This window comes from Lissotriton vulgaris, chromosome 6 (assembly GCF_964263255.1).
Source record: "Lissotriton vulgaris chromosome 6, aLisVul1.2, whole genome shotgun sequence".
Classification (NCBI taxonomy): Eukaryota; Metazoa; Chordata; class Amphibia; order Caudata; family Salamandridae; genus Lissotriton; species Lissotriton vulgaris.
In genome coordinates this window covers 1,464,033,763-1,464,105,851 of record NC_141694.1, presented here as the reverse complement: position 1 = coordinate 1,464,105,851, position 72,089 = coordinate 1,464,033,763, and positions in this window count along the sequence as shown.

Below are 72,089 nucleotides of genomic sequence, written 5' to 3'. Positions count from 1 at the left end.
AAACATTTACAAACTGTTTATTAAGATGTAAAAACAAATGGCAATTAGAGGAAAAGTTTTTATTTGTAGTTTAATTTTGTAAGTGAATAGTTTTAAAAAATAAAAATAAATTGCAAGCAAATGTTTTAATATAGAAAAATATTAATAAATTACAATGAAACAATTTTTCTGTTAATTCACATATATTGCAAATTTCAATTTTTAATACAAATATTATTACATAGTGTACAATGTATTTCTTAACAATAATTATAAATCACATACAAAATAGATATATTTTAATAGTAACATGTTGAAAATAATTGTTATTGTTGTTGTACATACATTTTTTAGTCTTTTATAGTACAAATTATTGATAGGTACATTTTTTACAGATATGAAAATAGTAACATTTTTGTTGCTTACAAAATGATAATATTTATTTTATAGATTAATACAATTAATATTGAAAATATTAATAATAATAATTTTTACAAAAGTGAATAATGAGAAAACATTTTTAAATTGTACATACATTTTATTATCCAATTAACATATTTATAATCATAAGGTTTAGAAGAAGGTGAATGATTAAAGAAATTTCCACATTATAATTATTTACAAATTGTACATATAAATAATATATTTTTTTTCATTCTTTATTAAATAATGTTGAAAATATTTTTTTTTAAATAAATGTATATTTATAATTATTTAAAAAAAATATGAATAGAAATAATATATAATGTAAGCCTATATTAATAATTTTAAAGTGTAAGAAAATAGACAATAAATAGGCTTTTCAGTTATACAGGGACTATTTTTTAACCGCGTAATGTTATTATGTTTGATTTGGTACTGGAACAGCTCGCGGTTGGATGCAGCGTCGCGTTGAAGAGGTTAAGTTTGTTTTTGTTTTATTTTATAAGCTAGGAAATTTATATTAAGTGTATGTGTGGTGTATTTAGCTTGAGTAGGATTGTAATATATATCGTAAATTGTGTTTTAGGTGTTAGCTCGAGTGTTCGATATTTAGGGCCCCATTAGGATGTCGGGCGGATTGCCTCCACCAGGGTGGCGGTGGCCACCGCCACCTTGGCGGAGGCAATCCACCCGACAAGCACTCTCGTTTTCCCCTCCGCCAGATTAGGATGGCGGAGGGGACAGCGGCGGACGGAAAGACCGTCCGCCACTTTACAGCAGCGGTCGCCTTGCGACCGCGGCGGTAATAGATTAATATGGTGGCGGTGTCCAATGGACACCGCCAGCCATATTACAATGGCAAAAAGCAGAGGCCTTTCCGCGGCGGCAATGCCGCCACGGAAAGGCAGGCGGAGATTGCTGCGGGGGCCCCCTGCAGGGCCCCCAGGTTGCCACCACTGTCGGGGGGGCAAATGGGGGGTACCTATGGTACCCCCCCACATTTGCATATGCAAAGCGGCAGGCACCGCGCGGTGCCTGCCGCTTTGCATATGCAAATGCAAAAAAGCATTTTAACATTGTGGCGGGCGGTGCAGAGTGCACCGCCGGCCACAATGCTAAAACTACAGGATGTGCCCGCCACTGTGGCGGGCACATCCTAATTCCCCCCACGGGACCCCCACCCTTATGGCGGGCGGTCCCGTTCTACGATAGGGTGGCGGGCCCGTCATCCTAATGGGGCCCTTAGTGTTTATCGCGTTTAGTACTAGCTGTGTGAAAGATGTTTATATGTTCTAATGTTACTAAATGCTTATGTTCATAGGATAAAAATGTATTTTTATATGTGTATGGGTGTATTTGTGATGGTGGGTATGTGTATTTTCTATTTTTAAGTTATCGTCGCTCTTTTAGTTTTTGGAGGAGGTCCGTTTTTTTTTAAGTAGTGTGACGAGTATAATATACTCAGATTTTTACACACATAATTTGTTTTTTGCGTTTTCCAGGAGCGTTTATTTTTTTAAATTACCATTTTCGGGTTTTGAAGGGTATACTCTGTGGATTACATTGTAGAGGAGTCACTATGGATTTGCTTGCATTTTTTCATTTTTTTTGGGGCTTCCTTGGATTGAATGGATATTTTGGATTTTTTCGTATGGATTTTTTTACATTGGATTACTTTTGAAGAAGCGACAAAAACTGTAAGTATATAAGGAAATGTTTTTGGGTGGGCAATCTGTTTAAATCTATTGTATTGCTATGTTATATGTAACATTTTGTAAGTAAATTATCAAAATAAATTTAATAAATGTGTTTGTAATTTATTTGATAATTTAATTACAATTTGTTACATATGGTAATGGTAGAAAAATGTGTATTTATAAATGTTAATGTTTGTATAGTTGTTATATGTTTTATAGAATCGTTTTAGCTATCATTGAGAGATATTCTAGTCCTCTGGTACTTGGATAGAGGGTAATTTGGATTTGGAGTGTGTTATACATTTTTTTGATTTGTTTAGTTAATTTTGGTCCCATCAGGGTTACTGATTGCTCCATTCGGAGCTCTTGGTAACTCTGTTCTTTTTGTAGGGATTGAATTAATTTGTAAAGGGTAGGTGTTCCTCTGCCTGTGGTTGCTTGGAAGGCGTTGTGCCATCCTTCAACTGCGTTGTTTGTTTTTGCTTCCTTTTTTAGGGTGCTAAGGTAAACATTCCGCCAGGCTATTTGATATTTAGGTTGTCTTCTATGACCTGATCGGTGTAGCCTTCCTACCCATGTATCTTCGAAGTAGTCAAGCATAGGGCTTAATCTTTCTTAGTTTCTTTTATAGTAGGGGCTGTCTATTAAAAGTTTGTAGTGCTCTGCAACGTCTGTTACAGGAACATAGGCTAGAGAGATATGTTTTTTGATTTGATAAGCAAAGGTGCTATCTGTGGCGTATTGGCAACTTAGGGGGTCATTAAGATGGCGGGCGGACTTTGTCCGCCCGCCACCCTGACGGAGATCGGGACCGCCCGCCATAAGGGCGAGGGTCCCGTAGGGGGAATTAGGATGTGCCCGCCACAGTGGCGGGCACATCCTACATATATATCATTGTGGCGGGCGGTGCACTCAGCACTGCCCGCCACAATGATAAACATGTCAGCACGCATTTGCATATGTAAAGCGGCAGGCACCGCGCGGGGCCTGCCGCCTTGCATATGTAAATGTGGAGGGTACCATAGGTACCCCTCATGTCCCCCTCCACCTCTGCCATCACGCGGGGGCCCGGCAGGGGGCCCCCGCAGCAATCGCCGCCTGCCTTTCCGTGGCGGCATTGCCACCACGGAAAGGCCCCTACATATTGCCATTGTAATATGGCTGGCGGTGTCCATTGGACACCGCCACCATATTAATCTATTACCGCCGCCGTCGCAAGGCGACCGCGGCGGTAAAGCGGCGGGCGGTCTTTCCCTCCACCTCTGTCCCCTCCTCCATCCTAATCTGGCGGGGGGAATCAGGACATGGATGTGGAGCAGATTGCCTTATCCAGGCTGGCGGTGGCCACCGCCAGCCTGGCGGAGGCAATCCGCCCGACATCATAATGGGCCCCTTAATATAGATTTTTGTAGATGTCGCCATATACATTGATTAAAATGATAATAGCAACCTTGTATTGCTGTATGTGGGTATATTTTTAGGATACTGTTTATCATTGCTTTTTCAAAATCAATGATCATTTTTTGTGGGAAAGAGTCATTAGTTAGTTGTTTGACTTTGGTTAGGATTTCTTGGTAGGTAGATTGTTGTTTGTTTTGTAGGAGGGCATATAGGAATGGAATATTAGCATTTTGGAAATGACCATGGATAGTGTACAATTGGTAAAAAGGTTTAGGACATACAGCAAAAGTACCATCCATCATCCTAGTTTGGCATTGGTTTAGTTTAGTCATGTTGTCTGCAGTGGCAAACAGTATTAATATTTTATCTTTTGAGTTTTCATCATATAGTATAAATGGTTCATTATTATGAGTTACACAGAGTTCAGGGGGAAATTGAACTTCTTCAAAAGTTTTAGGTGTGGGAGGAGTAGTTGCTGTAGCTCTTTTTTGTCTAGCTATGGTTCTTTTAAGTGAATCTATACTTGGTAGTTCGCTAGAGGCTTGTTGGGGTAGAGTACTTAATTGCTGTTTTAGAACAGTAGTTGTTGGTGTATCACTAGTAGTGCTAACTTCTTTAAGGGAATCAAGCACTTCTCTAATTTCTATTTCTGTAACATTGGGTGGGTGGTTATGTTCCTTAGTATAAGTTACAGTAGTTTCCTGAATTATAGCTCTCCCATAACATTTGTTAGAATAGTATTTCGTGCATTTTCAAAAAACGTTCATATCTTTCTGTTTCTCTTGAGTGTATACATATCCCATGTAACATAGAAGCATTTTGCCTTTTTGAGAATACACAAATTTAGCTCCTTCAGGCAGTGGAGAAGTGTGGCTCAATGAATAGAGCGGCAGACCCTGATGCAGAGGTCTAGCCCGGGACCAGGGTTCAATTCCCCGCCTCGTCGGGTCTTAGGCTCAAAATTCCACGGACCTGATAATTCTCGCCTCGGTGCCTATTCCAATCATGGAGTCCCACTCTGCAACTCTGGGCAATAGCTTGCTTAATCTCTACAACGGCCACCACAACGCTAAAAGGATGCCTGGCCTCCACTTTGGGGGTGCCCAGGAGTGGACGCCTCACAGGGAAAGCCAGGATGAGTTCCACAGCGGTATTCGTACAAGCGCCTTGAGACCCTTGCGGGTGAGTAGTGCATTATACAAGTATCAATTTTATATTGCTTTTTGGTGCTAGGAGAGATTAAACATTACATTATTAGAAAAGTATTTAAATCATGTATTTAGTATTATCATAACATTGATTGGCACGTTAATTATTTACCAGTTTATTTCTTTGTTGAATGTAGTTGTTGGTTTTCTTCGAAGTTTTCTTTTTTCTGTATTTTTTCTGTACCTGTTAAGATGAAGAAGATGTGTTAGAAGAATGTTTATTTCTTAATGTTTCTTTGGTTTTGGTCAGCTACCTAGTTTTTGCTTAGTTTTCTATTTACTAAGTTTTTTAGTCATTTTTTAGATTAGATACCTACTTGTTGATGTTGTGCAGGTTTTCTATAATTTCTTTTTATCTGTAGAAAATAGAGCAGGAATAAAAGAGATGTTTCAGTTATTTGTTTTCTAAATAGCAGTTAGAAGTTTTAGATTTACGTTTTCTGAAGATATAAAGGTGGTTGTACTTACTTTAGATAGGTGTAGCAGCTTTTTGGTAGAGGTAAATCCGTTTTCTTTCAGCAAACTGGCAAAGTTTCGCCTTCCTTTTTTTTGGTGTTTTAGATTGTGATTTTAGCAGGTGTCATTTGTCTTTTTATAGGGTGTGTTAAATTGCTTGTGAAAGTTAATTGGTTACCCACTTTGATACCTTGTTCTTATTGGTTTATTTGAATTTTTTTAATTGTTTTGGTAATTGTTGTCCTTTAATGGTGGACGCCAATTAGTGTTTTTTTATAGTAAAGCAATTTTTTTTAAATGTTTAATGGCGTTTTGTTATATTTAAAGTGAAAGAATATTTATTATGTGTATGAAGCAATGTATAATTATTTGCAATGTTTTATATGTATTCTAAAATGTATATTTGATGTAAATGTTTTTTTTTTAATTTAGAAATGTTTATTGTATGTAGTATCATTTAAAAAAATATATTATGTATATTTGTGAAGTGTATGATATGTTTTTTTAATTATAAAGCTTATTTTGTAATTTTTTTGTAAAGTCGATAATAAATATTTTTCAATATTCTAGTATTCTATATAGTGATGGTCGATATTTTGACGGTGTTTAATGTTAAGTATTGGTGGTTGGTGTTTTTTACATTCGATAATATAGATGGTCGATAATTTAGTAGTCGATATATTTTTTAATCAATATTGTTGTTTCAATATATATTTGTTATTTCTTGTTTTAGTATTGTGAGTCGATATTTTTGTAGTCGATAATTTTACATCGATATGTTGTCTAGCCGATATTCGGTCTGTCGAGGTTATGTCAGTGATTCATACCCGTAATTGCAATGAACAGGCTTACCCAATCTCAGATGATAAGGGACCCCAATTAAATGGGCCAGGTCAGATGCTCACTAGCATACAGATGGTCCTGTAACCAAGGTCAAAATGGGTTTAGTGAGACGAAGTCAGAGACACAAAATGATTGCAATGCTCCACAATGGGTCACGGGATGAACTACTGGTCTAAATCAAAGGGGGGTAGGGTTACCGTAGTGGAGGACAAAGCAATTACTCACAGTAGTTGGTGCTCATGTTGGGCTGCTGACCTTGCCCCTTAGGTGTGCTGGTTTGGGAGTAGCATTTCCCGTGGCGTGTTGATGTCCATATCACGCTTCCAGGAAGGAACGGTAGAGGACTGGAACGGGTCTTCTGCACAGGGAGGTCGCATATTGGGCGCCATCTGGAGTGTAGCATGTGACTCAGCAGTCCTGTGTGCAAATAGCATGGCTTTCATCTACTAGAGAAAGTCAGCATGGTAAGTGTGCATAGTAACAAATACAGGAAATTATGGAACTATTAACTAATGATTAACATTGTTGCTTTTACTAATATATTTTTGGGTGCAAGTAATTCACGGGCCCTGAAAAGAGTCCGGGGTCTGTGGCAAATTTAGTGCCTCAGGGGGTTACAAGGCACCTGACAGCCCGTTTTGTCCTAGCAGGGAAGTGTTGGTCCAGCTATTAATGAGTCACTGTGGATATGTGTGAAGGAGAACAAACTATTGAATGGGGCTGCTGATCATCTTGTAGGTCTGTCCCCAGCTCCACCTACATCACAGGTGTATGGTGCATTTGGTTCATGTACCAAAGGTTGCACATAAATTAACAGGAGAGCAAATTACCCCTGCTAATGAACTTGGTGAGCACGTATATGAAGCGTTACCAAGGAAGGGAACTGTATATAAGATGCTCAAGGGGTCAGGTGGGGAGGGGAGTTGTGTGGGGATGAAAGGAAAAATAAAAAATTGCGGGTCCTTGAGTATAGCTGGATGCTGCCAAGGGATAAATGTGGCTGTTAATCCCCCAAACCAAGGTTGATTCTGTGACCGCTGGAAGGTGTTTGCAATTCTCATATAATAAATACCCAGTCCACTATTAGTAAGGCATGCACTACTGGGCGCCAAAGTGTCTCAAGTTTGTTAGTATATGAACTTGGTTACTGTAAAGCAACCACACCCCACGGCATAAAATCATTTAGCCCAGTGAGTGTGTGGAAAGATGGAAAATCCATTGTTGTTTTTTGTGGAATAGGGCATCCCTGTGTAAGTGTGTATCGGCCTCAAGAACAGTCCAACGAAGATCATCAGATGCATGTCCTGACTCCATGTAATGGGTACTCATCTTGGTTATTATTCTTTTGCATCTGACATTTCTATGGTGTTCTGTAACTCTTGAAAGATACCACAGATACATTGAACTTACTAGGAGCCATCAATGAGAATACTCACATTGATCTACTTGTGACCTTAGACGTCGAAGCACAGTATGCCAATATACACCAAAATGCCACATAGGAGGTGATAGAGAATATACTCCTATCAGAGCAACGGACTTCCTCAAACCCAGTGAGTACCGTTATTGAATGTGCCACTCTTACACTAAAAGAGAACTTCTTCCAATTTCAGGACCAACTGTACCATCAAACGAAGGGACTGTGGGGTCTTTGGTCATTGCAGTGCCAATGAAGCATGACACTCTTTGAGGTGTGTGAGGGGCCTTGCTCCTAAAAGGAGCACTCCCAAAACCAGACCTCCTGGTAGACCTAGACCTATAGTAATTGCATACTTTTTGTCTTATAAGTTTATTGCAGGGGCACATATGCTGGACCTTATATGGACCTTATGTATCCTCAGTCTTTGTTTGATTACCACAAACATTGCCAGCAGCAAACACAAATTCACGTAGTCTTCCATATCTTGCAAAATAACTACAAGGCATGGCATGGCAAGCTGAAAACTACCCTGATCTGCAAATGTGGGCTACTTTTTTTTTTAGCTATTTGGTTCCCAGACCTATTTTTTTGCCACAGTCTGTTTATCCTACATCATTTCAACAAGTTTGAGGTTGATCCCTCCTCATTTATTTCTGAGTACAGACTTATTCCAACCCTTGGCTCGAGGAAATATTAGATCATGTTCTGGCTGGGAATAAACCAATGTAATTCTTAGCTAAAAACTTTATTTAGTGAAAGGGTATAAAAACAGCCATCATTTCAAGATGGCCGCTCTATTTGGAACTTGTTGATAGTGGATATGTGTAATTTTACTTTCTGTTCTCTTTTGTGCAACATCAAGATCCACAAGGTGCTCAGATCAACAAGTAGGGTATGCAGTTCCAGCATAGTTGCAGCAAAGGCAAGCAGCTAGTGCATACACCTGCCTTGTGTGATTCCTGAGACACAGCCATTTGTTGTGAAGCTAGACTGTTTGTGTGCTCATGGTTGTTCCTCTGTTAGTGGGCATATAGAGTAGGTGTGCCAATGGTGTGGTATTGTATCAGCATGTTGTATCAGATGCCCAGGCATCTACATTTCTTCCATAATTAAGTCCCTACTAGTGCAGCGAGTGTGCAGCCAGAGTTGACTTCAGGGTTCTCCTGCACTTGCCACTGTACAATTACTTTTCACCCTATGGCTCAACATGTCCCGGTATGCAACAAGTTGTTTGCTTTAAAAAAAGCCAAGACTGCTTGAAGGTGTTATGCAGAATAAGTAAGAGTCAATTTCAGCTATGTCTTGAAAATGCTGAGACACGTAGGTTCAGGTTTACTATTGTTGAATCATAATTTGCGTATCTTAAGAAATCACATGTTGTGATTTGCTAAATGAAACATACTATTGCGTACAAGTTCCAGATATCTATATCTTAGGATTTGCTTACATGAAACACTTAACCAGAAAAAATGATTTGGTTGCATTTGCAAATTGTGAACAGTAGCCAAAAACACACTGCTGACATCAAAATCAGGAAATAAATTGTCGCAATCAAATTCTAAAGCACAAGAACTGTCAGGAAGCAAATTTTGAGACTTCCAGCTATCGTATTTATCAACAATGGCCAGTTAGGAAGGGCAGAAGGACTCTGCTAGAAAAAGGAAGCAGAATTGTTGCGATAATGAAATAAAAATCCTGTTGAGGAATTTGTAGCTAAGAATGAGCAGCTATTTGGGAAAGCTTCCATAACTATTGGTGAATCAACTAAGAAGTGCATCTGGAGCTGGTTCCAATGTCAAAATAATGCTGTGGGGGTTAATATATGCAGTGTTGCTGAGATATGGAAAAGGTGTTATGACCTTTGCTTCAGAACAAAGGAGAAGCTGGCAAACTGGAGGAAGAAAGCTGCTGGCACTTGAAGGGGCCTTTCTACACAGCCATCTCCCACACCTTTGGGTGAGGCCTTTGAAAGTATCTTTTCTATAGAGGCTACATCTGGACTTACTAATTTAGATGCGTAAGACTGTCACACTGATAATAAACAGTGACAAGTCCAAATAATCAACATAGCATTCAAATTTGATAAGGTCCTGTAGTAATGAAACTCCATGTGCATTGCATCTCAGAAATCCATTTGTGATGCAAATCTACATATATGTGTTAAGAAAACTACAAGTCCCAGAATTATTTGAAAAAAACATTCCTAATGATCTACTTATGTGTAGTCTTTTTAATGTTGCAGCCGTTACTCAGGTTAAGCTTAAGGTGAAAAATATCATATGACAGGACATCTCACTCACCACTTACTTCAAACTTCAGGGCAAATTATACAGTTCTGTACTTACCATGTCTCTGCTACTCAGACTCCTCCAGGTGAGCATAAAGGGCAAGGCAGACTGGCTGTAGGACCCTCCAAATACAGTGAGGTCAGGCAGGGGCTCTGTGAATGGGGCTGGGAGGACAGACCCATTAGGGCATGTGCTTTTATCTGGTCCTGGTGTCCCAGGTCCTCCCTTTCATCATATTTTGCCCCGCCGGCTGTACATCCTTTCTATGGGAAGGTATTGGACTACCAGAGGTTGGTCATGTGTGGTGCTAGACTTAATACTCTGTTTCAACTTGTGAGATAAGCTCCAACCCTTTCTCAGAGAGTGGGGACAGGCTACTCTACACTTTAAATTAACTTACTCTCGGATTTTGTGAACAGCTAAAGTAGTAAAATTACTCAAATGTTAGTGTGTGCAAAATTTGCATAATTCGCTTTTGTATAAATATGCAAGATATCATCTTAATTACGGAAAAATATGCAAAATACAAATCTGTCAGTTTGCTCTATATTTTAGAGTGAAATGCGTCCGTGTGCCAATTATTGGCACAATGAAGCATTTAAGCAAAGCAACATAAACAGCTGCTACTCGTGTTCTGTTGTTTGGATGCATTTGCTGTACCTTTTGCCCAGAAAATTGTGCAATTTTCAGTAAAGTTGTACTGCGAATGATCCGTAACTGCGCTGAGTGTCTTAATATCATAAATTCAGGAATTTCTGGTAACAAGCAGAACTTGAAAATCCCGAAATTACTTGAAGTACACAGGCATCATTTCTCATCATCAAATAACTTTATTCAGTTGAAACAAGTTGAAACCATAACAGTCAATACATTCAGTTCATCAATCTAAAAGCATTTTCTTCCTTAATTTAACTGCACTACTTAAAAAACAAGCAACATATACAGATATTGGCAATGTTTAACATCTGCAGGTACCTTAATGCTAGTCTACCTTGATTAAAATTCTTATCCACCAGTACAGGCTTCACAAAATGCTTATGCAAATGCTTGTAGAGAGGACAAATAAGTCCGAAATGCATAGTATCCTATAGAAACCTATGATTGCATTGCCAGGGACAAACATTCCTCCTCTCTTGACCATCCCCTTGGCACACAAAGCAAATAGGACAACATATTCAATCTAAAATGGATCAGCATTAATTGAGGAATATTATACAGATGACGTAGAAGATATGGTTCAATTGATGTCGTGGCCTGTATCATAACGTATGATCTAGCAGATGATTTCATCAAGCTAGTAGATTTACTTTTATTCCACTTCTGTGACATAAATGTGTTTTTTACCCAAACTTCATCGGCTTTTAATATGCCATCAGTGTTATAATACAGATCAAGAGATACCAGCTTTTGATAGCCAGCCATCACATATCTGTGCCATGGTATTTGAAAAACATGATCAAGTTCCAAACAATCCTTGATTAATATCCTAATAAATTCTATCTCTGGTTTTAGTGAAACTGACAACCGCAGCAGCAATGGTCTCAGCTGAATGATATCTGTGACATAATTTTGCCGTAGTTCCTCATGAGAAATGAACATTGCCGTACTTTTGAGGAGCAAGAGTATGTGTTTATAAAACATCTTCTCTAGATTGTAGGAATTATCATATCCCGCATATCACTCCCATGCACAGCTATGGAAACAGTTTTTGCCTCATAAACTTCAAGAATAGCTGCCACACCTTTACCCCCAGTCTCATCGCCAAATCGAAGACTGGTGCAATACTTCTTATAAAATTGTTTCTCTACTCTCTACCAACCAATTAAGAGAAGAGTCAACTAGAATACCTAGATATCGGAAGTTGTTCCCCCTATTGATAACACTGCCCTTAACCCAATAGGTAAGACTTTTAGTGGCTCTGTGACTTGTTATTGTTGGTACTCAAATAAAAACTGGCCATTTAATAATAGAGTTATCCATTAGCAACTGCAATATCTGTGCTCTTCTGGAAACCAAAAGAGCATCATCTACATAGAGGAAGACTGGCACAGGTCATCCACCTAGAGTGGGCATATCACCCCTCCCTTACCAAGACCTGCTCCAGTTTATTAACATATAAAGTAAGCAGGAACGGGGCTCAGATGCATCCAATCTGACCCCTGTTTTTAAGAGAAAATGTGTGATACATTTATTAATCTCCCCATTTCTTACAGAGGCTGACAAATCAGTGTGTAGATCCTTCAGGATGAGAGCAATGTTTTGCTATTCCCATTTCCAACATAAGAGAACACTGATCTACCATCCCTCTAACACAACTGTACCTCTGATGAAACTCTGTGGTCACTAACCCATGAGCTTTCAAGGATCACACTCCCTATTATCTTTACAACTGTGTTAATGAGCGAAATGGGGCAAGAGCAGGGTATCAAGCCCTTTTTAAAAACCGCGATGATAACAGAATTGGCTGAATCTGCTGTTAGTTTCTGTCTAATCGCTACATTTACATAGTCAGTAACAATTGGAACTGATAATTGAATGTTGGACTTTAACAAGTCAAGTGAAACCCCATTAGGGCTAGGGACTTTATTTTTAGGGAGCCTATCCATTGCGTTGTGCGCATTTTTATCAGCATAAAACTAACGTATAATTACAAGCAGATGGCAAAAAGGGAAACCCCCATGTGTATAAGAATCAATGGCAGGAGTTTCATAGATGGCCTCAAAATTACTCCTATAAAATGTGCTGTTACAATGAGATACTGAGTCAGAATTTAGAAATGGGTAGTTAATTATCTCTAGAGGTTGGCAGAACTTGTGGAATTTCACTCTGTGGAATTCTGCAGAGTAACAGAAAAACTCAGCAAGATTCTGTGGAAATCTGCCAATGGGCGGAAAGTATGCAGTTTGCGCTGCAATTTAGTGCTGGCAGTGCAAGCAGTGCTGAAAAGCTGCATGAATGGCACCAGGCTTTGCTCAAGAGCGCTCAGCCATTCAAGTTGAGTTTGCTGCCGCTCGAGTAGAAAATCTACTCGAGAGGCAGCAAATTTACTCAAACTGCAGCCCTCTGACCACGATAGGTTGCATCAGAAAATCATGCTAGGGAATGCCAAATCTTGCTCACACACATCAGCTCGCGTATTCTGCAGACTCGCAGGAGTAGACTTTCACCACACAGCAACTGGCAGAATTTGGTCAGAACTCTGTGTTAAAGAGTAATGCGGAGTCGCAAAAACCACACATTTTGTGGGTAAAACGAAAAGTTCCACCAACCCCAAACTATCTCACAAAATGTGATGATTACTACAGCTTACCACCAAAAGATCCTCCCAGGCCTCCACATTCAACAACCTTTTCCTTTGTTTCATTGACAGTTTATAGGTGGTCCGGCATGATGCAACTTTTGTCCGATCCCTGGGAATCTCTCTCAATGCTATCATGATATCACGGTGGGCCCTCAAGCAAGAAGGATTGAATCATCAATCTGGTACAGAAGATGGGGTCATCATAAAAGTTATTTGAGTCCCACCTTTCTTGCTAATCTCCTTGGAGGCATTACCAATGTTAACTTTTGCCTAGTTGACATCAAGGCACACCATTACGGCATCAAACAGATTTGTGTGGAAAGCTTCAGTGCATATATTTTCCCTTTTAAATCTATAACCTTGATCACTTGAGATCTTCAAACCTCTAATCAGCAATGCCACAAATGCCAATTTATGTGGCCAAGAGAATAAATCAGTGAGGGGATTGTGGTCACTCTGGGAGTCCCAGAGGACTTCTCACTTTAAGAGTTGTGAAACCAAAACAAACAACACTATAACACAGTAAAATATTGTTGTAGCCGGAGTGAATAAAGGCACAGCACTCTTCAGTAATTGATAGTGACAACTGTAGGAAATATTATACTGTGCACCTTAGATTACCTACTTATGCAACATAGAAATCTTCACAAAAACGCGAAAGCTTGAAGGTCAACTATGATTATATTATAAACATTATTATGCACTTTAAATAGGCCAATTTTTGCAAAAGCACTTCATTGGGGCCAGAGAGGTCATATGAATTAACATTAAATAGGTTGTTAGGAATACGATTTGTGCAAGAATAAAATTAATAGGTACTTGTATATACTTCCTTGTAAAGATAATTATGTATTTTAATATTTGAAAAAATTCCTTAAGAACATTTTTCAAAACTTAAAAAATATGTGTTTCACAGTAATTATGGATAATATGGTGCTGTTTATATATTTTGTATTTATATCTGGACAGCATTCATTAAGATGTTGATTATCAATGTTAAAACTTGAATTCATATGTACAGTTACAACATGGAGGATGAACCTTCCGGTTATGTGTAATTTGAGATTTGTTCTAGCCTTTGATGGTCATTGAGATGAAGGAAATACTATGCTTAAAAACTAGCCACACCATTGGTGAGACCCAGTTCAAGGCGTCAGCTAAAACGCGTTGGTTGTTTCATTATCCTATATTTTTATGTTGTCAGAAGAAAAGTTGGTTAAACATTGAATAAATTGAAGTCTTTGAATACATGACTGCTGAGGAATCTGTGTGCCACTGTATGGTGGTTCGAAGGAGAACGCCGTGGGACGACATATATATATATATTTATTGTGTATGTATATTTACTTGTTTCTAGTGATGACCCCTCTCCTCACCACAGGTTAAATGAGAAAAGAAAATGAAATAACCCCTGTGTAGTTGTATAATGTTTTTAGATTTGTCCGACCATGATTAAAATATCAAATTTGCATATTTTCAGCACAGCTTTGCACATTATCATCATACTGTAGCACTAAGTCACTTTACTCCCTATTTATTGATTCCGCAGCACTTTACTTAGACATCTATTTCTGTTAGTGGTCAAGATTTAAGCTAATTAATACATGTTTTGTAGTACAGCCATTGAGCTGTGGTGTGATTCTTGAACCAAGAACATTAACGAGTAGTGGAGAATATGTGAGGGAGTCATTTAACAACAGTATAAAAAGTATAAAAAAAAGTTTTTTCAAAATACTGTGTATGTATGTCTCTGTGAACACCAATATCGGGACCGATATTGGTCAATATTAGGATATGATATTTTCATGCAATAGGGGAATTTCGACTTGTGTCTATCTGATCAACAACTGCAATACAGTGAGATCTGAGTCCATCTCCTCGATTAAGGGGCTTGAGTAACATATTTTTTTAAATCACTTTATTTAAAACTTTAAAATTTTCCTGCCCTTAATGAGAGTCATTGGAAATCGGGTCTACAATATGCATTTAAGCAGAGAAATTGTGTTAATCATGTACAATGTTTTTGATAAAAGCGTGTATTAAGTTTGTGGAAAGTATAATACAATTTAAAAGCATTTATGCAGCTATTTATACATTGAAGTATATGAAATTTGTGAAGTACATGAGACCCCTTGAATTACAGCAGTATGTTTTTTATGTCTCTTAAATTGGGCTCGCACTTGCACTTTAAAATAGTGGGACATTGACTAAGCGTTGTCATGTGATCAAGGCCGCTGGGACGGCCGAAAAGCGTTGTGACTATTCACTGGAGAAAATAAAATAGATTGGCACAAAGAAGGTCTGCCCTCGTTATTTCGCATGCAAGCAAAGAGACAGTGTTACGTATGTATATATATATATATATATATATATATATATATATATATATATATATATATATATATATATATACACACACACACATATATATTACCTACTGGCGATCGCCAGTAGGTATATATAGTTAGGATTTTTTTCCTATGGGATTTCTGAAAATTCTATGTCGAATAACTTTGGCGTTTGTGGACGGAATTGGCTGAAACCTTCAGGAAAATGGCACATTCTGTTTCTGAGCAGTCCCTGAAAATTTGGGGGGGTTTCGTCAAGGGGGGGTCAGAAAAAAGGGGGGTCCCAAAACGCGTTTTTCCCATTCATTTTTCCATAGGGCGGTTGGAATCACTTTTAGCTTGAACGGCTGAATGGATTTACACGAAACTTGGCAAAATTGTAGATTTGGTTTGCCCGACGTGCCTTTGCTATGTCTCAATATATGTGCTCCTGTGGATTTTGAGAAATTAACGTTTTAAAAAACAGATATATCTGTGACAGCGCTCCTGTTAGCGCTCCGGTTCGCGTACCTGACGCGTAACGGAACTTCGCGAAGCGAAGCTGATTGGCTCTCCGGTGTCTGTCAACATTCTAAACAGTTCGGTATGGCCGCCATCTTGTCTCTCGGTAGGATCGAGAGACAAGAGGTGGAGAAAAACGAAGGGGGAATTTAATGAAAGGGGTCAAGGTAGACCCCTTCTGACCCCCTAGGATTGATAAGGGGGATATTAAAGTGCCCTGTGGCCGTAGAGGCGTGTCCCGGTACGCGAACCGGGTAGCTTACCGGTAGCCTAACGGGAGTTCGCCATTTTGCGTTTTGGACAAATTTTATCACAAGATGGAGGAATAACAATGTGGGAAATGGGTGTAAGGGGGTATGGGAGACGTATCTTGACCCCCTAGGTTTTCTGAGGGTAGCTGAGAAGGCTTATATATGTCGAAAAAAAAATTAGATTTTTTTCGCGCGGTTAGCTGCCGGTACGCGAACCGGGTAGCGAACCGGGAAGCGAACATAAGTGAAAATTAGTGAAAAAAGGTACATTTGAAATTTTAAAAAAGTAATTATAGTTAATGTAGCTCTGAAAAGAGCCTTTGGGTTCTGTGTAAGTTCTAGGTACTTATAAGTAGGTACCAATACACAGTCTTAAATTTTGTATGAAAACTCTGTTGCCCTCATCTGAGAAGTGCACACCATCTCCTCTGTAGATATCTTGCATGTAATAACGCAAGTTATTGTTGTAGATGGCACCCATTCCACGGTCTCTCATATAAGCTGAAACAGACTTATTTACATGCTTCCTCGCTTTCTCAATTTGTGGACCAAGGCAGTTTGAGGGAAAAGTGCCATGAATTGCTCAAAGGTGTCCTTTAAGAGCATTTCCAGACCTACACCAGTTAAAGTGCCCAAATCATTTCCTCCACAGTGCACTATTATGAGGTCAGGGTTTGGCAAATGTAAAAAGGTTTTCACCAATGGTATCAATTGGTGACATCTCAATCCTCTTTGGCCAATCCATTTGATTTCCACATTTTGTAAATTGAGGTTGTGTACATTTCTGTTTTCAGCATACTTGTGAGCCCAGTGAATGTAACTATGTCCAACAATCCAGACAGAAATCATGGTGAGAGCAGGTTCTGCTGCAGTCAGATGAAGTGTTGGAATGAAATGGCAGTGGATTAGCAGGTGTACTGAGAGTTCTGAGTTCATTTGAAACATTGTTGTGTGAACATGTAAACATGAGAGGTCTGGCAGGAGGTAGTTGCTATGGAAAAAGGCCAGAAAGGGCAGAGGGGGGAAGGGTGTTGATTTGAAAAAAGTGAGGGAAGAGTTTTGATTGGGTCACATGAGAGATATGTGTGATGAATTTCAGCATTTCAGTGCCTTTGTTGGTTGCAGCCTCTGGAGTGCATACCTTTTGCTCTGCTGAAGAAAAATTGGTGTGTTTCTTAGACTGTTTTGAAATTCAAAAAGCATTTGCTAAGGTAAGAAAAAAATCATTTAATTTAGATAGAGAGTAGTATAGTATATTGAGAAAATAAGGAAGTTAGCTGTACATTTAAAATGTTTTTTTGTGTCAAGTGTTTTCATTATTTTTTCCAAAAAGATTTTGCTTCTTTGACAAATTATAATTATAGATAATGTGAAGTATTAGTACTGACAGGGTGTGCTTGTACATAGGAGGTGTGCTGTGTTTTCAAATTATGACCAGAAAATCGTTTTTTAAGAAAAAGACATGCTTTTTACATTTATGAGAACGATAACATGGGGTGTGCTTTTTTAAATAAATATTTCACTTCCCAACATGAAAATTGGTTTAAAAACTCGTTTCTTGAAGTCATTTAGGTTTCACAATATGTTTTGCAAGAGTTACATAGTCAACATGGGGGCATATTTACAAGGCTTATGAGACACATTCATGTCATTTTCCCCTTTTTAAAAGTGACTTTAAAGGTGGTGCAAGGTTCTTGTAAATACACCCTCATGAGTGCTTTGCAAATTTAAGTCATTTTCCCCTGGTGCATGTGCCTTGTAAATACGCCCCTATGTGTGCTAGACAATTTTAAGGTACTTCTCCCCGGAATCTGGGAGACTAATTTCCTAACATGATGTGTTTAAAAATCGTGCTAAGGTGAGAAAAGATTCCTTTAATTTAGAAGGAGATTAGTATGCTTATTGGAGAAAATAAGGAAGCCAGCTAGGGTGTGCTTGTACATAGGAGCTGTTTTGTGTTTTGAAATTATGACCAGAAAATCGTTTTCTTAAAAAAAGAAATACTTTTCACATTTATGAGAAGGACAACAAGGGGTATGCTTTTTTAAATAAATATTTTATTTCTCAACATGAATATGGGAGAATAATTTGCTTGTTTGATGGTCTAAAAAGTCGTTTCTTGAAGTCATTTATGTTTCACAATATGTACTGGTAGAGTTTCATAGTCACTATGATAATTATGATATACATTTAGGACTGTTTAGGGGGCATGGATATGCTAAGGCTTCTGTAATTGTCATTGGAGGAGAATTATGTACATTGCACTGCTGCATACAGTCCTCACCTTCTGCGTACTCTTGGATATGCTAGATTATATCTGCTCAATGAGATACCTACGCTGAGGAAACACAGGTGATGTGATTGTGAAATGAGCAAAAATATTTGCACGTTTTTCAATTACATCACCTGTGTTTCTTAACATTACTAATCACATTGTGCTGATGAGGTTTAGGCCTGTCCAGGGAGACAGAGGAGGTCTGGTCTTTGTTGAAGTGTGCAGTGGACATGACTCACTTTATCTGTTGGCCTGCACATGTATTATGTCTTCTGTACTCTTCAATAAGCCAAAATTTCATCTGCAACGCTGAGTAGGCCTCACCTCAAACAAACTTTTGTGACTGCCAAACCTGCCTTTTTGCTCATAGATATTTCTTGGTTTTACCATGGCAGACAGACAATCCAGCATACTTCTGCATAGGCCACACCTTATGGTGGTGCAAGGGCCTTCCAAATACGCCCTCATGTGTGCTTGGTAATTTTAAGTCACTTCCCCCTGATGCAAGGGTCTTGTAAATACACCCTCATGTGTGCTTGGCCATTTCAAGTCACTTCTTTCTGGTGCAAGGGCCTTGTAAATGCGTCTTCATGTGTGCTTGGCAATTTTAACTCACTTCCCCCTGGTGCATGGGTGTGGTAAATACGCCCTCATGTCTGCTTGGAAATTTTAAGTCACTTCTCCCTGGTGCATGGGTGTGGTAAATACGCCGTCATGTCTGCTTGGCAATTTTAGGTCACTTTCTGCTGGTGCAAGGGCCTTTTAAATACGCCCTCATGTGTGCTTGGCAATTTTAACTCACTTCCTCCTGGTGCATGGGTGTGGTAAATATGCCCTCATGTCTGGTTGGTAATTTTAAGTCATTTCCCCCTGGTGCAAGGGTGCACGTTTTTCAATTACATCACCTGTGTTTCCTAACATTACTAATCACATGGTGCTGATGAGGTTTAGGCCTGTCCAGGGAGACAGAGGAGGTCTAGCCTTTGTTGAAGTGTGCAGTGGACATGACTCACTTCATCTGTTGGCCTGCACATGTATTATGTCTTCTGTACTCTTCAATAAGCCAAAATTTCATCTACAACGCTGAGTAGGCCTCACCTCAAACAAACTTTTGTGACTGCCAGACCTGCCTTTTTGCTCCTAGATATTTCTTGGTTTTACCATGGCAGATAGACAATCCAGCATACTTCTGCATAGGCCACACCTTATGGTGGTGCAAGGGCCTTGTAAATACGCCCTCATGTGTGCTTGGTAATTTTAAGTCACTTCCCCCTGATGCAAGGGTCTTGTAAATACACCCTCATGTGTGCTTGGCCATTTCAAGTCACTTCTTTCTGGTGCAAGGGCCTTGTAAATACGTCTTCATGTGTGCTTGGCAATTTTAACTCACTTCCCCCTGGTGCATGGGTGTGGTAAATACGCCCTCATGTCTGCTTGGAAATTTTAAGTCACTTCTCCCTGGTGCATGGGTGTGGTAAATACGCCGTCATGTCTGCTTGGCAATTTTAAGTCACTTTGTGCTGGTGCAAGGGCCTTTTAAATACGCCCTCATGTGTGCTTGGCAATTTTAACTCACTTCCTCCTGGTGCATGGGTGTGGTAAATATGTCCTCATGTCTGCTTGGTAATTTTAAGTAATTTCCTCCTGGTGCAAGGGTGCACGTTTTCCAATTACATCACCTGTGTTTCCTAACATTACTAATCACATTGTGCTGATGAGGTTTAGGCCTGTCCAGGGAGACAGAGGAGGTCTGGCCTTTGTTGAAGTGTGCAGTGGACATGACTCACTTCATCTGTTGGTCTGCACATGTATTATGTCTTCTGTACTCTTCAATAAGCCAAAATTTCATCTGCAACGCTGAGTAGGCCTCACCTCAAACAAACTTTTGTGACTGCCAGACCTGCCTTTTTGCTCCTAGATATTACTTGGTTTTACCATGGCAGACAGACAATTCAGCATACTTCTGCATAGGCCACACCTTATGGTGGTGCAAGGGCCTTGTAAATACGCCCTCATGTGTGCTTGGTAATTTTAAGTCACTTCCCCCTGATGCAAGGGTCTTCTAAATACACCCTCATGTGTGCATGGCCATTTCAAGTCACTTCTTTCTGGTGCAAGGGCCTTGTAAATACGACCTTATGTGTTCTTGGAATTTTAACTTATTTCCCCCATGGTGCAAGTGCCTTGTAAATATGCCCCCTTTGTCTATGTTGTTAAATTACTGTAGATGGAATTGACATCTAGTGTGTTAATTGTTTGCCTTCTGTTATTGGTTTACTGTTTGGTAATAGTGGTTAATATCAATTTTTTAAATATTTTTCCACAGATTTAACTGAAGATCTTTAGAAAACTTTAAAAATGCCTTCAAGGCAGCGAAAACTAAAAGAAGCAAAGCGACTTACACTCCATCTTGATAAAGATTTGGAACAGTCCTGTAATATGAAATCGTATCAAGTTGCCAAAAAAGCTCCGGGTAAGAAAATAAAATCATTTTTAAAAACAATTTGCAGACAAAAAAAACCCAGTATTGAACATGTTTTAGTGCATAAGAAGAGAGACAATTTAAAGGAAAAGGAAAGGCCCGTAAAAAAAGTTTCTGCTAGAGCAGGAGATAAGTCTGTGCATGGCAGTAGAAGGGAACATCAATTCAGGGACATTCGTAGGCGAATGTTCCGCAACAGGATAATTGTCAATTTGTTAAAAAAATTTAGGAAAGGCCAACAGAAAGTGACATTTTATAAGAAAAAGAAAAATGTAGAGAAAATTATTGATCAGGCTTTCGAAATTAAGCGAAAGTTATTTATTTTGGTAATCAATAGAAATAGGAAACTAAACAAGGTAATTTCTGAATTCAAATCAAATAGTAGATGGAAGAGAGTAGTTAATCATAGTAATTTTTGTGAAGTATTCTCAGGAGAATGGATGCATAGTTCAAGTTGTGAGGCATTTTTCAATGAGGAGAGTTACTTTCAAGACAATGATTTGGTGCATGCAGTTGACACCAGTGGTCGAGCATATGAGGTAAAAGATGGTTGTCCGGTTGAAAAAGAAAAACTTGTGTCTGCAGATGCAGAAGAGGTGTTAGGTGATGAGATTTTAGGAAGACGTCCTAAGGGACCAGTCTACACCTGGAAATGTAGTAGCATTTGTAGTGTGCGACAGGATTCCATCAATTTGTTTTGTGATTTTGTACGTACATTTAATAAGAAAATGGTAAAACAGAAAATGAAGTTGTTGCAAGAATTAGATCTTTGCAGAGTGAGAGAAGTAACAGGTTTGCATGGGCATTCCCTGGCTCGTCTTTCCAGAAGAGTATGCCAGAGTGTTTTTCATCATTTCAGGATGCTAGCAGTGCATCATAATAAAGTGAGGAAATTAGTGAGAATGTTGTATTATGCTAAGAGTCCAGCAATTATGCTTAAACAATTGAGCAGTGCTCTTTTGCATGGTTCAGAACAACATGTGAAAAATATTTGTGAAGAAATTGAGTTCTGTTACTTTGCTAGTAAAGAGAATAATGTTGAAATTGACCGAGTAGAAGAAGGTAATGTGGAAGACAGTGTACAGATTTCTAATATAGATAAGTTTCACAAAGAAATTTCCATCTTTCAGGTGAAATCAAGTGAGAGGCCTAATTTCACTTGTGTGTGTTGCCGACAGACTTATTATAAGAATCAGACTAAGTTAGTGGATTTATATGCAAAAAGTAAAATGGAAAACAATAGTGAATGGAAGGATTTTGCTACATACTTGATGGTAGAAAATTGTTTTGATTTGGGATCGGAGCAACGTATGTGTACTTATTATTTTAACAAATTAAACCAAAACCGGATGCCTGCTAGAGCGGTTCATAATAATCTTGAATTGGTTGACATTTCTTCTGAATTGAAGGATTTAAATACTTATGAATCTATTTTGATTCAAAGTGTGCATCCCTTTCAGGCTATTGTACGAATGGAGCCAAAGACAGGGAAATTGCCTCCATCAGATTTACAGAGAGGATTAAAGGGAAGAGTTGTTTATTTGCCTTTAGATTTGAAGAAAAACATTAATACAATTGGAGTATAAAAGTGGAAGAGGAACCTCTGGTTATCCTAGTTAATGGTGTTCCGACAAAGAGTAAGAAAATCTGGCAAGATTTAGTGGATGTTAGGAAAGTCAAAAAGGCAACATTGTATTTGATAAAAAACAATGAGTACTACACGAATGTATGTGTAGCAGAAGAGGAAGTAAGTAAAGAAGAAGACAGCGAATTGTGTGTTGGACAAATTGAGAAAGTAGAAGCCTCTAAAAATGAAGAAATATATGAACATTATAGTGTTCATCCTTTGCATTCCAAGGAAGTAATGGGGAATGCTATTTAGTTGTTTCAAATGAAACAAGCCAAAGGGAGTCCCATTAGTGTTTGGGAGGAAAGTTTGGAAGCTGTGTGTTTTCCACAGTTATTTCCCACAGGTCGAGGAGGACGATATGATGAGCGACCGGATCAAATTCCTGCTTCTGAATACCGGACTTTACGATTGTATGTAGAAGATCCTAGGTTTCGTCAATGCATTCCCTATTTGTTTCATCTACTGTTTGAAAGTGATCTGTCTGGACTGTCTTATGCAGTGAACCACATCCTGAAAAGTGGTTCACAACTGCGAAATATCTCAGCAAGGGACTTTATGGATAAAGTCAATGTGCAAGACAGTATTTTGGATTCTCACCTGATTAATCTGATGGCATGTCAGCGTGGTACTAATGAGTATTGGTACCGTCGTCATGGTGATTTAAAATGTATGCTGAGGAACTTAGGAACTCCCACATGGTTCCTCACTCTCAGCTGTGCTGAGTATGGCTGGGAAGACTTACTTGAATTTCTACGAGAGGCAAATGGAAACATTGAAAATATTGAATTCAAGACACCCGGAGAACTGTGCTCTTTGCATCCAGTGAATGTATGCAGGTACTTCAATCATAGATTTGAAGCTATGATGTCTTTCATCACGAACAAGAAAAATCCACCTCTTGGAGAGGTGTTGGATTTCTTCTGGAGAAAGGAGTATCAAGAACGAGGTGTTCCTCATATACATATGCTGCTATGGATCAAAGATGCACCCAAATTTGGAACAGATCTGGATGACTTAGTGATGAATTTCATAGAACAGTATTCTACATGTGCTGTTCCAAAGACAAAGGAAGACAAAAGTCTAAGAGAACAAGTTTTACGATTTCAAAGCCATCGTTGTGGAAACTACTGTCGTCGTAAATTCAGAAACAAGAACAAGTACTACACAAAATGTCGTTTTGGATTTCCACGATTGGTGATATCTAAAGGAAGAGTGAACAATTTGATGTCTTCGCTGCGACATAATGTGACAAGGAAATCACCCAAAAATACATACAATTTGAAGAGAAACGAAGAGTCCAAGAACATCAATGACTACAACCCAGTGATTTTGTCCATGTGGAATGCTAACATGGATATACAGTTTGTGGCTGACAATTGTATGGCTGTGGCTCGGTATGTGACGTCTTACATCACAAAAAAAGAAAAAACAGAACTCAAGGATATGTGGGAGGATATTTCCCATGAAAAGAGCCTCAGTAAGAAGTTGTACAGTTTCAGTCTGAAGATGTTGTCGCATTGAGAAATCGGAGCTTATGAATGTTCTGACCGGTTATCTTCAGCAAGTCTCTATGCCAAATCTAGGAGTATCATTTGGGCGAGTCTTGGTCTTGCTGCAACGCGTAATCGAGTTCTCAAACCTGTACGGGAAATTGAGTATTTGGCGGAGAAGGAGCCAAGCAGTACAGATATTTTGAAGACTAACATGTTGGATACATATTATCCAAATAGAAGCAGTCACTTGGAGAATGTTTGTCTGTATGAGGTTCTACAAAATTACATTTTCAAGAGGAACATCACAGAAGATATTGATAAAGGAGTGTATGCTGTAATTGGAAGTGAGGGATGTCTGGTCAAGCAAAAAAAATGTCTATTGGTAAATCATCGAAAATTGGATTGCGAATCTCCAGAAAGAAAAAACGGGCATATTACCAAGCAATAGCGATAATTATCGCTATTGCTTGGTTAGAGACAAAAATTTACCGCTGAGCTGCGGCGATTTTTTCCGCAAATAAACCTTGGTATTACCAAGGTTTATCGCAAATGCGATAAAAATTGCTGCAAAGCATGAATATCGCTGAAAAGTCAGCGATATTCATGCATTACCGAGCTAATGCTCTTAGCCATGTTATCCATCTCCCATTGGATAACATGGCTAAGAACTGCTCAGGGCAGGTGTTAGCTTATGGAGATATTCGCGCTTAGCACGAATATCTCCAAAAGTTGGTAATAGGAGATAGCGATGTTAGCGACTGTTTTCAGTCGTTAACATCTTGGCACGCCCACTTTGCATGTCATTAGTGATAAATATCACTGACATGCAAAGTGGGGCCCAAGATGGTCGCTATCTCCTACTAGCTGTCGCTAACTGGTGTTAGCGACAGCTAGGTAATAGGGAGATAATTTTATCTCCGCTTTCTTGGCTTCTAAAGCCAAAAAAGCGGAGATAAACCCCCTTGATAATATGCCCCAGAGTTTTTCTATTTAGCTCTTTTGCAACTTTTCAAGCCTTGGCGTGCAGAAGAGGAACTGCTTGGAGATTTCCTCTGTTACGAAGACTCTTTCAATGCAGCTAAGGAGTCCATACAATGTCCTGTTTTCCTAAAATATCTAGAAATGTTGAATGCAGAAATCGAGCAGGAAGCAACAATAGCAGCCGAGATTGCTAGAGACAGTTCTCAGGACAGTCAGAGTTCTGTTTCATTGAGTCAGGATCCACTAGGAGGACCAGTTATTGAAAATGAAGCTGCCACTGCCATGATTGAATTGGAAAGAGCCATGTCACATGCTCAGGAGGATGTGGTTAACTTAGAAGATTTAGAAAGACAACTTAACGTTGAGCAGAGGAAAATATATGACGAAATTACCAACCAAATTGATCATGGATTAAGTCATGAGAAGAAACAATGCTCATGTACGTCGTTGAAGCCTATCCGATTGTACGTGAGTGGAGAAGCAGGAACTGGAAAAAGTTTCCTCATTAAAGCAATTTCATGTTATTTGCAGAAAAGGACTGAGTCATCGCTGTCTTGTGGTGTCACCGCTCCAACTGGTCTGGCAGCACATAACATAAAAGGTATTACTTTGCATCAGCTACTGATGCTGCCAGTGGAGCATGATAACAAATTACAATATCACAAGTTATCGGGAGATGCTTGTTGTGAAGTAACTAGAGTCCTGAAGAAGATGAAACTTCTTATCATTGACGAAGTAAGCATGGTTTCCAATGTCATGCTTGCCTTTGTGCATTTGAGAAAGCAGGAAGTTCTTAAAACAGAGTATGATGTGTTATTTGGTGGCAAACACATCATTGTTTTCGGTGATCTTCTGCAGCTGACACCAGTGAAAGGACAACCAGTGTTTAAACTGCTTACGCATGAAGATACCAGGAAGTGCCTAGGGCGCATTGGCAACGTTAACATATGGTTAAACTTCAGTTATGCTGAGCTTCGTGAAAATATGCGTCAGGCGAAGGATGAAGATTACAAGAATATTCTACAAGATATTAGAATCGGGAAAGTGACTGAGCGTGGGAAAGAAGCTTTACATGCACGATTACTGTCAAATTTGTTTCCAGAAGAAGACGTTCTGCCAGAGAATATTTTTCATAAAATTACTGAGAAGAAATCTGGAATATGTTTGATGCCAACTCTTGCAGAATGTTCCATCTTCAACAACAAAATGTTGAATTTAGAGAACCAAGAGATTGTGAAACTGGAAGCTATTGACAGAATAGAGCATATGGGTGCAACAATTGTTTTGTCTGAGAATTTGAAATCTAAATTGGATTCATTAGAGAAGACTATATCTAAAACTGCTGGTTTTGAAAAGACTCTGAATGTGTGCTTAAATTGCCGTATCATTTTGAGAAGAAATTTACATGTTGAAAGAGGTCTGGTAAATCGATCAATGGGTAATGTTGTTGATTTTGAGAAATACAGAAATAGGGATGGAATTGAATTTTTAAAAATTAAATTTGATGGCATTGAGGAAGTACAGCTAATTGGTCGTTGCACAGCTAGGTTTCTGCTTGTAAAAGACTTATATGTTCGCCGTAAGCAATTTCCTGTTTGCTTGGCATATGCGGTGACAATCCATAAATCACAAGGTTTAAGTGTAGACAGTGCTTTGGTGAATATTGGCAGTTCTGTGTTCAAGGAGGGTATGGCTTATGTAGCATTGTCACGAGTCAGAACTTTATCGGGATTGTACTTGATTGAGTGTGATGTCACAAACATTTGTGCAGATCTAGATTGTGTTATGGAATACAATAGGTTAAGAAGAGAGTATGCGCCACATTTGCCTCAATATCCTTTGTTTGAGAAACGTGTGGTAGGCCGGAAACGAAGAAATGTCACTAATAGTAGGGAGGTTGTAGCAAAAAGACCAAAAGTCGATGAACCCAAAATTGTAAGCAGAAAGAAAATGAATTCTGTTGAAGATGTTGTTGGTTTTCAATTTGAAAATAGTTCTGGTGTGAACTGCTATGCTAATGTAGTGGTTAATGTTGTCTTTTCTTTAGAAACTTTAAAAGAACAGATTGTGATCAATTTGGATCAAAGTTTTTGCTGTTTGTTGAATTCTGTGTTAGAGAAATATAGTGCTGATAGAACAAGAGTAGAAAGTGTGTCTGAAATTCGAAATCTGTTAGACGAATGTTCAGGTCAAACACAATTCTCTCAAAATATTCAGCAAGATTGTCAGGAGTTTTTAATGTAAATGCTTAATGTATTGCAAGATGAAGGTGTAGATGTAGATCATCTGTTTGGCCTTTCTTATCAATGGCAGCATGACTGCGAGAATTGTACGTTATCAAGTATTACTAGTGTAGACTCAGAAAGATTTATATATTTAACTTTGCCAGACACTAAATTAGTATACTTTAATAAGCTAGTAAAAGCAGCTGATCAAAACATGGAGTGTAGCCAATGTAAGTCTGCAATGCTGTCCACATTATTTATACGAAGATATGGCCAGTATGTAATTTTAAGGTTCCAACGATGTAGGCCTGATGGAACAAAATTGACAACTTTAATTAAAATTTTTGTGGCTTCTCAGTTGTCAATATCAGGAAGGACTTTTCTAACTGCAGCAATTATATATCATGAGGGTCCTTCAACAACATCAGGACATTACACAACTTATTTGAAGTCTGGAAATGGCTGGTCATTCTGCAATGATTCTGTTTTAACTTTCAAAAAAAGATTGCCTTTTCACCTTCAAAATTCTTACCTGGTGTTCTTACAACCAAAATTTTAGGAAAGGAATCTCGGGATTTGTTCTGAGGAATTTCAAGAGGTTCTAATAGCTCCTACACTATGTAGCCTTGTGGATAAGTGTAGCACAGAGCGAAAATTGTTTTTTTTAATAAGTTAATTCAAGCAGCAGATCAAAAGGAGTAGAGGTGATGTAAGTCTGTAATTCTGTCTACATTATTTATAGAAACTTATCGGTGAAATGTCATTTTACAATTCCAACTATATAAACCGGATGTAAATAAGTTGTCAAGTCTAATTAAAAATGTTTTGGCTGCACAGTCGTCGATTTCAGGAAGAACATTTGTAACTGCAGCTATTATATGACATGATGATCCTTTAACAACTTCAAGATATTACACAGCTTATTCGAAATTTAAAAAAGGCTGGTCTTTTGGCAATGATTAGAATTTGACTATGAAGCAATGTTGCCTTTTGACTTGTTTTCAGAAATGAGAATTTAGGGTAGGTAACTGGATTATAATGAATCTAGGTGTTGCTGTAATTTAGTGTGGTGTTTTAAATTGCTTTGTATGTCTCATTTTTCTTAAAACGATAGAGCTTATCTTTCAGAAAGTGGCGGGCAGAAAATAATAACAGCACAACAGAGTATAAGCTGTTCATAGGACATCCTTTGACGTCATGGAAAGTAAGTTACGTTTGAGGAGTTCTGATTTCTGATTGATTATATTATATGGGTTTTTTAAACACAATCATTTTGATTGTGTTTTTTTTTCCCGCTGTTATATGATGAATACCTTCAACTCACTGTTTTCAATGAAATTTGATATATTCTGAGAACAGCAATAATAAACCATTTAATATGTATAATTAATTCTGCACTTTGAATTGTGATTTTTAATATGTAGTCATCTTGCTTCATGCTCACTCATCTTTTACTACTTTCTATCAATTTTAAAATTTTTGTTCTCTCATTCACAGATTGAAAGTATAAAAATAACACGTGACTAAGTTAACGATAATAAGGTAAGTGTTTAGTATTCATTCTGTTACATCTCTTTTACATTTAACTTTTATTAGTTCCACTGCTTCATTTCTTTAACTCTCAGTTTCCTGTCTTTGCTACTTCCCTCATTCCTTTTTCTATTACTTTTTTACTCTACTCTTTCCACTCCTGTTCTCAGTCCCTCTTTAAACAGTATCTCTGTGTTACTCCCTCTAACTGTTTTTTTTTAACATTACTCTCAGTTTACTTACTCTTCTTTTTTTAAAAAAACAAAATTTTTTGAGTTCGCTTCTGGTTCGCATACCGGCGAGCGAACCGGGAAACGAACCAAAAGAAATAGAGGTTGTCAGAGTGCTAAACATTCTAGCAATTTCTTATAAAGGGGAGGTAGTTCTGAAAAGAACTTTTTTATTAATATTTTTGTTGTTTTATATTTTTTTTTAATTATTTTTCTGAACATTTTTTTTGTTGTATTTTTTGAACGGTTTTATATTTTTTTTGTTTTTTTGATGGGGGGGAGAATCGAAAATGATTCATTATGAAGGGCTCAACAGGAGCAACAAAAAAAAAAGATAATTTATTTTCTGGGGCGTTTTGAACATTTGTGATTGTCAATTGCTTTATTGATTAAATGTATGCTGCTTTCCCTGAACCAAATCAGTTGGCCACAAAAAATGCATACGTGCTTCACATTGCCAAATTTCATTTGGATATTTGGGACCATCTCCCTCGCCTCTGGTCCCGTCACTGCCTCTTCATTAGATGTACTGGCCACAGGTCGGGGGTTATCCAGCAGATCACGTACTTGTGCAGCACTGTAATTTATAGGGTGCCACCTTTCCATGTGCCGATGCATGGTATAATTGCCATAACTGTATTTCTTTTCTGTTCCTCTGGACAGTTCATATTTACAGATCAGACAGGTAACATACCGGGCATTTACCTTTTTTTGTCCTTCGGGAAATGAAAAAAATTGCCATATATAATTTTCTTTGACATGGGACATCCGTGGCTGTTCAGGTAAAAACCTCCCTGTCCCTTGCTCCTCTTCCTCTTCTTCCTCTTCTTCCTCCTCTTGTTGTAGGATAACCTGAGGAGGTGGTCCTCTCTTCCTAGGAGGTGGTGGTGGTGATGGGGGTGCACCAGCTGCAGCTATTAATGAAGCCATTTCTAAGGTATTCAAAGTAGGTCTTTCTCTCATAAAAATGAAAGTCAGAGTGAGGAAAAAAGGTGGGGCTTTCATCATTTGGGAAAAAAAAATGTTCTAAACCAATGAAAAGTGTTATTTTTAGGTCATATGACCTAGCCTTACATCATTAGGAAACCAAAAGTAAAATGAACCAATGAAAAGTTTTATAAATAAGTCACATGACCTGTTATGCTTACGTTACGCGTCCCGCTACGCACCCGGAGCGCTTCCGGGGCGCTACGCTTCGCGCCTCGGTTTGCGTTCCGGAGCGCTTCCGGGTGCGCTAACGCGGCGCGTCATAAGACGCATTACGCGGTAACGCGATACGTCGCGCTTACGCGACACGTCACGATGTTGCTTTCTAACGCGGTAGTTGCGCTAACGGAACGTTTACCGGTTCGCAGAACAGGTCGCGGAACAAAATGAAGCTAACGGGAAGCTGCCCGGTTTGCGGACCGGCAGCGAAACAAAAAAATAATAATTTAAAAAAATATATAAATAAATAAAAAAATTATATTACAAAAATATAAAATATACTTTTGAATTAGAATAAGAATACATTGTACAGCTTTTGATATTTGCTATTAAAAAACCATTGAAATTCACTGAAAAAACCATAGATTATAGACCATATATAGTTAGGAATTAGCATTTACAAAACCTTAAAAATTCACTGAAAAAAACCATAGTTTATAGACCATATATAGTTAGGGATTAGCATTTACAAAACCTTTTTTTACTTGCACAAAACCATTGAAATTCGCATATATAGTTAGTTCCACTAACTATATATCGCGCACCCGCAATCCACTGCGGATGATGTAACATATTACATTATTCATGACATGGTCAGTGACATCACTGATGACATCACTGATGACAACATCCAGTGACTGTATGTTTCTGTAGAGTTAAAATATGTCTTACATATTGAAGAATGAGTGGATGTATAAGTGTCTGGATGAAGGATTTAGTAGGTGCATGACTGATTGTATGAGTGAGTGATTAGATGTGTCTCAATGAGTGCATGGGTTAGTGACTAAACTGTCTTAATTTGTACATCATTATGTCTGTTGTTCGGTAAACTGCTGCATGTGTTGATCAGTAGCTCTATGAGTAACTATATGGGTTATTGATTGGTTGCCCAAGTATTTGTATGGGAGACTGAGTCTGTGTATATAGGTGGCTGGGAGGTGTGTGAACAGTTGATTCACTAGATGTATGGGTTCAAAAGTGCATGTGGAAACAGCTGTATGGGCAGTTGACTGTGTGCATGAGTGTATTGGTGAGTGAATTGATATCTCAGTGCTACATGTCAAAGTAAGTACATATGTAAAACACAGTACATGTGAGAGTTGGCATATATAAATAACTGTGCATAAGAGCCAGTGAATGTGTGAGTGGCTGTATGGATCATTGTGAACTTGTATCAGGGATTGTATAAGAGAGTAAATATGTGTTAGTATATGTTTGAATAAGTAAGGCGTGTATAACTGTATAGTTGAGGAAATGGAGGTGTGATTGATTCTTTGCATGACTGACTAGGTGTGTGAGTAACTCCATGGATGAGTGACAGTCTGTGAGTGTCTGTTTACACTGATTGTATCTAAGGTTATATTAGAGTCTGTAGAGGTTCATCGTATTAACACATGAATGATGTCATCAGTGATGTTGTCAGTGATGTCATTTGAGATGTCATCAGTGATGTCATCAGTGATGTCACTGACCATGTCATGAATGATGTAATATGTGACATCATCAGCAGTGGATTGCGGGTGCGCAATATATAGTTAGTGCAACTAACTATATATGCGAATTTCAATGGTTTTGTGCGAGTAAAATAAGGTTTTGTAAATGCTAATCCCTAACTATATATGGTCTATAACCTATGGTTTTTTCAGTGAATATATATATATATATATATATATATATATATATATATATATATATATATATATATATATTACCTACTGGCGATAGCCAGTAGGTATATATAGTTAGGATTTTTTTCCTATGGGACTTTTGAAAATTCTATGTCTAATAACTTTGGCGTTTGTGGACGGAATCGGCTGAAATTTTCAGGAAAATGGCACATTTTGTTTCTGAGCAGCTCCTGAAAATTTGGGGGGGGTTCGTCAAGGGGGGGCCGAGAAAAAAGGGGGGTCCCAAAACGCGTTTTTCCCATGTTAATTTCCATAGGGCGGTTGGACTCACTTTTAGCCCGAACGGCTGAATGGATTTCCACGAAACTTGGCAAAATTGTAGGGACTGTTAGCCCGATGTGCCTTTGCTAGGTCTCAATATATGTGCTTCAGTGGATTTTGAGAAATTAACGTTTAAATCAAGATATATATCTGTAACAGCGCTCCGGGCAGCGCTCCGGTTCGCGAACTTTTCGCGTATCGGAACTTTGCAAAGCGAAGCTGATTGGCTCTCCGGTGTCTGTCAACATTCTAAACAGTCCGGTGCGGCCGCCATCTTGTCTCTCGGTAGGATCGAGAGACAAGAGGAGGCCAAAACAAAGGGGGAAATGAAGGAAAGGGGGCAAGGTAGACCCCTCCTGACCCCCTGGGATTGATGAGGGGGATATTATAGAGCCACGCCGGGCCCAAAAAAAAAAAAAAAAAAATCCGATTTTTTCGCCGTAGAGACGCGTCTTGGTTCGCGAACCGGGCAGCTAACCGGGCAGCTAACCGGGAAGCTAACCGTCAGTGTAACCAAAAAAAAAAAAAAAATCCGATTTTTTCGCCGTAGAGACGCGTCTTGGTTCGCGAACCGGGCAGCTAACCGGGCAGCTAACCGGGAAGCTAACCGGCAGTGTAACCCAAAAAAAAAAATCCGATTTTTTCGCCGTAGAGACGCGTCTTGGTACGCGAACCGGGCAGCTAACCGGGCAGCTAACCGGGAGTCTGAGGAGTAGCTGATTGGCTGTCAATATTGTAAACAGTCCGGAGCGGCCGCCATCTTGTCTCTCGGTAGGATCGAGAGACAAGAGGAGGCCAAAACAAAGGGGGAAATGAAGGAAAGAGGGCAAGGTAGACCCCTTCTGACCCCCTAGGATTTATGAGGGGGATATTATAAAACCACGTGGGGCCAAAAAAAAACAAACAAAAAAATCCGATTTTTTCGCCGTAGAGACGCGTCTTGGTACGCGAACTGGGCAGCTAACCGGGCAGCTACCGGGAAGCTACCGGGAAGCTAATCGGCAGTGTAACGGGAGTCTGAGGAGAAGCTGATTGGCTGTTATCATTGTAAACAGTCTGGAGCGGCCGCCATCTTGTCTCTCTGTGGGATCGAGAGACAAGAGGTGGAAAAAAAAAAGGTGTACATGAATGAAAGGGGTAAGGCAGACCCCTCCTGAACCCCTAGGATTGATGAGGGGGCTATTAAAGTTCCCTGGGGGGTGAAAAAAAAAATTTGCGATTTTCGCGGTAAAGGTGCTTCCTGGTACGTTAACCGGGCAGCTAACCGGCAGCGTAACGGGAGTCCGACATATTGTGTTTTTTGAACGTTTGTGATATGTGCACGTGTGGATTTTGTCTAATTAAGGTTAAAAAATATATATATATCTTTAAGCGTGTTCTGGCGCGCTTACATTTTGGGTTTGGTTTGCGCTGCAGAGACGATACGTCACGGTTATGCGATGCATCATGAGGCGTCTCACGGGCTACGTGATACGTCACTTAATAAAGAATATATTTTACAGCTATAGATATTAGCTTTTAAAAAACCAATGAAATTCACAGAAAAAACCATAGGTTATAGACCATATATAGTTAGGAATTTGCATTTACAAAACCTTGAAAACCTTGAAAATTCACTGAAAAAACCATAGGTTATAGACCATATATAGTTAGGGATTAGCATTTAAAAAACCTTATTTTATTTGCACAAAACCATTGAAATTCCATATATAGTTAGTTGCACTAACTATATATCGCGGACCCGCAATCCACTGCTAATGATGTCACATATTACATCATTCATGACATGGTCAGTGACATCACTGATGACATCACTGATGACATCTCAAATGACATCACTGATGACATCACTGATGACAACACCCAGTGACTGTATGTTTCTGTAAAGTTAAAATATGTCTTACATATTGAAGAATGAGTGGATGTATAAGTGTCTGGATGAAGGATTTAGTAGGTGCATGACTGACTGTATGAGAGAATGATTAAATGTGTCTCACTGAGTGCATGTGTTAGTGATTAAAGTGTCTTAATTTGGCAATCAATATTTATGTTCTTCTGTAAACTGCTGCATGTTTAAATCAGTAGCTATATCAGTAACTATATGGGTTATTGAATGGTTGCCCAAGTATTTGTATGGGAGACTGAGTGTGTGTGTGGGTGGCTGGGAGGTGTATAACTCTGTGCATAGATGTGTGAGCGGTTGATTCCCTAGGTGTATGGGTTCAAAAGTGCATGTAGAAACAGCTGTATGGACAGTTGACTGTGTGCATGAGTATATTGGTGAGTGAATGGATATCTCAGTTCTACATGTCAAAGTAAGTACATATGTAAAGCACACTCCATGTGAGAGTTGACATATATAAATAACTGAACATAAGAGTCAGTGAATGTGAGAGTGGCTGTATGAATCATTGTGAACTTGTATCAAGGATTGTATAAGAGAGTAAATATGTGTTAGTATATGTTTGAATAAGTAAGGTGTGTATAACTGTATAGTTAAGGAAATGGAGATGTGATTGATTCTTTGCATGACTGAATAGGTGTGTGAGTAACTCCATGGATGTGTGACAGTCTGTGAGTGCCTGTTTACACTGAGTGTATCAAAGGTTATATTAGAGTCTGAAGATGTATTATCACATAAATGATATCATCAGTGATGTAATCAGTAATGTCAAATGAGATGTCAGTGATGTCATCAGTGATGTCATTTGAGATGTCATCAGTGATGTCATCAGTGATGTCACTGACCATGTCATGAATGATGTAATATGTGACATCATTAGCAGTGGATTGCGGGTCCGCGATATATAGTTAGTGCAACTAACTATATATGGAATTTCAATGGTTTTGTGCAAATAAAATAAGGTTTTTTAAATGCTAATCCCTAACTATATATGGTCTATAACCTATGGTTTTTTCAGTGAATTTTCAAGGTTTTCAAGGTTTTGTAAATGCAAATTCCTAACTATATATGGTCTATAACCTATGGTTTTTTCTGTGAATATATATATATATATATATATATATATGTATATATTTCCATTTGTTGCATTCCTGCCCTCTCCCTTTGATGCAGCACAGCACAGCAAGTAGTCTTGCTGTCCTGGGTTGCATAAAACATTGACAAGTCTGACCCGATGCACTCGACAAAATGTATAGATAATCCCTGAGGTATTACATGCACACTCCTTTTGCCACACAGACAGTGGATGTAAGCATTCTCTGATGCAAAAAGTGCACATATTTATGTGAGTTGCAGACACGAACATTTAAAAATCCTCTTCACTGAACATCATGCTCATGAATAAAATTGCAGGCAGCATGTGACCACATTCTTTGTTGCAAAGACATATAAGTATATCAATGAAAGAGCCAAAGTTTAGTGTTTAGTTATAGTTAGGAATTTCTTACTCTAAAAAACAAGCTTAAACAACACAAACCTTAAACATTCTACGGTTAGAGTTCTAAATTTCATTAGAAATGTTTTCCTACCTTCGAATTATTGTAAGTAGCTTTGTAGCACACTTGTTTAAGCTCACAAATCAGACGACACTAACTATAACTCACCAAGAGTGTAGGAAATGATGTCTTGGAACGGGTCGGGAGTTTGACTATTTACAAATTCGATTATTGGATTCAGATCTTGGGGCCCTCAGATTCTTTAAATCTTGCTTATGATGAATCACAGAGCAGGGGGAATATATAGATTTGCTAAAAGAGCCTCTTGGTTCCTCATTCTCCCTGCATGGATATGTACAAGACTCAAGTTAGGGGCACTACACTATATGTAGGTGAGCTATAGGGTAATTATAATAAAGTCCCAATAGGTACTTCTAAAAATAATTTTAACAGAGCCATCACTGGTGTTGGGAGGGGCACGTCACTGGTGCTTTTACAATTGGACCTAGGTATTACCCCAACTACAGAGTTAGCCTCCGTGAGACCACTATTATGTTGGGTGCGCATTTGATCTCACAATAGAGAGGGGCTTGAATAGATTTTAAAATGTCAATTCTCTACAAAAATCAAATGGCTGGTAAAATCCTTTTTCTATTGATGCCATTGCTCCCGTAATGGTGAAATTGTGATTCCAGAAAAAAGTTGCTTCGCCAAGTGCAAAAAAACATCTGCCACACTATGCAGAACTCCGTGAGCGGTGGCGGAGTGCGTTAGATAAAATGCCATTCATTGTGCAATCACCGTGATCGGCAGCGTGCACAGTGTAAGCAGACGCTCCTTCCTATAGACGCTCAAGTTGATTTTTTACTTGAGCAGCAGCTTTCTCACTGTGAATGGACGGTTAATCAATACGAGCAGTTGCGAGCACACGCAACCACTAGCAATGAGAAATGTGACCGCCTGCGTTGATAAATCTCATGGCAGGTTGATTTTCCACGCTCGGGCTTGGCAACTTGATGTTGATTATCACGAATGAGTGAAAATCTTGTCAGGAGGTGGATTTTCCTCACTCACGCTTACCACCTTGACGTTGGTTAGCAAGAGAAAACGCTACATGGAGCGGAGTTTTTTGGAACTCCGCGAGCTCTGCACAACCCGAAGTGTGGAAAACTCTCCAAACTGCGCTAAAGGAATAGAGTTCACCACCCAGGGTTACTCTTACCTGTGAGCGCCAAGGTCAGAGAGACGGAGCAGGAACTGGAACCCCAGGTTAATAGTGGATTTAGCCTTGCACAACTCATTCTCAAAAAAGTTTCTTCCACCCCTGTTCATAAGCTGCTGCCATTTTGTTAGTTGCACCTGCCACATGTGCAGGATCTACACAGAGCTGCCATGCTGAGAACTTGGCCCCTGTGCCATGGCTACACCAGTACATTCTTCATTTACTGTTAAATTTTTGACGCATATGCTGCTATTTTGCAGAACCGTACCAACATGTTTTCAGTTTTCACAGTGCATTGTGGTAGCTAAAGGATAAAGAAGCAACTTCATCAATTCAGTGATTCACTAGAAAGTAGACTTGCACACATGGCCATCATTGAGCTAGGGAACATGAGTTCCCTAGCTCAATGATGACTTCACTGATTCCTACGGTGTTTGGTACCAAGCATCTTGTCTTAATAAATCCTTACTGATGGCAGTGTTGGATTTATTGATAATATCAGAGGGTCTCCTGAAAACCTATCATTCACTGGTGTGGTTCCTGGCTTGTTTTCGCCACCCTACCACCACCAGACATGTCCCTGACATAATGGGGTGAGAGCCAGTCCTCTCATATGACAAGGAAAAAGGCTGCTATGGGCAGAGGTGTTTCACTCCTCCTCCAGGACAGGATGGCCTTCTGGGTGGGAAGCTTTAAAGGCAATGCCGACTTTGAAATCCAACCCATGAACCTCCAGATAGTAGGGAAGGCCATGCCCCCCTTTCCCGCTCCACTTGTGGCAGGAGGAATGTTGGGAAAACTGGTTAGATTATTAGGAGGGTCCCCACATAGCTTGCACCACCTTTATGGTGGAACAGGCAATATGAACCCCCTCCTGAAATTCCACCATCTTGGGATGGTGAGAAAACCTCCTATCAGGGCTATAGTAGTGCTTATTCCCACAGGAAGTGGTCCCTAGGGTGTGAAGACATCCTGAAAGGAAAGTAACCCATTGGCTATTACCTGTCTCCCTTTGTAATACCACTAAATTTAGTATTTAGGGGGCACCCTGAGACCTGAACAGCTGATTTCAATGGACAAGAGAAGAACAGGACAAAGAAGAGTAGCTGCTCCAGAACTGAAGCCCTGCTGCAGAGGAAAAAGGAACCAAACACTGCCTGCTGCTCCCAGGACTCGACAATTGCAGCTGCTGTGTTGTCCTGAAACCTGAAAGGACTCCAAGAACCTGTAGCACCTCCAGCCTTCAGGAAATCACAGGAAAGCTACCTTGGAGTGAAGATATCACTCTGCTGCACACCGCAAGCACTGATCCTGTGAAGTCCAGTTTGTCAATATACTGCTTCCTGAGGACCTTGTCACAGCACTGAAGCGTGAAAATGTACAACAGCCCTGGAAGGACAGATCCGTCTCCCCACCAAGTTTGGAGATACCAGGACCTACCTGAGCAGCGGCATACCAATACCAGACCCCAATGGCAAACACCTAGAAAAAGAGACCATTCTGGACTCCAGAAGCACCAGAAGCAAGCAAACTTAGAGGAACATCAAGTCACCCGAGACTCACTTCCTGAGTTGCCTAACTGTCCAGAGATTACCTCTCCAAGTTGCCTGCTCTTGACTGTGAGGACTTTAATACACATGATGCCTGGCTGACTTGTTCTCTCTGTACCGAGCCTCATCCGCCCCAGCACCGACCCACCAGCCCTGCTCACATGATCCTCAGGCCCTTTGTAACCTCCTCCCTATGTGAGAGTTCCAGTGGACTTACCTCTAAGTTCCTATGTGCAGTGCTTTTTCAAGTGGCTCCCTTTGTCTTTGCTCACCAGCTTCCAAGACCACAGCACCAATGCTCAAGGTCAACCCTGTATATTCCCAAACATCTCCTGATGGACCTTTGGTCCTGGTCTCCACATCAACCTACGAGTAGGTGAACATCTCAAAAGCATTGGCCACATTTCTATACAATATTCATCTTTTCCCCCATTGTTTTCTATGGTGCTTAATTGCGTAAAGAAGTAAAACATTGATTGAACTTTGAAAAATTAGTAACTCTGAAAGTATTTGTCCTAGATCTGTGTTTATGGTCTTAAAAATTATATACAAATCGATGTCATTTTTACAAATTAGTCTTGGATGCATTCTTGAATGTGTGTCTCATTTTTTCCCTTTGTAATTACAACAAATTCTTAACACTACCCCCTAATAAGCCTAACTGCTCGACCACACTACCACCAAAAGAGAGTTAGGATTATCTAATTTTACTTCTACCTGCCTTTGGGGATCTCTTGCACTCTCTACATAGTGTACTAAGTGTACTTTATTTAAGTACACTGTACAAAGAGGCAGTTTCCTAAAGGGTGCTTGTTAATTAAGGGTTTGGGTTTGGAATGATGTCTTCACCTTGACGCCTTGCCTGATCTTGAGCACATGAACATATCTCCCTAGATATTAGGCTGCTGTGGTTTGGTCTCTGCGAGCACACAAAAATTCAGCGAACATGCGGAATTGCTTGCCCCGCCCGTTTGCGTTGTGTTTTTGCATGCTCGCGGGGAAATACCTCGCTAACGTGCCCTTGTGTTTGCTAATGGGTGCGGCCATCTTGTTTTTCACTTGTCCCGCTGTAGCGATTTTCTACCCACATTTCAACATCCTTACCCATTGTCGTAGTTTCCCTAGGGTAATTCCCGCTTCAGAGTGCAAAAGGGTTTCCGGGACAACAACTACCAGCAGGCCATGGGGCACGCTAGAGCAAGGCACAGGGTGGTCCTGATATAAGCACCTCCTCCACAATGGGAAGGTGCTTGACAATATTCTGTTCGGATAGGAATGGCGCATGGTGTGTCCCCGCCGGATTCCAGTGTGAAGACTTCAGCCTTGTTTCCTGTGCCTATGTATCCAGCTAGTATCGTGTGAAACTGCCTTGGTTCCTGTATTTCGGTTTCCTGCTTGCATCTTGTGGTCTCAACCCCCGGAGTGTGCCCCAATTGGTCCCAGGTATCAAGGAAGGAGTGCGGGCTCGCCTCCTCCCTCTACTGTAATTTTTTGTTTACTTTACTGAAAGCCGCGGTAGCTCTGAACGCGCTGGGGCGCATCTTGGGTTCCGTGACTCGTTTGTTTTGTGCAGTGTGTTTTTCGCATCTGCAACCAAATGAAAGATGCATTTCTAGTGCAGATCATTCTCATGCCTCTTCTTGGTTGTGAATTCAACGACACGTTAAAAAGCACCCATATTGATTTTCTTTGCCTCGCATTTTGCAAAGGACGCCTTGAGTAAATAGCGGTATCCCGTTTTGTTTGACTGTTCCTTTTTCGATTCAGGCGCTATTCTACAGGGGGTTTATTCTCTGAACATTGCCTTGCCTAGTACATTTCACTTTCAAGGACCTTCTTCTACAGCTCTATTTCATTGTGTTTTGAGGAATTTAACAACACTTGATTTTTGGGTACTCTATTATTTTTTATTTGGAAAGAGTGTCAATTGTCTATTTCATTTTTTTTGTACCTTACTGACTCCAGATTTTATACAAACTATTTTCCCTGCCTTATTAATGCCATTCAGTAGGGAAGCTCTCTGCTCTAGAAAGTATTGACATGTTCTGTTATTTTGTGCCTTAGCTGTATGAGTTCTGGTGAGAAGGTGTGGAGAGGTATTGCTGAAAGTTATGTTTTAATCAAGAGAGCGAATACCTTATTCCTGTTTTCTTGTCTTCCTGTCCTACAGTACATACATCCCTACTATTGCCGTACAGTCTTCCAGACCAGACCCTGAAGGGACCACAGAACTTATAGCTAGTTTATTATTTTATCCACTTCCCTTTTCCACTTGGGCACAATTTCACACAGTAGGTTTTCTTCCTCTGCTGGGGGTTGCGTCAGGGGGAATTGGGGGGGATATACGTCTGTCATCATCTCTGCTGGCCACGAGAGACAGGTTAGTGGCGATTTATATATTCTTGCAGTACTGACAAACGCAACAGATTGTCAAGCCTAAGTTTAACGCCCAGCCCAGACGATGGATACTAACGTGGTTTTGGCCTCACTGTTGGAAAGCCTGACTGCTTTGCAGCAGGAGGTACAAGCCTTGCGCTTATAGAATCAGAATTTACATAAAGAAATGGGCACCTTGCGCAGGGAGGTAGCAGGCCTCTCCCACAGGGGTCAAAGAGGGGGTTCTTACATCAGACCAGCTACCCTGTCTCCTCCCGTATCAGCTACACATACACCTTCCCCAGGCCCTCAAGGGGGTGGGTTTTTTGCCACGGTTCCTCCTTCTCCCACCACAGCTGATACCGTTCCTACAGTCCAGATCATAGAAAACACAGGAATTCTATTGGCTCCCCCCGAACGATTTTACAGAGATCCCAAAAAGTTTGAAACCTTCTTGAATCAATGCTGGCTTCATTTTTTATGTAAACCGATTGTGTTTCACGATGAAGCTGCAAAAACGGCCTTCATGATGTCCTATATGGGAGGCAATGCAGCAAGTTGGACCATTCCCTTAATGGAAAGTAACAATCCTGTTTTGCACCACTTTCCCGAGTTTTGTCTGGAGATGCAGAAGCTATTTGATAGAAATCACACATGATGACTCTAGATAGAGAACTACTCACCTTACGTCAAGGGTCACACGATCTTTTAACGTACATCACAACATTTAACCGTCTAGTGGTCGAAACAGACTGGCCTTCTGAAAAAAGTATCACTTTGTTTTATCAAGGACTACGAGGAGAGCTCAAGGACATCCTAGCCCAGGTCGTACAGTTGCCACAGACATGCGAGGAACTAATAGATCTAACTGTCCAACTGGACCATCGACTCCAGGAGAGAAAAGAGACAAGAACAGAGGAGACACCCGATTTTTCTATCCAAGAACAAAAACCTCTGTGGAAGAACACCCCAAAACCGCTGAAGGGGCCGAACCAATGCAAATTGGAGGAATAAGAAGTCCTCTCACCCCTGAGGAAAAAGACAAGAGACGAAGGATGAAACTGTGTCTGTATTATGGAAAAGGAGGACATTTTATTAAGGAATGCCGAGCTAGGTATCCCCTTCCAGGAAGATCCTTTGTTCCACGACTACAAGTGACCATGAAAACCGGTGAACTGTCGGAAAACTGAAGATCCCGAATCAGGAGGAAATCTCGGATTTGGGTCAACATTGTACTATGATCTCACCATTCCTAGCCAATACCATACACCCTGCCGTAGCCCACCTGAACGTTAGTGTTTCCCTATAGGTCGCTTCCCAGGATGTCCTGAAGGTGGATGCTTTACTCGACTCTGGCGCAACCAGTAATTACATAGACCAGGAGTTTGCCCTGCAAATAGGGATTGCCTGCGAAAAGAAAGAGATTCCTGAACTGGTGAAAGCGGTAAATGGGACGGCCCTGTCCTCAGGTCCCGTGACCTACCACACTCATTCCCTCCTGATGAAGTTTGGAAATGTTCACCATGAATACATTCAGTTCGACCTCATTGATGCACCCAAATTCCGTCTCATTCTAGGAATGCTTTGGCTAACACTGCACGACCCTGGGGTTAGTTGGGCATCGGGCTATTGAAACGAGCATTGCAACAAGGGAAAACCCCTTCTTGAGAACCAAGAAAAAACACCTTTTGCATATCTGGCAACCGCTTGTTCCCAAGAGGGTTATTGCTGTGCTACAGTCCTACCTGAGGAATACCTTGAATATCAACCTCTGTTTCACAAACAGAAGGCAACCCAGTAACCACCCCACCGGGTTTATGACTGTCTGAACAAATTGATGCCAGGAGCTGACATCCCTTGCAGCCGAGTGTATGCTTTGACAGAGAAAGAGACACAATACCTGAAAATATATCTCAATGAAACCCTCGCTTCTGGATTCACCAGACACTCCACATCGCCCGCATCCTCTCTTCTTTTCTTTATTCCGAAGAAGGACTGCGAAGAATTGAGGACCTGTATTTATTATAGGGCCATCAATAGGGTAACAATCAAAAATTGTTACCCACTTCCATTAATAACGGTACTTTTGGACCAATTGAAGAGTACTCATTATTGTACAAAACCTGACCTCCGTGGAGCCTATCATTTGGTCCGAGTACAGAAGGGCGATGAATGGAAGACGGCTTTCAGAATAAAGTTCGGTCTCTTCGAGTACAGGGTGATGCTGTTTGGGCTTTGCAACTCCCCTGCAGCCTTTCAGTTCTTTATGGATGAGGTACTGAGAGGCTGCTTGGAGACATTCTGCGTCGTCTATATTGATGATATTTTGATTTATTCTACCACCCTTCCAGAGTACATAACCCATGTGAAAACCGTTCTAGAAAAGTTACAACAGTATTCGTTTTACGCCAAGCTTGAAAAATGCCTTTTTCATGTCCAGGAAGTTGTTTTTCTTGGTTATATCATCAATGCCCAGGGGTTACAGATGGACATGAGTAAGGTCAAGGCAATCACCACCTGGAAAACACCCCAGAACATCCAATCAGTGCCAAGTTTCCTTGGCTTTGCCAATTATTATTGGCGATTCATAAAAGACTTTTCGAAAATCATCCAACCCATTTCCAGTCTACTGCGGAAGAATGCCCCTTTTGTGTGGGGAGAAGAGGCGGATGGGTCATTTCAGCTTCTAAAAGAAAAGGTCACTCAGGCTCCCATCCTTCACCATCCCGATCCTCAGATACCCTTTGTTTTTGAGACAGATGCCTCGCAATATGCCTTGGGAGGAGTGCCATCCCAACGTCATCCAGTAACTGGACAACTTCACCCAGTAGCATACTACTCAAAAAAACTCACTCCCTGTGAAGTGAACTACACCATCTCCGATAAGGAATTAATGGCAATAAAGAGGGCATGTGAAGAGTGGCAACACTATCTTCTGGGAGCTTTACACACTGTGGAAATCTATACAGGTCACCGAAACCTGCTGTTTTTAAAAACCGCAAAAGCTCTGACTCCTCGACAGTAAGGTGGACTCTCTTCTTTTCCGATTTTGATTTTGTGATAAGGTATCGACCAGGACCACAAAATGGGAAAGCAGATGCCCTTTCTCGTCTGGATGTAACTGAAGAATAGAGCGCAACCATACCACCAGAGCATCCTCTAATCCTAACCGAAGCAGGATATCTGAAGCAGACTCTAGCCTTACTAACTTCGCAGGGTTTTCTGGAGGATTTGAAGATAGTTCTAGCTGAGGTTGATATACAAGCCTGGTTACAAGAAGACCCCGAACATTGCTCTGTAACAGAGGACCTCACTTACCATTACCCACTCTGCGACTCTGGGCAATAGCTTGCTTAATCTCCACGACGGCCCCTCGCGGCGGGATGCCTGGCTTTCACCTTGCAGATACCCTGCCGGGGTTATCTCACAGGGGAATACCAGGACGGGTTCCCTAAGCAAGTGCTTAGAGAACGGTTGGTGATTTGCGCTATATAAATTCCTGTACATTTACATTTACATTTACCAAGCATTATATATTTCTCAAGAGACACTGCAACAACAAGTACTAACTTGGGCCCATGATTCAGTGTTGGGCGGGCATATGGGAATATACAAAACTATTGCCAGTGTTGAGCGCTCCTTCTGGTGGCCCGGTTTACGTAAAGATGTCCAAGAATATGTCAAAAATTGTGCAGTCTGTGCACAAGGGAAAGCTATCCATGCAAAACCCACAGGACTACCTAGACCATTACCTACACCGCCACATCCTTGGCACACCCTATCGATGGACTTCATTGTGGAAATGCCACCCTGCGAAGGAAAGACAGTCATATTGGTAGTAGTTGATCATCTAACTAAAATGGGACATTTTATTCCCTTGGTAGGCCTGCCTACAACTTCAGAATTGGCAGTGGTCTTTCTACAGCACATTGTTCAAGCTCATGGGATTCCTTGTGTTTTGATGACTGACAGGGGGACTCAGTTTACATCTCAGTTTTGGAAAGCCCTCTGTAAAACCCTGAACATAGAGGCTAGACTCTTGTCCAGTTACCATCCCCAAATGGATGGAAAGACAGAACGTCTGAATCAGACACTGGAACAGTATCTCCGCTGTTTCACTCTGCAAAATGCTATGGACTGGACTACGTTATTATGGATGGGCGAATTTGCCTACAATAACGCTACGCATGCCACCTTGGGTTGTTCACCATTTTTTGCATAAATGGCCATCACCCCAACATGCTTCCATTCGAATGGCCTGTCCGCTCTCCATTACCCAGCATACACGAACATCATGCACATCTCAGGGCTGTATTGATAGCAGCAAAGCGTAGTCTTGCCACTGCTCAATCCACATAGAAGCAATCGGAAATAGGAAAAGATTGAAGGAACCTGATTATCGAGTAGGGGATAAGGTATGGCTGTCTACCAAAAATTTCCATCTGAGAGGTATAAACAAGCTGAAACCTAAATTCATAGGGCCCTACAGTATAGAAGAGGTTATCAGCCCAGTAGCCATGAAGTTGTCACTACCTGTTTCATGGCAGATCCATCCTGTTTTCCATGTCTCCCTGCTCCAATCATGTCCTTCAAGTATGAGACTACCAGAGAGGCCCCTTCCTATAGAGGTAGATGGTCAGGAGGAGTATGAGGTGCAGACAGTTCTTGACTAGGGGTAGAATCCAATACCTAGTGGACTGGAAAGGATATGGGGTGGAAGATAGGACCTGGGAACCTGAAAACAACCTACACTGCCCTGATTTGGTCGAACGTTTCCACGCAGAACACCCTGGCAAACCAGGTCGACCGCCGAGTCGGCAGTCCATAAGAGGGGGTACTGTAGCGATTTCCTACCCACGTGCTAACATCCTTACCCATCGTCGTAGTATCCCTAGTGTAATTCCCCGCTTCAGAGTGCAAAAGGGTTTCCGGGACTATAACTACCAGCAGGCCATGGGGCGAGCCAGAGAAAGGCACAGGGCGGTCCTGATATAAGCACCTCCTCCACAATGGGAAGGAGCTTGACAATCTTCTGTTCGGATAGGAATGGCTGATGGTGTGTCCCCACCGATTCCAGTGTGAAGACTTCAGCCTTGTTTCCTGTGCCTATGTATCCAGCTTGTATAGTGTAAAACTGCCTTGGTTCCTGTATTTCGGTTTCCTACTCGCATCTTGTGGTCTCAACCCCTGGAGTGTGCCCCAATTGGTCCCAGGTGTCAAGGAAGGAGCGCGGCTCGCCTCCTCCATCTACCGTCATTTGTTGTTTACTTTACTGAGAGCTGCTGTAGCTCTGAACGTGCTGGGGTGCGTCTTGGGTTCCGTGACTTGTTTGTTTTGTGCAGCGTGTTTTTCGTGTCTGCAAGCAAATGAAAGACGCATTTCTAGCGCAGATCATTCCCATGCCTTCTGTGGTTGTGGATTCAACTACACGTTAAAAAGCACCCGTATTGATTTTCTTTGCCTCGCATTTTGTAAAGGACGCCTTGAGGAAATACCAGTATCTCGTTTTGTTTGACTGGTCATTGTTCTATTCAGACGCTATTCTTGGTTTTTTCTCTGAATATTGCCTTGCCTAGGCAATTTTAAGCATGGGCGAATTTTGCGAATCTCGCGTTCGCGAATTTGCGAATTCGCAATCCGCAAAATACGCGAATTCTCGCGAATTTGCGGATTTTTTTTTTTTGTGTTCGCAAGTGTTTCTGCCAGTTCGCGAGGATTTGGTACAAGTTCGCAATTGCGAACTTACTTGTCGGCTCGCAACGGTCGCGACTAGGTTGTTTCTACGTCTGGTTCATCATCACAGCCTCCCAGCACCCTCTGTTTCACCACTGGCACCCTCTCTTTGACCCATGCCACCCTCTGTTACATCAATGCCACCCTCTGGTTCATCATCCCTGTAGAAGATGGGGGGGAAAGCAAGCCCACCTGCCCTGCTTGAACTGACATGAATTAATTTGGGGTTAGTTTATTAACAACACCTGCCCTGCCCCAACTGACAATAATGAATTAGGGGCTAATTAATGTGTCACTGAAAGAATTTGAAGTTCCAGCCTGGCACCTGCTTGTCTGCTCCTTTAGCTGTAAATCAGGACCTTTGTGGCATACAGTTAAGGTCAGAGCAGGGTCACACAATAGTTGCAAGCAGGCAACCGAATTCTGGAGGGCCCCCTCAGGAAGCACTACAGGGAATCGTTACAAATCATGAGGTTGACCTTTTGCACCTGCTCATTGCTTTTGCTTTTGCTAAAATCGTTTTTCGGTTTTTTCGCGCTATTCGCGGGGCGCGGCGTCGTGCGAAACCGACCGCGGAAGCCGCCAATTCGTGCGAATGAGCATTTTATTTTTTTGCGGCTTGTTGTTTCGCGAGTTTTTTTGCAATATTCGCGAGCCGCTTGCAGCGCAACATGCGAATTTACCCCAAGGTCGCGTACGGGCACGGCCATTTTGTTTGCGTGACGTATTTCCGTTTCCGCCCGCTATGTATAATCTCGCGCAGTAAGCGCATTGCGAGTAGAGGTTCGCACGAGATCGCGCTGGAAATCTAGAGGTTCGCACGAGATCGCGAGGGAAATCTCGCGCGAACTTACTTTCGCGCTCGTGAACGGGCGCCGGCCATCTTGTTTTTCATTCATTTCCTGTGTCTGGGCATGGTGTTTAATCCTCTTGGTATCTTTGCCATCCTTTGCTTGTTTTCAGTTTTTTTTTACGATTTTGCTTCTTATCTATCCCTCTCTTTTCCTAGCTGTATATTTTTGTCTTTTCTGCTATTTTTCTTTACTTTTAAACTACTTTTTTAAACTCTTTTCTTTTCTTCTTCCCTATCCTATTCTTTCTTAATTTTCTACTTCTTCCTACCTTACCTGCCCAGACCATGGTCAAGCCAGGCGCCGTGAAGCTGCCCAGGCACTTGAGGGCCGCAGCGGCGGCGGGGAGTAGTGCTGGACCCAGTGCCAGGACAGCATGCGGGAGATTGAGGGGGGAGCAGGTGACGCGACGGGAGATATTCAGCCCGGAGAAAGTGGGCGTGCTGGTCTACTTCGTCCAGCGCCGCCTGCCCAGGACCATCGCGGGAGGCGGCAGGATCGCGGCCGGCGGCTACAACATGCGGGAGTGCCGGAAGCGGTGGGAGAAGGTGTGCTGGGCCATATCCCACCTCTACGGGGTCCAGCGCACCTACAGCCAGGTCACCCATCGCTGGACGGACCTCCTGGACCGCGAGCGCGACCTGCTGGACCAGCTCGGCTTGGAGATCCCCGGGCTTGGTGAGTAGTAGTAGCCATTTAATCACTCACTACTATGATGTTTTCTCCTGCTCTGTGTTGTTGTATTGCAAATATTTGTTTTTTACATGGAGCAAGCCAATAATGCCGCTGATGACGATTACATTGTAGTTAAATTATATTTCAAAATCTTCTGTGCATTTCAGGTGCACTGCTCTCCTTCTCAGTGGCGTTGCTACTATGCTTATTTGTTTTCTATTTCGTGGTCTCATTGGCCTGAGTAACTATTATGTATGAGTGTACTTTACAGAACTGCGTAATGCTAGACACTAGGGGGCAGATTACATTTACAAGCCCCTTGCGCCACGTTTACGTTGCCTTGCGTGACGCAACAGCGGCGTAAACGTGCCGCATCCCTGCGAGTCATTTACAGCATGACCCATCTAGGGAGATGCGTCACGTTATAAAGCCATGGGCCTGCACCACAATGGGTGCGTTCCTAGTACGCAGGGTGGGCGGTCCGGCGGCTGTGCGCCTCGCAAAATTACCTGCGTGAAATCTACAAGATTTAACGCAGGCACTTTTGCGACGCTGCTACGTCAATTCAATTCCTTATGTCTGCTTGAAGCAGGCGAAAGGACTGACACAGCATGTTAAGTATTGGGTGGCCCTGAGCATTACTGGAGTTGCATTGCGTTGGCGACGTGACTCCAGCGATGCGCCGCTCTTACGTGACGAGATGCGTCACGCAAGTGCCTACCCTTGCGCCAGGGCGCGCCGCATTGTAAATGAGGCGCATCTGCCGTGTCGCAAGGGTAGTTTTGCGTGACGCATTTGATCTGGCGCATCTCTGGAGATGCGCCAGAACGCGTAAGTAAGTATGCCCCTAAGGGGCAGAATTGCAATTACCGTCGCATCCCTGCAAAGTAGCAGGGATGCGCCATTAATTGTGCGGCCCGCTACTACCACCAAACATGGTGCGCCGTATTTGCAATGCGGCGCACCATGGGCCCAAAACGTCACCGAAGCTTTACTGCTGGAGTTGCGTCGCAACGATGGCGCAGCTCCAGCAATGCTCTGGGGTACCCTATCCCCCCAATGCTGGGTCAAGCCGTACGTCTACTTCGAGCAGGTGCAGGGTTTGTGTGACACATCATTGTCCTAAAGGTGACTGATTGAAATTTTGTAGATTTCCCTCAGCCACTTTTAGGATGTGTTCCAGCGCAGGAATGCCCTCCCTTGCGCCGGAACGCCCCCTGATGGCGCAGGGCTTTATAACGGGATGCATCTCCCAAATGCGTCACATTGTTATAATATTATACGCCGCACCATGGCGCCCTTTTTTGTTTAGCTGCTGCGTCACAAAAGTCACGCAAGAACGGCGCAAAAGAGCCGCAAGGGGCTTAAATCTGCCCCTTCCTTTGTACCCCTGACAATAAGAAAAACAGTGGCGGTGGATTGATAGTTTGACTATTTAAATGACTGGTAATGTAGCAGGCAACTGTTAGTGTTGTCACTGATCTGACTGAAATCACAATGGAGTTTGTCTGTCACTTTGCGTCTTGCCTGCGGACTGCTGCCTGTCAGTCCTAGGTGAACCTTTCAGTACTTTGTTTAGTGAGTTACGTGACTTTCGAAGTCACAGGTCCGCAAATAAATGAAAACTAACCCTAATCAATATAATTTCGCGGAAATATTTTGTTATTGTTCTTTTGAAATGTTTGATTTGGTTGACATTGACAAGCAACAATCATCCATGTTTTCTGTTCTTTCTTTCATGTTGTACGTCAGCTCCCCCCAGGGGCGAGAGGAGGACACAGGAGCAGCAGGCGGCGGATGCTGTTCAACAGGGCCAGGATCGGGCAGGCGAGGGCTCCTTTGCTGGCCCCAGTAAGTTTTCATTTTAGACTAGTACCTATTTTTCCTAGCGTTCCTCATTTGACTTTTTTCAAAATTGTCTTTGATCTTCTTGTAGACTGTATCTAAATTCTTATCCTGCCTCTACTATGACTCCCTGTGGTATTACTAGATTATTCTTATTAGTCTGTCTGTGTAGCTAACTAAGATTGCACGGTTGGCGAAACTCCCATGATTCTAGTCAGCAATAGCTCTATCAACTTAGTGCATTCCTCTGGGATTGTCCATAATGTCTTTTGAAGTGTTCTATCTGGACTCATGCTTGCAAAAATTGCAAAACCTTTCGCTCAGTCACTCTAGTCTGGACCAAAAAACACAGATTGTATTTAAGTTTAAAAGCTTTATTAAAAGTAAACACATTTATTAAAATGAAGTCATAATAAAACTAAACGTTTAACTGATAATGGAAAAGTGGTTAGTGCTGACGATTAATTGAAGACATTTCTTGTGGTCGAGCCGAGCTCTCACCTGGTTTCAACTTGATCTTGTTGTTAGAAGTCCATCTTCTATCTGTGTGGAGAAAAATGGTGCGTGTTAAAAAAACAGCTTTCATCAGTTGTGCCAAAAAGTGCAGCAAGACAACCTTCCCTGGAAAAAGGGACATTTTTTTTAACTTTAAAGTAGACAGTCACAAATTACATTGTTTTCACATGTCTTCATTCCTAGACCAAAGACTAGTGAGTGCTTTATTCTAACATTCTGAAATGTACTTTGTAGGTGGAACATCTGGTGGCGGGGCCAGCGTGGAGGTGGTGGTGCTCGACACGGAGGCGGAGGGCGATTCTTCAGGGGAGGAGGCGGCGGCTGTGAGAGTTGAGACGGTGGTGGTGGCGGCCAGAGGTAAGCTCTTATATATTCCTTACTTATTGAGATTGAAGACTAGCTGGGAATGCAAGAATATGAGATGCATGGCTGGGTGAATGATGAAGCAATGATGGGTGGAAGGACAACAGCCTGGGTGGGTAACACAGAAACTGTATGTGTCCATATACCTGGATCATGCTACTATCTGACTCTTAGATAGCATATGTGTATCTAGAGCAGGGGTACTCATAGTACGGCCCGCGGGCCGGTGGTGGCCCGGCAAGCCTTCCTTGGCGGTGCGCAGACCTTGCAGACAATCACTGCTCCCCCGGCCCCCACAGAGCAGAGGCTTTTTTGTATTTCACCTGTTAGCGCCCCTGCATCTCCACTCTGACAATCACTGCTCCCCCGGCCCCCACAGAGCAGAGTGGAGATGCAAGGCCACAAAGAGGTGAAATAGAACAAAGCCTCTGCTCTGTGGGGCCGGGCAAGCAGTGATTGTCAGGGTGGAGATGCAGGGGCGCTACAACAAACAAAGCCTCAATAATATGTTAATGGTCTTTTAAAGACCTGTTAAGTACTTTGGTGTTGTTGTCTGTGTGTGCGCGTTGAGGAAGCGGTCTCAACCCGGGCTGAAGGCTGACACAGATAGACACACACACAGTGAGATGACAGAGGGGGAGGGAGAGGGAGGGCAGGAGGGAGATAGAGATGGAGAGGGAGGGCAGGAGGGAGAGCAGGAGGGAGAGAGATGTATGTAAATGCTGGGTCTGGTGGCTCAGTGGATGAGGGCATCTGCTGCAGGGACCTGTGTGCAACCTCATGGTCACAAGTTTTCGTTTTGCTTTAGCCCCGCCCCCTCTGACTCCGCCCCCACCAGTGCGGCCCTCGGCCACAAACTACACTGTAAATTTAGCCCCTGAGAGAAAGTTTGTGAGTACCCATGATCTAGAGAGAGTAGACGGTCAGTGGATGAACTAAGTGTAACTTTGAAGAGCATGTAACACTGCACCCGCACGTCCGTTCCAGTGTAGGAAAGGCAAGGAAAAGAAGTTTTAATTTTGTCCAAATACTACCATCAATAGTAGCAGTAGTTTGTATTGCAAGCACAGCATAGATCCGGTTATTACGGTGGCCATTCCCTACCTCTCTTAATAAGTTTAGTAGTACTCAGTCATTCATGTGTGGATGTATCACTGGTCACTCAAAAAGCAAAGCACCTAAAGTCATCCCATATATAAGCAAAAACATCCCATGTGAAGTGATAGATAATCAGATTATTTATCTTCTTCAATTTTCCATTTCTAGTACTCATTTCCACTGTAGGGTGAAAGTTAAATTAATTAAGCAGTAGCCCTTGAGTTGTAACAGAGTATTCTCAGTGCCACCTGTAATAGAAAAGTAAGAGCTTCACCACCTGCATGTACTGGACGGGTACAGTAACGCAACGCAAGTCTAGGTCACTCCTCATGGTGTGCGTCTCTTTTTCTCGGGTGCAAGTTTACTGCGCTGGCATTATGCCGGCTTGCAGAAGATAACGTACCAATTTTCCTAAACAAGAGACAAGAAGAAGAATAAGACTGGTGTACTTTCATAGTCGACTCCAATGGAAGTCCATAGTGCTCGTAGAATTTGTTCCTTAAACTCCCACTAATGTTAGAGCAAGGATGAAGAAGTGTGAGGTTAGATAGATACTGGCCTCAATAGTTATGTAATGCGCTTGCAAGTTGCTAGTTGTAGTGCAACACAAATTTCTGCTGAATGATTGAGTTAATCTTAAAGAGCATTGGTTACAGACTATGTCTTTCTTTCTTCATATAGGTTCTCCTTCCAAACGAACAAGGAGGAAGGAGCTGGCTAGAGCGGCCCGGCAACGGAGGATCGATGCCACTGTGGCCGAATATCGGCGGCTGGTGGCCCTGGAGGACGAAGAAAGTGTGCAGTCGACCACAACAACTACGTCGTCTGCATCGGCCTCCGTGCCCCCACGGGCTGCCAGTGCCACCCAGCACAGTGGTCCACCCAGACTGAGCCGGGCTGCCAAAGCCAAACGCCACCACCGAGTAGCAAGGACAACAGCTTCCTCTCACAGCCGTTGTACCTGCAAGGCATTGAAGGCACGCCTGCGCCGCAGTACCCTGATGGTGTCCCGCCTCCAGCAGGAGCTCCACCACTTTTCAAAGGAGTTGGAGGGGCTCCGCGTAGAGCACGCCTTGCTCCGCCAGGAGCATGATGCCCTGGCCCAAAAAGTTGACAGCATCCACCCATAGTGTCCCTTGCCCCTTTTTTAGAGACTTTTGGGGGGTGGGAATTGGGAGTTGGGTTTTTGGGGACTTTTGAAGGACAATCGTTGGGGTTAGGGAGGGTCTTGCAGGAGATTATTTTGTTAGGGATATAAAGATACTTTTTCAAACTTTATCTGAGCATACCCGTTTCTTACTGCTTGCCTGGTGGGTGGGGGTTTAACAGTGACTTTGTTTTCCTGAAAGTTTAGTTCCATTTTCTTCCTTTAAGTGTAAATGCCCAAATGTTTTCAACACTAAGTGCCTCTCACAGAGTAAGTGAAGTGAATCCAAGAGTCCTAGGACTTTAGTAGTACTACCTTCAGTCTCTCGTCTCTCCTACTAATACTCCATTATACCCCAAACCACCAAACGCTTATCTTACCTGTAATTTGTGTTTGAAAGTAGGGCTAGACCCAGGGCTGGCTCCACGGGAAACAGCGAATAAGGTTGGCAATCTTGGTCGGATAACATTTCCTCATAGCGGTGGTACTAGTGGTGTGACACAGTGGCAGTTGCATGCCTATGAAAAAAAAGAAAATGAAATCTGGTTTGTCCTCCTGAGCAATTCAACGGTACAACTGAGAATATAGCAGGTGACAGAAGTACACTAGAACAGTGCCACATTGTAGCCTAACAAATGGTAAAGTATAACTACTAATTCGGTTGAAGTTCTTTGACATTAGCCATGGTTCTTTGTCAAGCAGAGTAAGAATATATCCTCGGATTTCTTCACCAGCCTGTTGCTATCACCTTATCCTCCCCAGCAAGTGTGTGGATTTATTGCTGTAATTTAGTCACACATCAATCAAAACCACACAGCCCGGGGGAAGAGGGTTAGGGTTTGAAAAATGGATGGGTACGGGGGTTTTGGGGAAAGGTTTTGGGAGACAAGAAAAAATAGCACAGCATAGACAAACAATTGTGAACATAAACAAATCTTTGGGTACAAACCTATCCATCAATATTTGAAAGTGCATGCACTACTGCATGCATGTCAGTGAAAAGTAAGTAGTACTTTCGACAACTGTGGAAGAAAGAATGCGACAGTACAGGGCCTGTGTGGAATTATTGATAACGATATTCAACATAAGGTCTCTGTAGCCAGATACCCGAGGGCCTTGCTGGTCACTATAAATCCATTCACAACAACACTCAGTGGGGTTGGTCTGGAAGGTATAGTAGATAGAAAAGGAGAAATTGCTTTTTTTCTAGGTGTCCCCTCACTCACCAGGGTTGCCCCTTGGTGACATGCTTCATCATTGGGGCCATCCCAGTCCTCTACGGCCTGGGGCGTGCTGCGACTTGCGAATTACGTAGGAGCACTTACAAATGACTATGTGTGGTGCAGATGTGATAGTGGAGTGGACTAAGTGATGTGTTAAGGGATCAATTTAGAAGCAGAGAGAGATCCAAGAAATGCAGTCACAGTCAGAGAAAAAGGCAAGGGATACTGTATCTATGTGGTTGTAGTGGTCCTGTTGGAAGTGGTAAGTAAGTTGCCTGCAGAAAAAAAATCCTCTTATTAGCGGCACTCCTCCATTGCAGCCGACGCTTCGTCCATCGATGTTGGTCACCAGAAGACACCCTGTCCACTGCCTGCCTGATGCTGAATTGTGGCTCGCTACTGTGAAGCCTGACTCCATCCTTTTTTCCCCATTGCAGAGACTGAAACCCGGCCTGTAATTATTCAACGAAAAACAGGAAGTGATATAATATTACAACACCACTGATAAATAAATATAAGGTATGTAGGCTGTGGAGTGCAAAAAGTCACAATTTGATTTTCCTAGTAGACAGTACAATATTTTTGAAAGTGCGTACTCTGAGTCACCTTTTGAAGGATAAATAAGTATGGGCAAATTAATGTAGCGGATCTTTCCCCTCAAGCTAGGTGTACTGTAAACTGTGTTTTAGAACAAAATTAGATCTTCCTAGCAGTGCTCCCACCCAGACCCTTACTAAAGCCAGTCGCAAAAATGTAGAAGACCCCCAATCAAATCTCAAAAAACGAGGCCTAGCAGAAAACTGGTGACAAAACTTACTTTGAAAGTAAAAGTAGGCCGAAGTACCCCCTTCCTAATTACCCCTTACCCACCGTGGATTGCATTCAAGCCACTTGCAAGCAACCAAGCAAAAGTAGCCATAGCCAGCATCGCTCCAAGACTCGAAATCCCCCCCACTCAAACACATGCAATAGAAATACTGCTAACCCTAACGAACCCTAAGTTAAGAATAGTGGCAAAGGCTTTCTTTAACTATGCCAAATCCCCCCTTTCCCACCATGGATTTTCTTCAAATGACTTGCAACCAAAATTACACATTCTCACGAGTGCTCTAAGACCCCAGAACTCAGTTGCAAAAATCTAGAACACCCCGAAACACATGCAATCCTGCTGCTAGGGCTAACCCTAACGAACCCTAAGTTACAAAAAGTGCCAAAAGGCTTTTCCGCGAGGATTTTGTCCCAACCACTTCTACCCGGTATTAGACCTTCCTAGGAATGCCCCAAGACCCGCCAACCCACCCGCCAAGAAGCATAACACCCCCAAACAGGCCAAAAGCAAAATCTCATACTTGCAATATTTCTCGGCCTTTGGTCCAAACGCGCTGCGTAGCTAGGCCATAAGTCGGGGTTGCCACGACGGATTTCCTGAAAAGCAAATGCAATCAAGATTAGAGTGTCCCAGCAGTGCTCCCAGACCACGAAACTCACCCACAAACACCAGGAAGCCCCCCAAACAGGCCCCCGAAAACGCTACATTGAGCAAAATGTCAGAAATATCCCAAAAAAAATCGGCCTGGATTTTGTCCCAACCACTTCTACCCGGTATTAGACCTTCCCAGGAATGCCCCAAGACCCGCCAACCCACCCGCCAAGAAGCATAACACCCCCAAACAGGCCAAAAGCAAAATCTCATACTTGCAATATTTCTCGGCCTTCGGTCCAAACGCGCTGCGTAGCTAGGCCATAAGTCGGGGTTGCCACGACGGATTTCCTGAAAAGCAAATGCAATCAAGATTAGAGTGTCCCAGCAGTGCTCCCAGACCACGAAACTCACCCACAAACACCAGGAAGCCCCCCTAAGAGCACCTCAAAGGCAAGCAAGTCATCAAAAACACAAAAAAATTTCCTCCTGGGATTTGGTCCAAAACACTTTTATCCGGTATTAGAGCTTCCCAGCAATGGCCCCAGAGCCGTCAACCCAGGAGAAAACGAGTAGAAGACCCCCAAACAGCCAAAGAGCAAAAGTACAAAAACGGGGACTTAGTCAATTTTTCACAAATTTCCCAAATCACTCCGCGCGCGCTCTGCAGCTAGGCCCTAACTCCCCTCTGCCACCATGGATTTGCTTCAAACCTCTTGCAAAGTAAAGTATATATAGCCAGCAGTGCGCCCAGACCCCGAAACCCACCCACAAACACCAGGAAGCCCCCCAAATAGGCCCCCGAAAACGCTACATTGAGCAAAATGTCAGAAATAGCCACAAAAAAATCGGCCTGGATTTTGTCCCAACCACTTCTACCCGGTATTAGACCTTCCCAGGAATGCCCCAAGACCCGCCAGCCCACCCGCCAAGAAGCATAACACCCCCAAACAGGCCAAAAGCAAAATCTCATACTTGCAATATTTCTCGGCCTTCGGTCCAAACGCGCTGCGTAGCTAGGCCATAAGTCGGGGTTGCCACTACGGATTTCCTGAAAAGCAAATGCAATCAAGATTAGAGTGTCCCAGCAGTGCTCCCAGACCACGAAACTCACCCACAAACACCAGGAAGCCCCCCTAAGAGCACCTCAAAGGCAAGCAAGTCATCAAAAACACAAAAAATTTTCCGCCTGGGATTTGGTCCAAAACACTTTTATCCGGTATTAGAGCTTCCCAGCAATGGCCCCAGAGCCGTCAACCCAGGAGAAAACGAGTAGAAGACCCCCAAACAGCCAAAGAGCAAAAGTACAAAAACGGGGACTTAGTCAATTTTTCACAAATTTCCCAAATCACTCCGCGCGCGCTCTGCAGCTAGGCCCTAACTCCCCTCTGCCACCATGGATTTGCTTCAAACCTCTTGCAAAGTAAAGTATATATAGCCAGCAGTGCGCCCAGACCCCGAAACCCACCCACAAACACCAGGAAGCCCCCCAAACAGGCCCCCGAAAACGCTACATTGAGCAAAATGTCAGAAAGAGCCAAAAAAAAATCGGCCTGGATTTTGTCCCAACCACTTCTACCCGGTATTAGACCTTCCCAAGAATGCCCCAAGACCCGCCAACCCACCCGCCAAGAAGCATAACACCCCCAAACAGGCCAAAAGCAAAATCTCATACTTGCAATATTTCTCGGCCTTCGGTCCAAACGCGCTGCGTAGCTAGGCCATAAGTCGGGGTTGCCACGACGGATTTCCTGAAAAGCAAATGCAATCAAGATTAGAGTGTCCCAGCAGTGCTCCCAGACCACGAAACTCACCCACAAACACCAGGAAGCCCCCCAAACAGGCCCCCGAAAACGCTACATTGAGCAAAATGTCAGAAATAGCCAAAAAAAAATCGGCCTGGATTTTGTCCCAACCACTTCTACCCGGTATTAGACCTTCCCAGGAATGCCCCAAGACCCGCCAACCCACCCGCCAAGAAGCATAACACCCCCAAACAGGCCAAAAGCAAAATCTCATACTTGCAATATTTCTCTGCCTTCGGTCCAAACGCGCTGCGTAGCTAGGCCATAAGTCGGGGTTGCCACGACGGATTTCCTGAAAAGCAAATGCAATCAAGATTAGAGTGTCCCAGCAATGCTCCCAGACCACGAAACTCACCCACAAACAGACGGAACCTTCCCTAAGAGCACCTAAAAGGCAAGCAAGTCATCAAAAACACAAAAAAAATTCTTCCTGGGATTTGGTCCAAACCACTTTTATCCGGTATTAGAGCTTCCCAACAATGGTCCCAGAGCCGTCAACTCACCTGCAAAGAGGTACAACAACACCCCCACAAGTGCTGAGTCTTTCTTCTTTGGGCGTAAACCAGCCCTCTGGTTTGATGGAAATAGGAGTCTGGAGGAGGAGGATAGAGGAGCATGTTCTTCTGAACTTGTGAACCTGAGGAATGCAGACTGCGGCAACTTCAAATCAATTAGCAAACCAGTGAAGACAGTTCTGCTGATGGGCTTGATTTTGTGATTATCTGATTAAAGTTTGAAATATATTAACTGTGCACAACAAAGAAAGACAGACAGACAGGAATAAAAGTGAATAGGGACGAAAAAGAAAGTTATTGATTCGTTGTCTCATTTTCAGGGCTCGGTATCACGGTCCAGGAATAAGAATAAGGCTTCGTCATCATACTCTGCGAATTCAGGCAGGGTGAGCTCAGTGTCACCTGACAGAGTAGAAATTCCCTCATCTATGTTGCTGGCCACCTCCTCTTCATCCGGCACGCTTTCTCGTACTCTGAAATCTGGTGGTATGAGGTGCTGATTCATCTTGATCATTGTTAACCTCTCCACATTTTTGGGCGAGAGGCGGCTCCGTTTGGGAGTTACAATGCCATCAGCAGCACTGAAAACCCGTTCAGAAGACACGCTTGCGAGTGGGCAAGACAAGTAGTTTAAAGCCAGGTTGGTGAGCTGTGGCCACAATTCTTTTTTCCCATGCCAATACGCCAATGGGTCAGAATTAACATAGACCTCTGTTGAGTCATTCAGATAGTCCTTCACCATCGACTCAAGGTCCTCTTCCAAGGTTCCTCCACTTTGCTTAGCTCTTGCTGTGCCTCTGACCTTTTGAGAACCAAACCCACGCAGAGCTAGCCAATCCTCTTCAGCCTCCAATGTTTCTGTTGTGTCTCGTGCAGATGATCCGGTTGCCGGTGTCTTTAACGGCTGAGAGGTCACTTGTGCCACAGCCACAGGTGCAGAAGTGGATTGTTTTGACTGGGGATGGCCTGCTGATGTACTGCCATTTCCTTCAATTTCCAGCCGTTCTCTTTCAAACCTCTTGGCTGACAAGGCTAGCCAACGTTTGTACTTTGGAACATGTTGATCATCAAAAGGAAAGAATGCTTGGCCTGCCAGCGCCTTTTTGTAGCGTGGATCCAGAATAGTAGCACAAATGTAATGCTCTTCTGAGTGGATCTTTTTAAGACGTTCATCACCTTGTAGGAGCTCTAATAATTGCTCAGCCAGAAGCAAAGAGTCTTGGTTTTTGTCATCTTTTTCAAACACAGAACACACCTCCTTCAGTTGGTCCTCCAGCATGTACAACAATGGGATAGCTTTTCCCAAATTAGAGTCCTCCTTGCTGACTGCACGCGTGAAGAACTCAAAAGGACGAAGCATGCGTGTCAGGCTTTGAACTATGTTCCATTGCGGCCCACCCATCCTCAGCTCCTCTGTACCCTCTGTAAGGAAATATTGATCGAGTTCCGTATACTGCTCATACAGACGCTCAAGCATGTAGAAGGTTGAGTTCCAACGTGTTACCACCTCCTGGATGAGTGCTTTCACTGGCATTTTACGTTGATATAGCAGGCTCCTCAGCTGCTTCCGGGCCTTAAAAGAATGGCTGAAATGCTTGCACATTTTTCGGCAGGTGTCCAATACACTGTACGCTGCACTGGCTTTATTAGCCAAGAATTTTTGGACAACCAGGTTTATACAGTGCGCCAAACACGGCACTCTGAAATAGTAACCGTCCCTCATGGCCTTAACTATATTGGCGCCATTGTCCGTGGAAACATAACCAACCCGGCGTTTTAGTGGGGACAGCCAGTTAAGGACCTTTGTGTTAAAGACATCCAAAATGTTTTCTGCTGTGTGACGTTTCTCCAAACCAAACATGGCTAGTGTTGCATGTTTCCGAGCAGCTTTAAAAACAATGTCCGTGTCAACACCTGCGTTTAGCTTTGCTTTAGCCCCTGAAAAAGAGACCCAGTGTGCAGTGATGCACATGTAATCAGCGCCTGCGCCACTGGTCCACATGTCTGTTGTCAGATGTATAGTGTGAACAGCACTCTTCTGCAAAGCTGCCCCAATCACCTTCAGAACATCTTCATGTAGTGCTGGAACCGCAACTCGGGCAAAATAGAACCGGCTAGGAACCTTCCATTTAGGGCAGAGCGCTGCCACTAATTCTAGAAAACCAACCCCTTCTACAAAAGAAAAAGGGAGAAGGTCCAGAGCTAGCATTTTAGCCAACTTAGTGTTATACAGACGCGTCATTGGGTGGTTGCGTTCATATTGCGCTTCTGTAAACAACATCTTTTTAATGTTGCCCTGGACCAAGGATTTACGGGATGATGATGATATATTCGACCCAGTTACGCTCGCTGATGAACTTTTCCGCATTGATGTCTCACTCTCTCCCACACTCTTAGTGTGGCTCACATGGGGTGTGCTGCTGACAGGGGTACTGGGTGTAAGTGAAGTGTTTGAATCGTCTTCTTCCTCCTCGTCATCATCAGATGAAAAATCAACGTTTTCATTACGTGCAATTCTGGCTTGCATAAACGCCTCTAGGTGCGGAAACCATTGGACAGGGTGCTCTCTCTTAAGATGACCTCTCTGGCCTCCGGTACCATAGTTAGAACCAAGCTTACCACGACCAACTCGAACCTTACAAAGGCTACAAATGGCTACGTTTTCCATTTTTGGGCAAACACTAAAGAAGTCCCAAACTGGAGACTTGAAATGTCTTTGGGGGCCGGAGGAGGCGGCGATACTGGTGGTGGTGGTCCTGCTGCTAATGCCAGATGAAGTGGAGGATGTGGATTGCCGAACTTCAGTACGTTTTGCACTTTCACCACCACGAATTGAGGTCGAGGTGGGTACCTTCTTGCGAGGAAGAAATATGGAAGCGGTAGGTTTTGGTGTATTACTTAACTCCAAATCTAATGATTCCATTTCCATTGCCTCCTCGTCGACATCATCATCACGCTCAGCAGCTTCTCGGGATAGGGTCAAAATGTCTCTTTGCTGCATGCCCGGTGGGGCTGCAGTGACCTTTGTGATGACTGGCTCGTCGTCATCGTGAGAGGCTTCATCACCAGCAGTATCTGTCACTTCTTGTTGAGCCTCATCACACTCCATAGCTATGAGTTTTTCGACGACCTTCCTTTTACGCTTAGGTACCTTTGTCAGATCATGGTGTGCCTCACTCTCAGGCTGCCGTGGTGGTACCCATTCATCATCCAGATCATCAGTAGGAGGTGGGCTTGAAGAAGATGTAGACACCCCCCTTGATCTTTTCCTAGCTGGGGATATGGAAGACAGTGAATGATCATCAGGAGGAGTGGCTTCCAATGATACCTCGGCTTCATTGTCGATTTCCTGATGTGCCCCTACTTCGGGAGGAACAACTATTGTGGGCACTTGTGAACCTCCATGCACCTTTGCTTGCGCATCTCCTTTTGCTGCCTCTCCTTCCACATGTACTTGGGCGTGTACTTGCACATGGTGTTGTTGTTGCGGCTGTGGTTGTTCAACACTTGTCAGATGAGTTACAACAACCTGTGTTGATTCAGGGACATTGCTGCTACTTTCTTGCGATGAGCCAACATCACTGGTCGATGGTGATTGGAGAAGTACACTGACTGCCTCTGAAGCACTCAAGGGCTTTGACTTAAGTTGGCGTGGTGGTGGAGGCACTGAACCCAATGGAGCAGGGGTGCTGCTCCCAGCTTGGTCCCCAGCAGATCCTGCTGCTGCAGGCGTACTTTTTTTTTTGCTCCCAAAAAAAGTGGCGGGTGGCACACCAGCCTCCTTGGTAACTTTCTTCTTCTGCTCCTTACTAGCAACTCTCTTGCTAGAGGAGCTACGGAGACCTTTTTTTGGGGCCATCTTCTTCAGAGCAGGTCAGACAGCAGGCCGCAGTTGCACGAATTGTAGAGTTGTCTGAGGCCAGACGTGACGTCGCGTGACGTTATGCTGCACACACACACCGCTGCAGGACTTCTTCCTGGCACTGGTGGTTCTCTTGAGTCTTGTGCACCTAAAAACAATGGAAGACAGAGGAACATCAGTTTAGTTATACAGCACAAAAAAATCGAAAAACACTGCAAAATCAGCACAATCCCATTCCATCCATGCCCTCCATGATGTTTAAGTTCAAGACAGCCCACAGAAAGACTAGGCCCATGCTAGACTCAAATACCCCTGGTGAAAAGGCCACAAGTACAGCCCCAAAAAACGAAAATCACTGAAAAATCAGCACAATCCCAATCCATCCATGCCCTCCATGATGTTTAAATTCAAGACAACCTACAGAAAGACTAGGCCCATGCTAGACTCAAATACCCCTGGTGAAAAGGCCACAAGTACAGCCCCAAAAAACGAAAATCACTGAAAAATCAGCACAGTCCCAATCCATCCATGCCCTCTATGATGTTTAAATTCAAGACAACCTACAGAAAGACTAGGCCCACGCTAGACTCAAATACCCCTGGTGAAAAGGCCACAAGTACAGGCCCAAAAAACGAAAATCACTGAAAAATCAGCACAATCCCAATCCATCCATGCCCTCCATGATGTTTAAATTCAAGACAACCCACAGAAAGACTAGGCCCATGCTAGACTCAAATACCCCTGGTGAAAAGGCCACAAGTACAGCCCCAAAAAACGAAAATCACTGAAAAATCAGCACAATCCCAATCCATCCATGCCCTCCATGATGTTTAAATTCAAGACAACCTACAGAAAGACTAGGCCCATGCTAGACTCAAATACCCCTGGTGAAAAGGCCACAAGTACAGCCCCAAAAAACGAAAATCACTGAAAAATCAGCACAATCCCAATCCATCCATGCCCTCCATGATGTTTAAATTCAAGACAACCTACAGAAAGACTAGGCCCATGCTAGACTCAAATACCCCTGGTGAAAAGGCCACAAGTACAGGCCCAAAAAACGAAAATCACTGAAAAATCAGCACAATCCCAATCCATCCATGCCCTCCATGATGTTTAAATTCAAGACAACCCACAGAAAGACTAGGCCCATGCAAGACTCACTACCCCTGGGCATAAATAAAGGTTGAAAAGTAGGCAAAATGGTTGCAGGCCTAACAACAAAGCCTGCATTCAAAATGGCCACTTGCCTGCCAGCACATGGCCAGTGCCTGTAGCTGCACTCAAAATGGCCACCAGCCACATGGCCTGTCCCTCCCCATGAACAGCCCCAAAAATCGAAAAACACTGCAAAATCAGCACAATCCCAATCCATCCATGCCCTCCATGATGTTTAAATTCAAGACAACCCACAGAAAGACTAGGCCCATGCAAGACTCACTACCCCTGGGCATAAATAAAGGTTGGAAAGTAGGCAAAATGGTTGCAGGCCTAACAACAAAGCCTGCATTCAAAATGGCCACTTGCCTGCCAGCACATGGCCAGTGCCTGTAGCTGCACTCAAAATGGCCACCAGCCACATGGCCTGTCCCTCCCCATGAACACCCCCAAAAATCGAAAAACACTGCAAAATCAGCACAATCCCATTCCATCCATGCCCTCCATGATGTTTAAGTTCAAGACAGCCCACAGAAAGACTAGGCCCATGCTAGACTCAAATACCCCTGGTGAAAAGGCCACAAGTACAGGCCCAAAAAACGAAAATCACTGAAAAATCAGCACAATCCCAATCCATCCATGCCCTCCATGATGTTTAAATTCAAGACAACCTACAGAAAGACTAGGCCCATGCTAGACTCAAATACCCCTGGTGAAAAGGCCACAAGTACAGGCCCAAAAAACGAAAATCACTGAAAAATCAGCACAATCCCAATCCATCCATGCCCGCCATGATGTTTAAATTCAAGACAACCTACAGAAAGACTAGGCCCATGCTAGACTCAAATACCCCTGGTGAAAAGGCCACAAGTACAGGCCCAAAAAACGAAAATCACTGAAAAATCAGCACAATCCCAATCCATCCATGCCCTCCATGATGTTTAAATTCAAGACAACCCACAGAAAGACTAGGCCCATGCAAGACTCACTACCCCTGGGCATAAATAAAGGTTGAAAAGTAGGCAAAATGGTTGCAGGCCTAACAACAAAGCCTGCATTCAAAATGGCCACTTGCCTGCCAGCACATGGCCAGTGCCTGTAGCTGCACTCAAAATGGCCACCAGCCACATGGCCTGTCCCTCCCCATGAACACCCCCAAAAATCGAAAAACACTGCAAAATCAGCACAATCCCAATCCATCCATGCCCTGCATGATGTTTAAATTCAAGACAACCCACAGAAAGACTAGGCCCATGCAAGACTCACTATCCCTGGGCATAAATAAAGGTTGAAAAGTAGGCAAAATGGTTGGAGGCCTAACAACAAACCTGCATTCAAAATGGCCACTTGCCTGCCAGCACATGGCCAGTGCCTGTAGCTGCACTCAAAATGGCCACCAGCCACATACCTGTCCCTCCCCATGAACAGCCCCAAAAATCGAAAAACACTGCAAAATCAGCACAATCCCAATCCATCCATGCCCTGCATGATGTTTAAATTCAAGACAACCCACAGAAAGACTAGGCCCATGCAAGACTCACTACCCCTGGGCATAAATAAAGGTTGAAAAGTAGGCAAAATGGTTGCAGGCCTAACAACAAAGCCTGCATTCAAAATGGCCACTTGCCTGCCAGCACATGGCCAGTGCCTGTAGCTGCACTCAAAATGGCCACCAGCCACATGGCCTGTCCCTCCCCATGAACACCCCCAAAAATCGAAAAACACTGCAAAATCAGCACAATCCCATTCCATCCATGCCCTCCATGATGTTTAAGTTCAAGACAGCCCACAGAAAGACTAGGCTCATGCTAGACTCAAATACCCCTGGTGAAAAGGCCACAAGTACAGCCCCAAAAAACGAAAATCACTGAAAAATCAGCACAATCCCAATCCATCCATGCCCTCCATGATGTTTAAGTTCAAGACAGCCCACAGAAAGACTAGGCCCATGCTAGACTCAAATACCCCTGGTGAAAAGGCCACAAGTACAGGCCCAAAAAACGAAAATCACTGAAAAATCAGCACAATCCCAATCCATCCATGCCCTCCATGATGTTTAAGTTCAAGACAACCCACAGAAAGACTCAGTCCACCCACCACTGAGTACCCCTCGGCAAAAGGCCCCAAAACAGCCCAAAAATCGAAAATTCCAAAATTTTAGTTGCAGCAACTGTAATGCCCCAAACAAACTTACTTGTAAAATTTCTAATCCAACAATGATCCAAAGAAAGTCAAAGGGGCCTCAAATCCAAATATCCAGCAGCATCCACAAAAAGTAATCCTTCCAGCTCCAGATCCAAATGAAAAGTGACCAGGAGATGGACAAAGCACTGGGAGGAGCCTGATGGACAGGAACAGGAAGTTGAAGACTGTGGGGCACTTCCTTCCTCCCACCCCCCTCCCCCCCTCCCCAAAATGGACTCTTCGCTAAAAAAGTGCAGGCAAATGTCAACCTAAGGAGTTATTCAGATAAAAATCATCATTTCAAGAAGGTTTATGCTGCTTGCTGGTGGATTTCTTGTGCAGAATTGCAAATTTTATATTTTCGTTTGTGCGAGATTCTTGCTGCTCGCCGCATCTCAAATCTCGCAATTGTGAAGTACCGCGAGACGTGATCTCGCCGTACTCGCGTTGACAAACTCTCGCTCGCAAGCCGCGATGACGTAATCGCGCTCGCCAATTCCCGCGGGATCACACAGCAAGATCCAAAATGGCGCAGCACTCGCAAACTATCAAGAAAAACAACCCGGCAAACGATGATAAACGCCGCGCGCCGCAAAAATTGTATCACCAACGCCGCGCGCCGCAAAAAAAATCCGCTGCGTGCGAATTTGCGGATTTTGCGAGAAATTCGAAATCTCGCGGATTGCGAATTTCCCGAAAATCCGCAAAATCCGCGAGCGTAACTGATTTTCCGCCCCTGCTTAGGCAATTTCACTTTCAAGGACCTTCTTCTACAGCTCTATTTCATTGTGTTGTGAGGAATTTAACAACACCTGATTTTTGGGTACTCTATTATTTTTTATTTGGAAAGAGTGACAATTGTCTTTCATTTTTTTTTACCTACTGACTCCAGATTTTATACAAACTATTTCCCCTGCCTTATTGATGCTATTCAGTAGGGAAGCTTTCTGCTCTAGAAAGTATTGACATATTCTGTTATTTTGTGCCTTAGCTGTATGAGTTCTGGTGAGTAGGTGTGGAGAGGTATTGCTGGAAGTTATGTTTTAATCAAGAGAGCGAATACCTTATTTCTGTTTTCTTGTCTTCCTGTCCTACAGTACATACATCCCCACTATTGCTGTGCAGTCTCCCAGACCAGACCCTGAAGGGACCACAGAACTGACAGATAGTTTATTATTTTATCCACTTCCCTTTTCCCCTTGGGCACAATTTCACGCTGTAGGTTTTCTTCCTCTGCTGGGGGTTGCATCAGGGGGAATTGGGGGGATATACGTCTGTCATTGTCTCTGCTGGCCACGAGAGACAGGTTAGTGGTGATTTATATATTGTAATTGTAATTGTTGTAATTGTTGTGTCTTGTAAAGCGCACTGCTACCCGGAGGCCTCGTAGCGCTATAGACCGCTGGGGAACCCGTCCTGGCTTTCCCTGTGAGATAGTCCCTCCTGGGGGTCTCCAAGGTGAAACCAGGCATCCCCGGCGTTTGTGTGGGGCCGTTGTGGAGATGAGGCAAGCTAATGCCCAGAGTTGCCGAGTGTGCTCCCTGGTCGGAGTAGGCACCGATGCGAGAATTATCAGTCCGCTGATCCTGGTCCAAGACCCTGCCGCGTCGGGAATCGAACCCTGGTCCCGGGCCGTTCTCTGCACTCGGGTCTGCCGCCTCTAACCAGTGAGCCACACCTCTCCACATATTCTTGCACTACTGACAATCGCGACACCCGCTCGCTCGCGATGCTTATTTCTCATTCAGGGTCGCATATTGTGTGATCCCGCCCGTTCACAATGAGTATTTCCTGTTCGGGAACACGTATTATATGTTAGCGGCTCTTTTTGCGTGCTCTGGTGGGAAATATCACGCAAATTTGCTCGTGCAGTCACAGTGGCGGTGGCCATCTTGTTTTTCACTCTATTGCTATGGTTCTGGGCCTGCTTTTCTATCCTCCCCTTATCTTTGCAGTCCTTGTTTCTGTACACTTTTTTAATCTTGTTTATTTATTTTCTATCTCTCTATTCTTCTGAGTCTATATTTTGAGTTTTTAAAAAACTTTTTTGTGTCTTTTTTTCCTACTTTGGACTCTTTTTCTATAACTTCCTTTTTTATTTTATTTTACTTACTGTTCTAATTACTCCCTTTTCTCCCCACCACGAGTCCCAGAACTATGCCCAAGGGAGAGAGCAAGGGCAACAAGGGAAAGGGCAAGGCTGCCCATAGCTGCAGCTGCAGGAAGGCGGCACCCACAAGGGGTGCAGGCACGGGCCTTATTTGGTGAGGCGGAGGTGGCTGCACTTGATTTTTTTTGTGCAGCTCCACCTCCCCTTAGCCCTAGCAGCAGGTGGCAGGACTGGGTCCGGGAGCGTGCTCCGGGAGCATCGCCAGAGGTGGGGAAAGGTGCGCCGGGCAGTGTTTCACTGCTCTGGTGTCCGGTGCACCAATACCCAGCTGACGCACCAGTGGTCCAATATCCTGGACCTGGGGCAGGACCAGCTGGACCTGCTAGGATTGGAGGTCCTGGGCTTGGTGAGTAGCTATTTAATAGCATTACTTTGTGCTCTTCTGCTCTGTGTTTTATATTGTGAATATATGTTTTTCCGAACAGCAAGAATGCTGCTGCTTACATTGCAGGTAAATTACGTTTAAAAATCTTCTGTGATTGTTATGAAACAGGTGCTCATTGCTACTAATCTTACTAGTTTTCAACTTTGCGCTTGTTTAGCCTGATTATGTAAGAGTTCACTTTAGATAATTTAAGTTAGGTAATGCTAGAGAGACTCTAGTCCTTCCTTTGTCCTCCTGCCACTAAGAAGAGATAGTGGTAGATTGATAGGTTTAGTTACTTATTAGTATTAGTTGATAATTATTTTGTTGTCTGCCTGATGCATCTTCTGTCACGTCACATGCTGCTGAGTGCTGCTTACCCCAGTCCTTAGTAGATTCTTTTGTAGTTTATTTAGTAAGTGGTAGTAGGCGCATCACTAGCAGAACATTAGCATCAACCAACCAACAATTTGGTGTATACAAAAATGTATGCATGTGTCCTCCATCTATGCATTTTTGAGGGCTAAAATAAATGGAAATGCAGACTAAAAGAACAATTGGCCTGTCTGGAATAGGTGGGCTAGGTCAGGTGGTACTTAGGCTTAGTTAGTATTCTGGAAACAGAATGGAACACTGGATTAGTGTTCATAAATAATAAGTAGAATGTCCGTGAATCCTGCAATACTACTAGTCGATCAGGTTTGATAGGTCAATTTTATTGCAATTGTTTCCTAAAATGTTTTTTGAGTGTTTTTTAAAATGTTTTATTTGTTTCACACAATCCTTATTTTTTTTTCTCTTTCTAATATCTTACATGTTCAGCACCCAGGGGCAAGAAGATGGGGTCAGAGTCAGCGGTACAAGAACAAGATGCCTCCCGGGGCCAGGACCGCTCCGAGGGCTCTGCTGCTGGCCCCAGTAAGTCCTCCAGTGGATACTATTAATAATTATATTTCCCTAACTTTCACGGCACCTTATTTTTTCTGAACTATTATTTCGGTTTCCTAATTCTATATTTTACAAAATCTTCTTTGATCTAGACTATCTGTTTCTAAATTCTTGTTATCCCTGCCTCTAACTGCCTCTGCTGTGACTCTCTGTACTACTACTATTAGTCTGTCTGTAGCTAAGCTAGCCCAGTTGGCCACTCTTTATTTAAAAGGTTTTACATAAAACTCAGATTCACCAATAGCTCTAGCCACTGAGTCCAGCCCTTTGGGTTGTACTCTTCTAGTCTTCTTTATCTTGAGGCTTTTCAACAATTCCCACCAACAAAATGCCCAACCAGTTATTTTACTATTTTTGATAGGATAAGGATAGTACATACTACTATTGTTATAGGGATTCTGCACATACAGAACTATGCACAAGATAGGACATTGGTGATGGGAGGTTGGACCTTTCTCACACCTCAGTCAGAACCACAATCCCCTGACCATCTAGCTATAGTGTCTCATTAGCTCCTCGAACCCCCCGAAGATACCCAATGATTAGACAACCCAAAACATAACACTTCAGACCTCTCAGAGGCGCGGAAGCAATGTGCACCCTTTCGCTCACTCACTCGTGAAAGTCCACAGCAAATGCCACAGTCTCTGTAAGTTCAAAAGGTTTATTTTCAACTTACATGCTTTGTACATTGTTCTATAATGCAGTATACGAGACAGCACCAACAGCAAAATGCATAAGATTAAAACAATAAACATCGTTACAACTACAAGTCCATACAAGACAAAAGATCTCTGAGTAAATTCTGGGGGACCCCGGCCTCACCTTAGAACCTAGAAGTGCTGGTTACATCATAAGCTCTGCAAAGCTCTGGTTTGTAGAAGGGAATCTTCCGCCTGTTATGAGAAAAATGGTGCACGTTAGTATAATGCAAGCATTTCTCACTCTTACAAAAAAGCGTAGCATGTTATGGCTAAGCAATACGGACTGACCAGAACTCCATAATAAAGTGGCTTGTTTTACGACCTTATACGCAGCGCTCAGACAGTAGCAGTATGAGCTCATGTGGGCATAAAGGCGTCTTACACAACAAGCTGTGGGGTAATGTTCGCAAAAGACACAAAGCTAAAACGGTTGCATGGCTCAGGCTAACTTAGCAAATACTAGAATGACCCTAGGCCCCATATAACACTGCTAGTGTCTACTCTACTCTAGTACCCAACTTGTACTAGTGATTTATGTTGTATATGTATGTATTAACTTTTTTACAATCTTGCTAGTGAAGAGAAAAATAAATAGGTGGAGGTGTATATGGTAACAAAAAAATGTGTCATGTTATTTTTAGGCGTACTACCGACTACCAGTGCCGGGGCCAGCAGCGATGGAGACGAGGACATTTCAGAGGGAGTAGGAGATGCGGCACCTGCAGGAGCTACAGGGGGTGAGCCAGCAGAAGTAGCGGGCGGTGGTAAGTTATTATATTCCTTACTTATTGTCATTACACTCGCTGCAAGGGTTTACAATCACTGTACTGTTGAGACTTAGTAAGTATGAAGTTGTAGTGAACCATGGTTGAAGAAGACACGCTTTACTTAGCATTAGCAATAGCATTAGCGGCGGGAGTTGAGTAACCAATGGCGTCTTCTATCTGACTTCAGCTCAGCTGTGAACGTTTCATGGAGAAGACTAAAAGTCAGATCAGATGACCTTGATGGATGTGTTGAACGAAAAGGGAAAGAAGGGTGGAAGGAGGAAGGACAGGCAAGACATAATATGACTGGCAGAGAAGGATACATGGGACGCATGCATAGGTGGCTGATAGGAATCAGATGCATGGGTGGTTGAAGGATGGGTGGAAGGTGAAAGAAAAGAAGCCTGCCTAGGTGGGTGAAACTGTATGGGTGGATAGCAAGAATCCTCAGTGGCATTTGGGTCAAACTTAAAGCCAAGGCAAGCAAGAAAGGAAGCATGGGTGGTGGTTTAAAAAAAGAATAAATGTGTGTTGTTGGTGAAACAAAATAAGGTTATTGAGAGATTAAGAAGAATGATAGATGTTTACTTTGAATGGCTGGATGCCTGGATGGTATTCATCATAGATAGCATAGGTGGAAAGTGTCACTGGACGAAGAGTCTTAGTTTTAAGAGAATGTAAAAGAAACTGCACCAGAGTAGCAAAGTCGAGGAGAATATAAGTTGTATGTTCAGAATACTCCCTTGACTCACAGTAGTTTGTAAGCACAGCATATACATATATTGTGTATGTATGTAGTTTTCAAGCGCCTTTCTCCAACTCCGAGGACCACCCCCTACCTATGTATTTTCGACTGTGTCAGCCAGCCTGTCATGGGTGGCCTATTGGCTGGTTGGTGGTTATACAATCAATCAAAACAAAGTACCTCATAGTCGTCCCATATATAAGCAATGATCATTGGATCAGATATCATCAGCCTTTTTGTAGTAGTCACTCAGGGCAGGGTGAAAGTAAAATTGAGAAGTTGCCCTTGATGTAACAGAGGGAGTATGGCCAGTGCCACCTGCAAGAGAAAAATACGAGCTTCCCCACCTGCAGATAGTAGTAAATAAAACTAACGTGAGTCTGTGTCATGACTCGAGTATGTTTGTCTTGGGAGCAAGCTGACTGAGCTGGCATGCCGGCTACAACAAGGTTACGTAATTTTGCTAAACAAGAGAGAAGAAGACTGGTGTACAGTGTACTCGAGCCAATAGTGCTAGTACAATGCCTGAAACTCCCACAAATGTTAGAAGCTGAGGAAGTAGGAGGATAGATATTTACCACAAATGTTATGTACTGTGCTTACTAGTGTTACTGTGCCACTATGTATTGAATTAATTTTGTCTTACTGTTTTGCTAAGAGTATTGGTTACAGACTTGTTTTCTTTCTTTGTGTAGCTCCTTCTTCCCAAGCAAAACCAACCAGGAAGGAATTGGCAGCCATGGCTATCTGCAAAGAATACCGGCGGCTGATGGTTCTGGCTGAGGAGGAGGAGGAGGCGGCGGCAGCAGCACCTGCAGCCATCTCCAATGCCACAGTCCCAGCCAGGCCCCTCCAGTGGTACGGTGCCACAGTCATGCCGCCGCCCGCCGCCGCAGTTCAACATCCAGCACTGCTGCCCCCATGGATGCAACTGAAGGGCATATGCACGCCGCATGCTCCTCCGGAATGCGCTTCTAGAGGAGCAGGTAGAGGAGCTGAAGAGGAAGTTCAAGGCCCTGGAGAGGGAAATCCGAAGATCCCGCCGATAAGAGACCCTGTTGGATTGCCCCTTTTTTAATTCTTTTTTGGTGGGTGGGAATTGGGCGTTGGGCATTATGGACATTTTGCACATTGGTTACTATTGGACCTTCTTGTTTTGGACATTGTTTGGGGTTAGGGAGAGGGGTGGATCTGGTGTTGTGGGATTTTTTATATAGTTTATTTTTGTTAGAGTATTAAATTATATTCATACTTAAACATTCCATACGTTGCTAATGTTTTGTGGGGGGTTACTGTTTTACGTCACATGGTTTCCTTCCATGGTACTGCAGG